The following is a 60,948-nucleotide window of genomic DNA, read 5'->3' on the forward strand; positions in this document are numbered from 1 at the left end:
CTCAGTGGAGAAATATTGACAAGGGGAAAAAAAAGGAAGAAGGGACGTACATTAATACAAATGAGTGCAGTGAATGAAGTAATTGCAGAAACTTCTGAAGTGAAGAAGTAGATGACTATTCAGAAAATTAAGGAATATAAGGAAACTGAACAATTAACTGTGAAAATGGCAACCATCGGTCGAGTACCAGAGTTTGAGGCTACAAAAGAGGATTTTGATTCCTATTTGGAGCGTTTTGAGCGTTGGCTGATAAACCCATCAATGATTAGATTTATTTGACCATAATAATTTGTTTGGTCCATATTATTGACACTAAATAGAGGTTATTTTAACCGTAGCTGTTAAAAGTCCAACAGTGGGAGTGTGCAGCAGACTAATGATGGCGCGACTTTAATTCCTGACTATTTCAGTTATGGCCAACAGAGGGCAACATTTATCCATAAAATACGATTAAACCTCACTGAACCAAAGTGAATTGGGTTACACTGTAAACTTTATAGAGATTTCGTATGTGATCAGAAACGATGCATTCATTTCCCAGAGTGGTCGCACTGTGTTATTGTAGTTGACGTAATCGTGTACAATGGCATGACGTAATATATGAGCCTATGACTTAAACGCACTCAAGAGAAGGTTCAGTGCTTACTTCTGGCTCAGTTGAGTTGATGATTTACAAAGGAGAGTCATCCTCATGTTCAAATAAATCACTTTGAGTGGACAAAGATGACATTCTGTGAGTACAGCAAAACGGGCCAAGATTTTGTAAAAAAAAAAAATTGAAATGTATTTTAAAATGTATTTGTTTATAAAAAATGTCAGGTCCAATCTGAAGGGTGCCTGAAAGCACAATGGATAGAAATCATAAACGGTTGAGAATAATTCTTCAAAAAGTAAGTCTCATAAGTGATTAAAAAAATGTTTTTGTTAATTCTGGGGCTTTCTCTCTTGATATGTAATGGGGCTATCTTCTTGGTAGTATAGCCTATATGCTGTAAAAACAGATTGACATGATTTATAGTTGGAAAAGTGGGCATAATAATGGAGGGCTTAAGTTAAATGTATTTCCTTATGATCCTGTACCCCAGGCTAGGACCCTCCAAGCTAGTGCTGGAGAGCAGGTGCTCCAGACAGACGTCATTTCTGCTGGCCATGATGGAGTAAGGCTGCCAGCCCTGGGAGACTGCCCCAAGGACAGCCCTCTAAAGGTAAGAAACAGCTTTTAGTTCTGATGCAAAACGTCTGGTTGTAACGGAGACCAGTTGGTTGTAATCTAGTAATATGATGTGTTGAAAACCAGTTTACAACGAGATAATAACACCATTAAGACACATGGACCACCTACTAGTTAGAACTAATAGTATTGGAATTCTGATTGTAAATATAAGGTTAAGATTTATAGTTGGAAAAGTGGGCATAATAATGGAGGGCTTAAGTTAAATGTATTTCCTTATGATCCTGTACCCCAGGCTAGGACCCTCCAAGCTAGTGCTGGAGAGCAGGTGCTCCAGACAGACGTCCATTCTGCTGGCCATGATGGAGTAAGGCTGCCAGCCCTGGGAGACTGCCCCAAGGACAGCCCTCTAAAGGTAAGAAACAGCTTTTAGTTCTGATGCAAAACGTCTGGTTGTAACGGAGACCAGTTGATTGTAATCTAGTAATATGACGGGTTGAAAACCAGTTTACAACGAGATAATAACACCATTAAGACACATGGACCACCTACTAGTTAGAACTAATAGTATTGGAATTCTGATTCTAATTCTAAGGTTAACCCTTATGTGACATGTCACTTAGTACCACCATGCCTATGGTGAAATAGGTGGTTTCTATGGTGATATGATTTCCCCACTGTTGTTATATGTCTCAGAACCTTGTGCCGAAGCCCCCACAAGGCCCCAGGCCCAGCCGAGAGGCCAATATAGCAAAGGCAGAAAAGAAGGCCAGAGAGGTTATCAAGGCTAAAAAGTCTAGGGAGGCTAAGTCAGGGGTGATATACGCAAGACGCCAAGTAGTTGGTGTGTTGGCACTGCCTCAAACTCTTATATCTCGAACAACCAGTTACAGTGAGTATTGATCTCCACTTCCAAAAATCTTGGATTTTTTGATGCAATTCTAAAAGGATATATGGTGGAAGGATCCACTATTATCTACGACTCTCCTCTTTCTGTAGGTGTCCTGCCAGCTATCAAGAAGGGCACTAAAGTTACTCAAATGGAGACAACAGGTGGGTATTGGTGACACAGTGTTTATTTCTGATTATACAACTTCAATAGAATCTTTACGGTGGTCACTAGCTTGTTCGGTGGTAATTCTGATTGTCTTCTGTTTCAGAAACCCCAGGTCCCCTGACACCTAATGATGGGGAGATAATGATCTCCTCTACATCTGTTGATGACCTCCTGACCCCAAAGAGTGATGTGACGTCCGAGGCTAAGAGCGATGATGCCTCCTGTCCAATTTCACCTGAGGCGTTCTCTCTAACGAACTTCCTGAAGTCTCACCCGTGAGTCCTGCTGTGAACCTCTATATGTGCAGAACAAATATAATCTATGTAAACACTAGTTTAAGTTGCCAATGATTCCTGGTGTTGGTTTGTTTTCCAGTCAGAGAAAGCTTATCAGGAAGTTCCTCAAACAAATGGTAAGTCCCGCATTTTTTCTGCTTTCAAGGGTGGAGTGATCATTGGAAACAACTATCTTGTAACATAAAAACTACTAGCTGTCAGATTGTTTTCTGTTTCTCTTTCTAAGAACGTGACAATAGGCGACCTGGACGAAATCATCGAGTGGGTGGTGTGTGTCTCCAGTGAGGTGTTCCTCCCAGTGATGGCTCTGCACAGGACCTCCAGACCAGAGTCGTCAGACTCGTCCCACTGGGGGTCAGGTGTGCTCCAGATCGTCTCTGAAAAGTTCCACCAGCGGAGTTCTGAGCCGAAGGGAAGGCTCCTGGGCGGACAGCCGCCCACTCCCCCTTCTGAGACCGACAAGGAGCTTCAGGGCATAGCAGATCTGTCTGTGAGTAACATCCTGAAAAGGGCCCAGGAGGACCTCTTCTCTTCTGGTGAGGATGACCTGGAGAACACCCATCCAGGTATTACTCTGACAGAAGAGAAGCTCTCCAGCATCTTCTCAGAGCTGTTCAGGGATGCCTGTGAGAGTGCCCAGGAGGCCGCCAGACGGATCCACCACATGAGGTCTGGAAGAGGCAACAACAGCCAGAATGGGAGTTGGCCTGGGTCGTCACAGGGATCGAGCAAATCCAACATGCCAGAGTTGGGAGAACTGGGGTCAGTGAGGAGTCCCAAGGGAAGTGACGTCCATAAAGTCCTTAGCGAGGGGTCCCTCCCTGTCTTTGCCCTGTTTGAGGAGAGGCCAGGGGAAGTTGGGGAGACCAGCAGCCCTGCTGGGGAGATGGACGAGACACAGACTGCCAGCACTCCCAGCATTCCCCGGTCTGGGCATGGCGGCAGAAGGAGTAGCCAGACCACCACTCCCACCCCCGGCCACAGAGAGGCAGGATTCACAGCCAGTAACATCTTTGATGTTATTATTCATCTGGCGCACTCTGACACTGACCGGGAACTCCACCAGGAGTTCAGCAGTGAGGATGATGTTTCACTGAATGACATCATGGACATGAAGTCAACCCTGGCAGTGGAGCCCCTGGGTCAGATCCTGTCCTCATGGAAGCTGGTCAACATGATCTTCAGGGGGAAGGTCCACTACTTTGGGAAGGATCTCATCTGCAAGGTGTATCAGATGCTTCTGGACACCGGTATGGGCAGGAGGCCAATGGCCCGCCAGAGCAGGTCCGAGCCCATCCTGAAAGACCTGGCTGCCAACCGTAGGCTCTCCAATGAATTCTTCACAGACGTGCTGTACATGTTCATCCAACGGGCCATTAAGAATCTGCTGGAGAACTTCTTGGGTCTGCCGACCACCCCACCAGGCAGAGACATAATGTGGAATGACAACTTTAACTGGATGTATAGGGACGGCTGGGGGAACACCCCCACATCCAGCGAGGAGGAATTGTGGGACAGCGACTCCACCTGGTCAAGTGGGCATGGGGAGGAGGAAGGGACAGAGTCCCGTGGGAGGTGGGCCGCTCTGTTGGAGAAGGGCAGCTTACTGACCCTCCATTCCTCCAGCTCCCTCTCCCTCTCCGATGACAACAAGGAGGCACTAGGTTAGTTATTGTGTTGTTTTTACCGTCTTTTGCACCCGCACATTCCCCTTCTTTCTTTTCTCTTATTGTCAGTAATGGTATTTTCATTTACTCTCCTCTTTTTTTCTTATTTTTCTATACAGTGTTTGGAGACATTTTATGTGTGAAGTATTACTTTGAATCAAATGTCAAACTCATTCTATAGAAGGCCGGGTTTCTGCAGGTTTTCACTCCACCCTTGATTGATGAATTAAGGTCACTAATTAGTTAGAAACTCCTCTCACCTGGTTGTCTAGGTCTTAATTGAAAGGAAAAAACTAAAACCCGCAGACACTCGGCCCCCCATGGAATGAGTTTGACACCCCTGTATTAAATAAATGTTGATTTGACCAGGGGCCGTCTGCCAGGTCCTGACCACCAGGGTGGGAGACATCCTGAACAGTACCTGCAACGACGATTGCAAGGCCAGGCTCATCATCCAGAAAGGTACACTTATAACCTGTTTTACCCATATGACCAGTAATAACAGTGTAATAACCTGTGTAATAACCTGTGTATTACCATTATAGTAAATGTGCTAGATACTGCATAGTGTTATACATGAATGTGGCTTTGAACCATTTCAGAATATGAGTGTATTTTCTTAGGATTGGATTCCGGTGCCAGGGAAAGGTTCCCTGACTCTCCGTGTCCCTCTTCACCCAAGGACGAAGAGGAGGTGGTTGTGAGTGCCATGACTGTCTCATACCCTAAACCCTCCACCTCAACCCAGGCAGCATGGGCAGCTCCTGCCCAGACTATGGACGTTTTTCTGCCCAGACCATGCCTGGATGAAGAAGAGGTAGTGCCCAGCACCTCCTTGAAGGACAACTCTGTGACAACCACCCATGCAGCACTGGCAGCTCCTTCCCAGAGCCTGGAAGAAGAGGTGGGAGAAGCTGAGGTGTCCCACGTGAGTGAGAGCTCCCTGATGCCCACCAAGGCCATTGAGAAGATTCCCTCCCTCCTACCAGGCAAGATCCTTATCGAGGAGGACACCCTCAGTTGCAGCACTCCCTGGGCCACCGTCATGAGCCCCCAGACCCTGAAGTTCATCCTCCACGGCATCATGTGCCGACTGGAGACCTCAGAGTCCCCCCAGACAAGGAGGGCCAATGACCCCTTCAGGCTGATGAAGGATCTCTTTCTGGAGGTCCAGCATGCCCTGAAGTATGCTGACATCTCTGTCCTCTTTGGCCTGGAGGAGAGCATCCAATTCATTGGGGAGGATGCGGTGAAGGCCATCGTGAAGACTGCAGCTAAAAGATTGTCCCTGCGTTCGGACTCCAACCGGGCTCAACTGCGTGCCGCGCGCTCTGGTGGTGAGGCAGCCATCAGGCGCATGGCGGACACCATCACACAAGTCATAGATGACTTTTCCGAGGACTGGAGTTCCGGTGGCCATTTTGGAGCCAGGAGGAGCCGTGCTAGTGGGAGGTCACACTCCTCAACCTCCTCAAGGAGTGACGTCACCCTCACCGAAGAGCTCTTGGCCCGGAGGGAATCCCTTGAAGAGGACCTAGCGGAGATGGCTGATGACAGCACTGGTTTGGAGAAGACCATTGTAAGCTCAGCCATCTCTGCCAAGTCCCAGGTAATTAGCTACATTTCAGACAGCTCCGAGCCCAACAGCTGTGCCCTCTTCACAGACCTCGAGGACATCACCTCCACACATGTGAGACAGACAAGAACTAGTAGATTGTTTAGTTATTTGGGCTGTTTGATTGTGAGGCATCAACTCAAATCTGTTTCTCTCTCTACGAAGGAGAAGGAGAAGGAAGAGGCTATGAAGGAAGAAGTGAGGAAGTCAGGAAAGAAGAGGCGAAGAAATAACAAGGACCAGAAGAAGAACAAGGTGTCTCCTCTTGGCAATGATAGTAAGTCCTCATTTCTGTCAGTCAACATGTGCGTCTGTCTTCAGCACACTATTGTAATGTAAGGACGGGAGACTATGATGAAGTTATCAGGGTCTTATTCATTAGCCACTAAATGGAAGAGAACAGACTAAAACAGGGAGGAACTTTCTTGAACTTGCCAATAACAAATTCTTGTTTTTGTTTTCTGTTTCAAAACATTTTGCTACTGTGTGCCTGAATGAACACGACCCTGATTTCATGCCCTGTTCTATGTCACCTGTTCAGGTACTGTGGCTGCAGATGAGCCGAAGAAAAAACAGTCTCTCCTCCCGCGGATCACAGCTGCCCTGGCAAGACTATTTTGCTTCCCCTGCAAAAAAAGATGCAAAAAGTAACTGCAGAGACGAGTTTGGGAAACCCTGATACCACCTCCCCCAACCCACTTTCTAAAAAAACATCAGTGCCACCAGAAGAGGGAGACAACCCCCCCCTAACTAATTTTATTACCCCCCCATTTATTTAATAAACACAACTTTCAGCTATTTTGATCTTCTTTACTTTTTTTTTTACAGACCCACCTGCATGCTATAGATTCGTAAGGTCAATTTGCTGTGTACTGTCTACAGTATCATTGTTATGAGTAGGTTCACTGTGTCAGTCATTATTTTTACCTTTATTTAACTAGGCAAGTTAGTTTAGAACAAATTCTTATTTTCAATGACGACCTAGGAACATTGGGTTAACTGCCTTGTTCAGGGGCAGAACAACATATATTTTAGGCTACCTGTCGCTATATAGGTATAGGCTAAATGCCCTAACCTAATTGCAATTTACATAATAAGAGTTACAATAGAATAATTCCCTAATTGTATCTTTCTTGAGAGGGAATAAATCTCTAATACACTATACTCAATACCATACAGTAAGCACACCACTGTATACCGATGCAAGCCCCGCCTCCCCGCAGAATAAAGAATAGACACGAGTGGATAATTGCGGTGTCACTACAAAGGATACCTTAATTAAGCCAATTCATTGGCTGTGTTGTAATCTGATTGGTGTGTGTACCACCTAATGCAAAAGGTGTAAAAACGCTGAAGCACTCCATTCTGTTCATGATTTCTATTTATGATTGACGCTGCTGTTTAAAGCTATATTTTTTAATGTCTGCCTTATTTGCATTATTACACATTTGGAGAGGACAGGGGAGATAGGGTGGACAGCTCCCTGTCTAGTAGTTGTAGCTGTAGTATCTGGGATCTACATCTGTTTATATTAGTTACTGTGCTGTTACTAAGCAGTAATGCATTACGGCAGTGTTACGTTACTACACCTAATAGGAAATGCACATGCGCACTGGAATGCCGCGAACTGTAGAGCACGAGGGGTTTTGACTAAACGAAATCTAACTGTACTCTCGTCTCCTGCCTGGTCATTTCTCCACAACACAAATATTACAGTGGCGACGAGGTGATTAAACTACATAAACGGACATTGCTTGAAGGGAAGAATGTTGCTTGAGTAATGAAACTCAAAATAATTATGTAATTCGTCAGTTATATTTATTTTCTTTCGCCAGTAGAGAAGTCTAAGCACTGCTAGCACTGCTAGTACAGTATTCAGGAGCTGCCAAGTAGCAAGACTATTGGAGTCCAGAATAGCGACACTACCCATTGAAATTAGGCGATCTCAGTGGAGAAATATTGACAAGGGAGAAAAAAAAGGAAGAAGGGACGTACATTAATACAAATGAGTGCAGTGAATGAAGTAATTGCAGAAACTTCTGAAGTGAAGAAGTAGATGACTATTCAGAAAATTAAGGAATATAAGGAAACTGAACAATTAACTGTGAAAATGGCAACCATCGGTCGAGTACCAGAGTTTGAGGCTACAAAAGAGGATTTTGATTCCTATTTGGAGCGTTTTGAGCGTTGGCTGATAAACCCATCAATGATTAGATTTATTTGACCATAATAATTTGTTTGGTCCATATTATTGACACTAAATAGAGGTTATTTTAACCGTAGCTGTTAAAAGTCCAACAGTGGGAGTGTGCAGCAGACTAATGATGGCGCGACTTTAATTCCTGACTATTTCAGTTATGGCCAACAGAGGGCAACGTTTATCCATAAAATACGATTAAACCTCACTGAACCAAAGTGAATTGGGTTACACTGTAAACTTTATAGAGATTTCGTATGTGATCAGAAACGATGCATTCATTTCCCAGAGTGGTCGCACTCTGTTATTGTAGTTGACGTAATCGTGTACAATGGCATGACGTAATATATGAGCCTATGACTTAAACGCACTCAAGAGAAGGTTCAGTGCTTACTTTTGGCTCAGTTGAGTTGATGATTTACAAGGGAGAGTCATCCTCATGTTCAAATAAATCACTTTGAGTGGACAAAGATGACATTCTGTGAGTACAGCAAAACGGGCCAAGATTTTGTAAAAAAAAAAAATTGAAATGTATTTTAAAATGTATTTGTTTATAAAAAATGTCAGGTCCAATCTGAAGGGTGCCTGAAAGCACAATGGATAGAAATCATAAACGGTTGAGAATAATTCTTCAAAAAGTAAGTCTCATAAGTGATTACATTTTTTTTTGTTGTTAATTCTGGGGCTTTCTCTCTTGATATGTAATGGGGCTATCTTCTTGGTAGTATAGCCTATATGCTGTAAAAACAGATTGGCATGATTTATAGTTGGAAAAGTGGGCATAATAATGGAGGGCTTAAGTTAAATGTATTTCCTTATGATCCTGTACCCCAGGCTAGGACCCTCCAAGCTAGTGCTGGAGAGCAGGTGCTCCAGACAGACGTCATTTCTGCTGGCCATGATGGAGTAAGGCTGCCAGCCCTGGGAGACTGCCCCAAGGACAGCCCTCTAAAGGTAAGAAACAGCTTTTAGTTCTGATGCAAAATGTCTGGTTGTAACGGAGACCAGTTGGTTGTAATCTAGTAATATGATGTGTTGAAAACCAGTTTACAACGAGATAATAACACCATTAAGACACATGGACCACCTACTAGTTAGAACTAATAGTATTGGAATTCTGATTGTAAATATAAGGTTATGATTTATAGTTGGAAAAGTGGGCATAATAATGGAGGGCTTAAGTTAAATGTATTTCCTTATGATCCTGTACCCCAGGCTAGGACCCTCCAAGCTAGTGCTGGAGAGCAGGTGCTCCAGACAGACGTCCATTCTGCTGGCCATGATGGAGTAAGGCTGCCAGCCCTGGGAGACTGCCCCAAGGACAGCCCTCTAAAGGTAAGAAACAGCTTTTAGTTCTGATGCAAAACGTCTGGTTGTAACGGAGACCAGTTGGTTGTAATCTAGTAATATGACGGGTTGAAAACCAGTTTACAACGAGATAATAACACCATTAAGACACATGGACCACCTACTAGTTAGAACTAATAGTATTGGAATTCTGATTCTAATTCTAAGGTTAACCCTTATGTGACATGTCACTTAGTACCACCATGCCTATGGTGAAATAGGTGGTTTCTATGGTGATATGATTTCCCCACTGTTGTTATATGTCTCAGAACCTTGTGCCGAAGCCCCCACAAGGCCCCAGGCCCAGCCGAGAGGCCAATATAGCAAAGGCAGAAAAGAAGGCCAGAGAGGTTATCAAGGCTAAAAAGTCTAGGGAGGCTAAGTCAGGGGTGATATACGCAAGACGCCAAGTAGTTGGTGTGTTGGCACTGCCTCAAACTCTTATATCTCGAACAACCAGTTACAGTGAGTATTGATCTCCACTTCCAAAAATCTTGGATTTTTTGATGCAATTCTAAAAGGATATATGGTGGAAGGATCCACTATTATCTACGACTCTCCTCTTTCTGTAGGTGTCCTGCCAGCTATCAAGAAGGGCACTAAAGTTACTCAAATGGAGACAACAGGTGGGTATTGGTGACACAGTGTTTATTTCTGATTATACAACTTCAATAGAATCTTTACGGTGGTCACTAGCTTGTTCGGTGGTAATTCTGATTGTCTTCTGTTTCAGAAACCCCAGGTCCCCTGACACCTAATGATGGGGAGATAATGATCTCCTCTACATCTGTTGATGACCTCCTGACCCCAAAGAGTGATGTGACGTCCGAGGCTAAGAGCGATGATGCCTCCTGTCCAATTTCACCTGAGGCGTTCTCTCTAACGAACTTCCTGAAGTCTCACCCGTGAGTCCTGCTGTGAACCTCTATATGTGCAGAACAAATATAATCTATGTAAACACTAGTTTAAGTTGCCAATGATTCCTGGTGTTGGTTTGTTTTCCAGTCAGAGAAAGCTTATCAGGAAGTTCCTCAAACAAATGGTAAGTCCCGCATTTTTTCTGCTTTCAAGGGTGGAGTGATCATTGGAAACAACTATCTTGTAACATAAAAACTACTAGCTGTCAGATTGTTTTCTGTTTCTCTTTCTAAGAACGTGACAATAGGCGACCTGGACGAAATCATCGAGTGGGTGGTGTGTGTCTCCAGTGAGGTGTTCCTCCCAGTGATGGCTCTGCACAGGACCTCCAGACCAGAGTCGTCAGACTCGTCCCACTGGGGGTCAGGTGTGCTCCAGATCGTCTCTGAAAAGTTCCACCAGCGGAGTTCTGAGCCGAAGGGAAGGCTCCTGGGCGGACAGCCGCCCACTCCCCCTTCTGAGACCGACAAGGAGCTTCAGGGCATAGCAGATCTGTCTGTGAGTAACATCCTGAAAAGGGCCCAGGAGGACCTCTTCTCTTCTGGTGAGGATGACCTGGAGAACACCCATCCAGGTATTACTCTGACAGAAGAGAAGCTCTCCAGCATCTTCTCAGAGCTGTTCAGGGATGCCTGTGAGAGTGCCCAGGAGGCCGCCAGACGGATCCACCACATGAGGTCTGGAAGAGGCAACAACAGCCAGAATGGGAGTTGGCCTGGGTCGTCACAGGGATCGAGCAAATCCAACATGCCAGAGTTGGGAGAACTGGGGTCAGTGAGGAGTCCCAAGGGAAGTGACGTCCATAAAGTCCTTAGCGAGGGGTCCCTCCCTGTCTTTGCCCTGTTTGAGGAGAGGCCAGGGGAAGTTGGGGAGACCAGCAGCCCTGCTGGGGAGATGGACGAGACACAGACTGCCAGCACTCCCAGCATTCCCCGGTCTGGGCATGGCGGCAGAAGGAGTAGCCAGACCACCACTCCCACCCCCGGCCACAGAGAGGCAGGATTCACAGCCAGTAACATCTTTGATGTTATTATTCATCTGGCGCACTCTGACACTGACCGGGAACTCCACCAGGAGTTCAGCAGTGAGGATGATGTTTCACTGAATGACATCATGGACATGAAGTCAACCCTGGCAGTGGAGCCCCTGGGTCAGATCCTGTCCTCATGGAAGCTGGTCAACATGATCTTCAGGGGGAAGGTCCACTACTTTGGGAAGGATCTCATCTGCAAGGTGTATCAGATGCTTCTGGACACCGGTATGGGCAGGAGGCCAATGGCCCGCCAGAGCAGGTCCGAGCCCATCCTGAAAGACCTGGCTGCCAACCGTAGGCTCTCCAATGAATTCTTCACAGACGTGCTGTACATGTTCATCCAACGGGCCATTAAGAATCTGCTGGAGAACTTCTTGGGTCTGCCGACCACCCCACCAGGCAGAGACATAATGTGGAATGACAACTTTAACTGGATGTATAGGGACGGCTGGGGGAACACCCCCACATCCAGCGAGGAGGAATTGTGGGACAGCGACTCCACCTGGTCAAGTGGGCATGGGGAGGAGGAAGGGACAGAGTCCCGTGGGAGGTGGGCCGCTCTGTTGGAGAAGGGCAGCTTACTGACCCTCCATTCCTCCAGCTCCCTCTCCCTCTCCGATGACAACAAGGAGGCACTAGGTTAGTTATTGTGTTGTTTTTACCGTCTTTTGCACCCGCACATTCCCCTTCTTTCTTTTCTCTTATTGTCAGTAATGGTATTTTCATTTACTCTCCTCTTTTTTTCTTATTTTTCTATACAGTGTTTGGAGACATTTTATGTGTGAAGTATTACTTTGAATCAAATGTCAAACTCATTCTATAGAAGGCCGGGTTTCTGCAGGTTTTCACTCCACCCTTGATTGATGAATTAAGGTCACTAATTAGTTAGAAACTCCTCTCACCTGGTTGTCTAGGTCTTAATTGAAAGGAAAAAACTAAAACCCGCAGACACTCGGCCCCCCATGGAATGAGTTTGACACCCCTGTATTAAATAAATGTTGATTTGACCAGGGGCCGTCTGCCAGGTCCTGACCACCAGGGTGGGAGACATCCTGAACAGTACCTGCAACGACGATTGCAAGGCCAGGCTCATCATCCAGAAAGGTACACTTATAACCTGTTTTACCCATATGACCAGTAATAACAGTGTAATAACCTGTGTAATAACCTGTGTATTACCATTATAGTAAATGTGCTAGATACTGCATAGTGTTATACATGAATGTGGCTTTGAACCATTTCAGAATATGAGTGTATTTTCTTAGGATTGGATTCCGGTGCCAGGGAAAGGTTCCCTGACTCTCCGTGTCCCTCTTCACCCAAGGACGAAGAGGAGGTGGTTGTGAGTGCCATGACTGTCTCATACCCTAAACCCTCCACCTCAACCCAGGCAGCATGGGCAGCTCCTGCCCAGACTATGGACGTTTTTCTGCCCAGACCATGCCTGGATGAAGAAGAGGTAGTGCCCAGCACCTCCTTGAAGGACAACTCTGTGACAACCACCCATGCAGCACTGGCAGCTCCTTCCCAGAGCCTGGAAGAAGAGGTGGGAGAAGCTGAGGTGTCCCACGTGAGTGAGAGCTCCCTGATGCCCACCAAGGCCATTGAGAAGATTCCCTCCCTCCTACCAGGCAAGATCCTTATCGAGGAGGACACCCTCAGTTGCAGCACTCCCTGGGCCACCGTCATGAGCCCCCAGACCCTGAAGTTCATCCTCCACGGCATCATGTGCCGACTGGAGACCTCAGAGTCCCCCCAGACAAGGAGGGCCAATGACCCCTTCAGGCTGATGAAGGATCTCTTTCTGGAGGTCCAGCATGCCCTGAAGTATGCTGACATCTCTGTCCTCTTTGGCCTGGAGGAGAGCATCCAATTCATTGGGGAGGATGCGGTGAAGGCCATCGTGAAGACTGCAGCTAAAAGATTGTCCCTGCGTTCGGACTCCAACCGGGCTCAACTGCGTGCCGCGCGCTCTGGTGGTGAGGCAGCCATCAGGCGCATGGCGGACACCATCACACAAGTCATAGATGACTTTTCCGAGGACTGGAGTTCCGGTGGCCATTTTGGAGCCAGGAGGAGCCGTGCTAGTGGGAGGTCACACTCCTCAACCTCCTCAAGGAGTGACGTCACCCTCACCGAAGAGCTCTTGGCCCGGAGGGAATCCCTTGAAGAGGACCTAGCGGAGATGGCTGATGACAGCACTGGTTTGGAGAAGACCATTGTAAGCTCAGCCATCTCTGCCAAGTCCCAGGTAATTAGCTACATTTCAGACAGCTCCGAGCCCAACAGCTGTGCCCTCTTCACAGACCTCGAGGACATCACCTCCACACATGTGAGACAGACAAGAACTAGTAGATTGTTTAGTTATTTGGGCTGTTTGATTGTGAGGCATCAACTCAAATCTGTTTCTCTCTCTACGAAGGAGAAGGAGAAGGAAGAGGCTATGAAGGAAGAAGTGAGGAAGTCAGGAAAGAAGAGGCGAAGAAATAACAAGGACCAGAAGAAGAACAAGGTGTCTCCTCTTGGCAATGATAGTAAGTCCTCATTTCTGTCAGTCAACATGTGCGTCTGTCTTCAGCACACTATTGTAATGTAAGGACGGGAGACTATGATGAAGTTATCAGGGTCTTATTCATTAGCCACTAAATGGAAGAGAACAGACTAAAACAGGGAGGAACTTTCTTGAACTTGCCAATAACAAATTCTTGTTTTTGTTTTCTGTTTCAAAACATTTTGCTACTGTGTGCCTGAATGAACACGACCCTGATTTCATGCCCTGTTCTATGTCACCTGTTCAGGTACTGTGGCTGCAGATGAGCCGAAGAAAAAACAGTCTCTCCTCCCGCGGATCACAGCTGCCCTGGCAAGACTATTTTGCTTCCCCTGCAAAAAAAGATGCAAAAAGTAACTGCAGAGACGAGTTTGGGAAACCCTGATACCACCTCCCCCAACCCACTTTCTAAAAAAACATCAGTGCCACCAGAAGAGGGAGACAACCCCCCCCTAACTAATTTTATTACCCCCCCATTTATTTAATAAACACAACTTTCAGCTATTTTGATCTTCTTTACTTTTTTTTTTACAGACCCACCTGCATGCTATAGATTCGTAAGGTCAATTTGCTGTGTACTGTCTACAGTATCATTGTTATGAGTAGGTTCACTGTGTCAGTCATTATTTTTACCTTTATTTAACTAGGCAAGTTAGTTTAGAACAAATTCTTATTTTCAATGACGACCTAGGAACATTGGGTTAACTGCCTTGTTCAGGGGCAGAACAACATATATTTTAGGCTACCTGTCGCTATATAGGTATAGGCTAAATGCCCTAACCTAATTGCAATTTACATAATAAGAGTTACAATAGAATAATTCCCTAATTGTATCTTTCTTGAGAGGGAATAAATCTCTAATACACTATACTCAATACCATACAGTAAGCACACCACTGTATACCGATGCAAGCCCCGCCTCCCCGCAGAATAAAGAATAGACACGAGTGGATAATTGCGGTGTCACTACAAAGGATACCTTAATTAAGCCAATTCATTGGCTGTGTTGTAATCTGATTGGTGTGTGTACCACCTAATGCAAAAGGTGTAAAAACGCTGAAGCACTCCATTCTGTTCATGATTTCTATTTATGATTGACGCTGCTGTTTAAAGCTATATTTTTTAATGTCTGCCTTATTTGCATTATTACACATTTGGAGAGGACAGGGGAGATAGGGTGGACAGCTCCCTGTCTAGTAGTTGTAGCTGTAGTATCTGGGATCTACATCTGTTTATATTAGTTACTGTGCTGTTACTAAGCAGTAATGCATTACGGCAGTGTTACGTTACTACACCTAATAGGAAATGCACATGCGCACTGGAATGCCGCGAACTGTAGAGCACGAGGGGTTTTGACTAAACGAAATCTAACTGTACTCTCGTCTCCTGCCTGGTCATTTCTCCACAACACAAATATTACAGTGGCGACGAGGTGATTAAACTACATAAACGGACATTGCTTGAAGGGAAGAATGTTGCTTGAGTAATGAAACTCAAAATAATTATGTAATTCGTCAGTTATATTTATTTTCTTTCGCCAGTAGAGAAGTCTAAGCACTGCTAGCACTGCTAGTACAGTATTCAGGAGCTGCCAAGTAGCAAGACTATTGGAGTCCAGAATAGCGACACTACCCATTGAAATTAGGCGATCTCAGTGGAGAAATATTGACAAGGGAGAAAAAAAAGGAAGAAGGGACGTACATTAATACAAATGAGTGCAGTGAATGAAGTAATTGCAGAAACTTCTGAAGTGAAGAAGTAGATGACTATTCAGAAAATTAAGGAATATAAGGAAACTGAACAATTAACTGTGAAAATGGCAACCATCGGTCGAGTACCAGAGTTTGAGGCTACAAAAGAGGATTTTGATTCCTATTTGGAGCGTTTTGAGCGTTGGCTGATAAACCCATCAATGATTAGATTTATTTGACCATAATAATTTGTTTGGTCCATATTATTGACACTAAATAGAGGTTATTTTAACCGTAGCTGTTAAAAGTCCAACAGTGGGAGTGTGCAGCAGACTAATGATGGCGCGACTTTAATTCCTGACTATTTCAGTTATGGCCAACAGAGGGCAACGTTTATCCATAAAATACGATTAAACCTCACTGAACCAAAGTGAATTGGGTTACACTGTAAACTTTATAGAGATTTCGTATGTGATCAGAAACGATGCATTCATTTCCCAGAGTGGTCGCACTCTGTTATTGTAGTTGACGTAATCGTGTACAATGGCATGACGTAATATATGAGCCTATGACTTAAACGCACTCAAGAGAAGGTTCAGTGCTTACTTTTGGCTCAGTTGAGTTGATGATTTACAAGGGAGAGTCATCCTCATGTTCAAATAAATCACTTTGAGTGGACAAAGATGACATTCTGTGAGTACAGCAAAACGGGCCAAGATTTTGTAAAAAAAAAAAATTGAAATGTATTTTAAAATGTATTTGTTTATAAAAAATGTCAGGTCCAATCTGAAGGGTGCCTGAAAGCACAATGGATAGAAATCATAAACGGTTGAGAATAATTCTTCAAAAAGTAAGTCTCATAAGTGATTACATTTTTTTTTGTTGTTAATTCTGGGGCTTTCTCTCTTGATATGTAATGGGGCTATCTTCTTGGTAGTATAGCCTATATGCTGTAAAAACAGATTGGCATGATTTATAGTTGGAAAAGTGGGCATAATAATGGAGGGCTTAAGTTAAATGTATTTCCTTATGATCCTGTACCCCAGGCTAGGACCCTCCAAGCTAGTGCTGGAGAGCAGGTGCTCCAGACAGACGTCATTTCTGCTGGCCATGATGGAGTAAGGCTGCCAGCCCTGGGAGACTGCCCCAAGGACAGCCCTCTAAAGGTAAGAAACAGCTTTTAGTTCTGATGCAAAATGTCTGGTTGTAACGGAGACCAGTTGGTTGTAATCTAGTAATATGATGTGTTGAAAACCAGTTTACAACGAGATAATAACACCATTAAGACACATGGACCACCTACTAGTTAGAACTAATAGTATTGGAATTCTGATTGTAAATATAAGGTTATGATTTATAGTTGGAAAAGTGGGCATAATAATGGAGGGCTTAAGTTAAATGTATTTCCTTATGATCCTGTACCCCAGGCTAGGACCCTCCAAGCTAGTGCTGGAGAGCAGGTGCTCCAGACAGACGTCCATTCTGCTGGCCATGATGGAGTAAGGCTGCCAGCCCTGGGAGACTGCCCCAAGGACAGCCCTCTAAAGGTAAGAAACAGCTTTTAGTTCTGATGCAAAACGTCTGGTTGTAACGGAGACCAGTTGGTTGTAATCTAGTAATATGACGGGTTGAAAACCAGTTTACAACGAGATAATAACACCATTAAGACACATGGACCACCTACTAGTTAGAACTAATAGTATTGGAATTCTGATTCTAATTCTAAGGTTAACCCTTATGTGACATGTCACTTAGTACCACCATGCCTATGGTGAAATAGGTGGTTTCTATGGTGATATGATTTCCCCACTGTTGTTATATGTCTCAGAACCTTGTGCCGAAGCCCCCACAAGGCCCCAGGCCCAGCCGAGAGGCCAATATAGCAAAGGCAGAAAAGAAGGCCAGAGAGGTTATCAAGGCTAAAAAGTCTAGGGAGGCTAAGTCAGGGGTGATATACGCAAGACGCCAAGTAGTTGGTGTGTTGGCACTGCCTCAAACTCTTATATCTCGAACAACCAGTTACAGTGAGTATTGATCTCCACTTCCAAAAATCTTGGATTTTTTGATGCAATTCTAAAAGGATATATGGTGGAAGGATCCACTATTATCTACGACTCTCCTCTTTCTGTAGGTGTCCTGCCAGCTATCAAGAAGGGCACTAAAGTTACTCAAATGGAGACAACAGGTGGGTATTGGTGACACAGTGTTTATTTCTGATTATACAACTTCAATAGAATCTTTACGGTGGTCACTAGCTTGTTCGGTGGTAATTCTGATTGTCTTCTGTTTCAGAAACCCCAGGTCCCCTGACACCTAATGATGGGGAGATAATGATCTCCTCTACATCTGTTGATGACCTCCTGACCCCAAAGAGTGATGTGACGTCCGAGGCTAAGAGCGATGATGCCTCCTGTCCAATTTCACCTGAGGCGTTCTCTCTAACGAACTTCCTGAAGTCTCACCCGTGAGTCCTGCTGTGAACCTCTATATGTGCAGAACAAATATAATCTATGTAAACACTAGTTTAAGTTGCCAATGATTCCTGGTGTTGGTTTGTTTTCCAGTCAGAGAAAGCTTATCAGGAAGTTCCTCAAACAAATGGTAAGTCCCGCATTTTTTCTGCTTTCAAGGGTGGAGTGATCATTGGAAACAACTATCTTGTAACATAAAAACTACTAGCTGTCAGATTGTTTTCTGTTTCTCTTTCTAAGAACGTGACAATAGGCGACCTGGACGAAATCATCGAGTGGGTGGTGTGTGTCTCCAGTGAGGTGTTCCTCCCAGTGATGGCTCTGCACAGGACCTCCAGACCAGAGTCGTCAGACTCGTCCCACTGGGGGTCAGGTGTGCTCCAGATCGTCTCTGAAAAGTTCCACCAGCGGAGTTCTGAGCCGAAGGGAAGGCTCCTGGGCGGACAGCCGCCCACTCCCCCTTCTGAGACCGACAAGGAGCTTCAGGGCATAGCAGATCTGTCTGTGAGTAACATCCTGAAAAGGGCCCAGGAGGACCTCTTCTCTTCTGGTGAGGATGACCTGGAGAACACCCATCCAGGTATTACTCTGACAGAAGAGAAGCTCTCCAGCATCTTCTCAGAGCTGTTCAGGGATGCCTGTGAGAGTGCCCAGGAGGCCGCCAGACGGATCCACCACATGAGGTCTGGAAGAGGCAACAACAGCCAGAATGGGAGTTGGCCTGGGTCGTCACAGGGATCGAGCAAATCCAACATGCCAGAGTTGGGAGAACTGGGGTCAGTGAGGAGTCCCAAGGGAAGTGACGTCCATAAAGTCCTTAGCGAGGGGTCCCTCCCTGTCTTTGCCCTGTTTGAGGAGAGGCCAGGGGAAGTTGGGGAGACCAGCAGCCCTGCTGGGGAGATGGACGAGACACAGACTGCCAGCACTCCCAGCATTCCCCGGTCTGGGCATGGCGGCAGAAGGAGTAGCCAGACCACCACTCCCACCCCCGGCCACAGAGAGGCAGGATTCACAGCCAGTAACATCTTTGATGTTATTATTCATCTGGCGCACTCTGACACTGACCGGGAACTCCACCAGGAGTTCAGCAGTGAGGATGATGTTTCACTGAATGACATCATGGACATGAAGTCAACCCTGGCAGTGGAGCCCCTGGGTCAGATCCTGTCCTCATGGAAGCTGGTCAACATGATCTTCAGGGGGAAGGTCCACTACTTTGGGAAGGATCTCATCTGCAAGGTGTATCAGATGCTTCTGGACACCGGTATGGGCAGGAGGCCAATGGCCCGCCAGAGCAGGTCCGAGCCCATCCTGAAAGACCTGGCTGCCAACCGTAGGCTCTCCAATGAATTCTTCACAGACGTGCTGTACATGTTCATCCAACGGGCCATTAAGAATCTGCTGGAGAACTTCTTGGGTCTGCCGACCACCCCACCAGGCAGAGACATAATGTGGAATGACAACTTTAACTGGATGTATAGGGACGGCTGGGGGAACACCCCCACATCCAGCGAGGAGGAATTGTGGGACAGCGACTCCACCTGGTCAAGTGGGCATGGGGAGGAGGAAGGGACAGAGTCCCGTGGGAGGTGGGCCGCTCTGTTGGAGAAGGGCAGCTTACTGACCCTCCATTCCTCCAGCTCCCTCTCCCTCTCCGATGACAACAAGGAGGCACTAGGTTAGTTATTGTGTTGTTTTTACCGTCTTTTGCACCCGCACATTCCCCTTCTTTCTTTTCTCTTATTGTCAGTAATGGTATTTTCATTTACTCTCCTCTTTTTTTCTTATTTTTCTATACAGTGTTTGGAGACATTTTATGTGTGAAGTATTACTTTGAATCAAATGTCAAACTCATTCTATAGAAGGCCGGGTTTCTGCAGGTTTTCACTCCACCCTTGATTGATGAATTAAGGTCACTAATTAGTTAGAAACTCCTCTCACCTGGTTGTCTAGGTCTTAATTGAAAGGAAAAAACTAAAACCCGCAGACACTCGGCCCCCCATGGAATGAGTTTGACACCCCTGTATTAAATAAATGTTGATTTGACCAGGGGCCGTCTGCCAGGTCCTGACCACCAGGGTGGGAGACATCCTGAACAGTACCTGCAACGACGATTGCAAGGCCAGGCTCATCATCCAGAAAGGTACACTTATAACCTGTTTTACCCATATGACCAGTAATAACAGTGTAATAACCTGTGTAATAACCTGTGTATTACCATTATAGTAAATGTGCTAGATACTGCATAGTGTTATACATGAATGTGGCTTTGAACCATTTCAGAATATGAGTGTATTTTCTTAGGATTGGATTCCGGTGCCAGGGAAAGGTTCCCTGACTCTCCGTGTCCCTCTTCACCCAAGGACGAAGAGGAGGTGGTTGTGAGTGCCATGACTGTCTCATACCCTAAACCCTCCACCTCAACCCAGGCAGCATGGGCAGCTCCTGCCCAGACTATGGACGTTTTTCTGCCCAGACCATGCCTGGATGAAGAAGAGGTAGTGCCCAGCACCTCCTTGAAGGACAACTCTGTGACAACCACCCATGCAGCACTGGCAGCTCCTTCCCAGAGCCTGGAAGAAGAGGTGGGAGAAGCTGAGGTGTCCCACGTGAGTGAGAGCTCCCTGATGCCCACCAAGGCCATTGAGAAGATTCCCTCCCTCCTACCAGGCAAGATCCTTATCGAGGAGGACACCCTCAGTTGCAGCACTCCCTGGGCCACCGTCATGAGCCCCCAGACCCTGAAGTTCATCCTCCACGGCATCATGTGCCGACTGGAGGCCTCAGAGTCCCCCCAGACAAGGAGGGCCAATGACCCCTTCAGGCTGATGAAGGATCTCTTTCTGGAGGTCCAGCATGCCCTGAAGTATGCTGACATCTCTGTCCTCTTTGGCCTGGAGGAGAGCATCCAATTCATTGGGGAGGATGCGGTGAAGGCCATCGTGAAGACTGCAGCTAAAAGATTGTCCCTGCGTTCGGACTCCAACCGGGCTCAACTGCATGCCGCGCGCTCTGGTGGTGAGGCAGCCATCAGGCGCATGGCGGACACCATCACACAAGTCATAGATGACTATTCCGAGGACTGGAGTTCCGGTGGCCATTTTGGAGCCAGGAGGAGCCGTGCTAGTGGGAGGTCACACTCCTCAACCTCCTCAAGGAGTGACGTCACCCTCACCGAGGAGCTCCTGGCCCGGAGGGAATCCCTTGAAGAGGACCTAGCGGAGATGGCTGATGACAGCACTGGTTTGGAGAAGACCATTGTAAGCTCAGCCATCTCTGCCAAGTCCCAGGTAATTAGCTACATTTCAGACAGCTCCGAGCCCAACAGCTGTGCCCTCTTCACAGACCTCGAGGACATCACCTCCACACATGTGAGACAGACAAGAACTAGTAGATTGTTTAGTTATTTGGGCTGTTTGATTGTGAGGCATCAACTCAAATCTGTTTCTCTCTCTACGAAGGAGAAGGAGAAGGAAGAGGCTATGAAGGAAGAAGTGAGGAAGTCAGGAAAGAAGAGGCAAAGAAATAACAAGGACCAGAAGAAGAACAAGGTGTCTCCTCTTGGCAATGATAGTAAGTCCTAATTTCTGTCAGTCAACATGTGCGTCTGTCTTCAGCACACTATTGTAATGTAAGGACGGGAGACTATGATGAAGTTATCAGGGTCTTATTCATTAGCCACTAAATGGAAGAGAACAGACTAAAACAGGGAGGAACTAACCCTAACCCTAATAACAAATTATTGTTTTTGTTTTCTGTTTCAAAACATTTTGCTACTGTGTGCCTGAATGAACACGACCCTGATTTCATGCCCTGTTCTATGTCACCTGTTCAGGTACTGTGGCTGCAGATGAGCCGAAGAAAAAACAGGCTCTCCTCCCGCGGATCACAGCTGCCCTGGCAAGACTATTTTGCTTCCCCTGCAAAAAAAGATGCAAAAAGTAACTGCAGAGACGAGTTTGGGAAACCCTGATACCACCTCCCCCAACCAACTTTCTAAAAAAACATCAGTGCCACCAGAAGAGGGAGACAACCCCCCCTATTCACAACTAATTTTATTACCCCCCCATTTATTTAATAAACACAACTTTCAGCTATTTTGATCTTCTTTACTTTTTTTTTTACAGACCCACCTGCATGCTATAGATTCGTAAGGTCAATTTGCTGTGTACTGTCTACAGTATCATTGTTATGAGTAAGTTCACTGTGTCAGTCATTATTTTTTACCTTTATTTAACTAGGCAAGTTAGTTTAGAACAAATTCTTATTTTCAATGACGACCTAGGAACATTGGGTTAACTGCCTTGTTCAGGGGCAGAACAACATATATTTTAGGCTACCTGTCGCTATATAGGTATAGGCTAAATGCCCTAACCTAATTGCAATTTACATAATAAGAGTTACAATAGAATAATTCCCTAATTGTATCTTTCTTGAGAGGGAATAAATCTCTAATACACTATACTCAATACCATACAGTAAGCACACCACTGTATACCGATGCAAGCCCCGCCTCCCCGCAGAATAAAGAATAGACACGAGTGGATAATTGCGGTGTCACTACAAAGGATACCTTAATTAAGCCAATTCATTGGCTGTGTTGAAATCTGATTGGTGTGTGTACCACCTAATGCAAAAGGTGTAAAAACGCTGAAGCACTCCATTCTGTTCATGATTTCTATTTATGATTGACGCTGCTGTTTAAAGCTATATTTTTTAATGTCTGCCTTATTTGCATTATTACACATTTGGAGAGGACAGGGGAGATAGGGTGGACAGCTCCCTGTCTAGTAGTTGTAGCTGTAGTATCTGGGATCTACATCTGTTTATATTAGTTACTGTGCTGTTACTAAGCAGTAATGCATTACGGCAGTGTTACGTTACTACACCTAATAGGAAATGCACATGCGCACTGGAATGCCGCGAACTGTAGAGCACGAGGGGTTTTGACTAAACGAAATCTAACTGTACTCTCGTCTCCTGCCTGGTCATTTCTCCACAACACAAATATTACAGTGGCGACGAGGTGATTAAACTACATAAACGGACATTGCTTGAAGGGAAGAATGTTGCTTGAGTAATGAAACTCAAAATAATTATGTAATTCGTCAGTTATATTTATTTTCTTTCGCCAGTAGAGAAGTCTAAGCACTGCTAGCACTGCTAGTACAGTATTCAGGAGCTGCCAAGTAGCAAGACTATTGGAGTCCAGAATAGCGACACTACCCATTGAAATTAGGCGATCTCAGTGGAGAAATATTGACAAGGGAGAAAAAAAAGGAAGAAGGGACGTACATTAATACAAATGAGTGCAGTGAATGAAGTAATTGCAGAAACTTCTGAAGTGAAGAAGTAGATGACTATTCAGAAAATTAAGGAATATAAGGAAACTGAACAATTAACTGTGAAAATGGCAACCATCGGTCGAGTACCAGAGTTTGAGGCTACAAAAGAGGATTTTGATTCCTATTTGGAGCGTTTTGAGCGTTGGCTGATAAACCCATCAATGATTAGATTTATTTGACCATAATAATTTGTTTGGTCCATATTATTGACACTAAATATAGGTTATTTTAACCGTAGCTGTTAAAAGTCCAACAGTGGGAGTGTGCAGCAGACTAATGATGGCGCGACTTTAATTCCTGACTATTTCAGTTATGGCCAACAGAGGTCAACATTTATCCATAAAATACGATTAAACCTCACTGAACCAAAGTGAATTGGGTTACACTGTAAACTTTATAGAGATTTCGTATGTGATCAGAAACGATGCATTCATTTCCCAGAGTGGTCGCACTGTGTTATTGTAGTTGACGTAATCGTGTACAATGGCATGACGTAATATATGAGCCTATGACTTAAACGCACTCAAGAGAAAGTTCAGTGCCTACTTCTGGCTCAGTTGAGTTGATGATTTACAAAGGAGAGTCATCCTCATGTTCAAATAAATCACTTTTAGTGGACAAAGATGACATTCTGTGAGTACAGCAAAACGGGCCAAGATTTTGTAAAAAAAAAAATTGAAATGTATTTTAAAATGTATTTGTTTATAAAAAATGTCAGGTCCAATCTGAAGGGTGCCTGAAAGCACAATGGATAGAAATCATAAACGGTTGAGAATAATTCTTCAAAAAGTAAGTCTCATAAGTGATTAAAAAAATGTTTTTGTTAATTCTGGGGCTTTCTCTCTTGATATGTAATGGGGCTATCTTCTTGGTAGTATAGCCTATATGCTGTAAAAACAGATTGACATGATTTATAGTTGGAAAAGTGGGCATAATAATGGAGGGCTTAAGTTAAATGTATTTCCTTATGATCCTGTACCCCAGGCTAGGACCCTCCAAGCTAGTGCTGGAGAGCAGGTGCTCCAGACAGACGTCATTTCTGCTGGCCATGATGGAGTAAGGCTGCCAGCCCTGGGAGACTGCCCCAAGGACAGCCCTCTAAAGGTAAGAAACAGCTTTTAGTTCTGATGCAAAACGTCTGGTTGTAACGGAGACCAGTTGGTTGTAATCTAGTAATATGATGTGTTGAAAACCAGTTTACAACGAGATAATAACACCATTAAGACACATGGACCACCTACTAGTTAGAACTAATAGTATTGGAATTCTGATTGTAAATATAAGGTTATGATTTATAGTTGGAAAAGTGGGCATAATAATGGAGGGCTTAAGTTAAATGTATTTCCTTATGATCCTGTACCCCAGGCTAGGACCCTCCAAGCTAGTGCTGGAGAGCAGGTGCTCCAGACAGACGTCCATTCTGCTGGCCATGATGGAGTAAGGCTGCCAGCCCTGGGAGACTGCCCCAAGGACAGCCCTCTAAAGGTAAGAAACAGCTTTTAGTTCTGATGCAAAACGTCTGGTTGTAACGGAGACCAGTTGGTTGTAATCTAGTAATATGACGGGTTGAAAACCAGTTTACAACGAGATAATAACACCATTAAGACACATGGACCACCTACTAGTTAGAACTAATAGTATTGGAATTCTGATTCTAATTCTAAGGTTAACCCTTATGTGACATGTCACTTAGTACCACCATGCCTATGGTGAAATAGGTGGTTTCTATGGTGATATGATTTCCCCACTGTTGTTATATGTCTCAGAACCTTGTGCCGAAGCCCCCACAAGGCCCCAGGCCCAGCCGAGAGGCCAATATAGCAAAGGCAGAAAAGAAGGCCAGAGAGGTTATCAAGGCTAAAAAGTCTAGGGAGGCTAAGTCAGGGGTGATATACGCAAGACGCCAAGTAGTTGGTGTGTTGGCACTGCCTCAAACTCTTATATCTCGAACAACCAGTTACAGTGAGTATTGATCTCCACTTCCAAAAATCTTGGATTTTTTGATGCAATTCTAAAAGGATATATGGTGGAAGGATCCACTATTATCTACGACTCTCCTCTTTCTGTAGGTGTCCTGCCAGCTATCAAGAAGGGCACTAAAGTTACTCAAATGGAGACAACAGGTGGGTATTGGTGACACAGTGTTTATTTCTGATTATACAACTTCAATAGAATCTTTACGGTGGTCACTAGCTTGTTCGGTGGTAATTCTGATTGTCTTCTGTTTCAGAAACCCCAGGTCCCCTGACACCTAATGATGGGGAGATAATGATCTCCTCTCCATCTGTTGATGACCTCCTGACCCCAAAGAGTGATGTGACGTCCGAGGCTAAGAGCGATGATGCCTCCTGTCCAATTTCACCTGAGGCGTTCTCTCTAACAAACTTCCTGAAGTCTCACCCGTGAGTCCTGCTGTGAACCTCTATATGTGCAGAACAAATATAATCTATGTAAACACTAGTTTAAGTTGCCAATGATTCCTGGTGTTGGTTTGTTTTCCAGTCAGAGAAAGCTTATCAGGAAGTTCCTCAAACAAATGGTAAGTCCCGCATTTTTTCTGCTTTCAAGGGTGGAGTGATCATTGGAAACAACTATCTTGTAACATAAAAACTACTAGCTGTCAGATTGTTTTCTGTTTCTCTTTCTAAGAACGTGACAATAGGCGACCTGGACGAAATCATTGAGTGGGTGGTGTTTGTCTCCAGTGAGGTGTTCCTCCCAGTGATGGCTCTGCACAGGACCTCCAGACCAGAGTCGTCAGACTCGTCCCACTGGGGTTCAGGTGTGCTCCAGATCGTCTCTGAAAAGTTCCACCAGCGGAGTTCTGAGCCAAAGGGAAGGCTCCTGGGCGGACAGCCGCCCACTCCCCCTTCTGAGACCGACAAGGAGCTTCAGGGCATAGCAGATCTGTCTGTGAGTAACATCCTGAAAAGGGCCCAGGAGGACCTCTTCTCTTCTGGTGAGGATGACCTGGAGAACACCCATCCAGGTATTACTCTGACAGAAGAGAAGCTCTCCAGCATCTTCTCAGAGCTGTTCAGGGATGCCTGTGAGAGTGCCCAGGAGGCCGCCAGACGGATCCACCACATGAGGTCTGGAAGAGGCAACAACAGCCAGAATGGGAGTTGGCCTGGGTCGTCACAGGGATCGAGCAAATCCAACATGCCAGAGTTGGGAGAACTGGGGTCAGTGAGGAGTCCCAAGGGAAGTGACGTCCATAAAGTTCTTAGCGAGGGGTCCCTCCCTGTCTTTGCCCTGTTTGAGGAGAGGCCAGGGGAAGTTGGGGAGACCAGCAGCCCTGCTGGGGAGATGGACGAGACACAGACTGCCAGCACTCCCAGCATTCCCCGGTCTGGGCATGGCGGCAGAAGGAGTAGCCAGACCACCACTCCCACCCCCGGCCACAGAGAGGCAGGATTCACAGCCAGTAACATCTTTGATGTTATTATTCATCTGGCGCACTCTGACACTGACCGGGAACTCCACCAGGAGTTCAGCAGTGAGGATGATGTTTCACTGAATGACATCATGGACATGAAGTCAACCCTGGCCCTGGGTCAGATCCTGTCCTCATGGAAGCTGGTCAACATGATCTTCAGGGGGAAGGTCCACTACTTTGGGAAGGAGCTCATCTGCAAGGTGTATCAGATGCTTCTGGACACCGGTATGGGCAGGAGGCCAATGGCCCGCCAGAGCAGGTCCGAGCCCATCCTGAAAGACCTGGCTGCCAACCGTAGGCTCTCCAATGAATTCTTCACAGACGTGCTGTACATGTTCATCCAACGGGCCATTAAGAATCTGCTGGAGAACTTCTTGGGTCTGCCGACCACCCCACCAGGTAGAGACATTATGTGGAATGACAACTTTAACTGGATGTATAGGGACGGCTGGGGGAACACCCCCACATCCAGCGAGGAGGAATTGTGGGACAGCGACTCCACCTGGTCAAGTGGGCATGGGGAGGAGGAAGGGACAGAGTCCCGTGGGAGGTGGGCCGCTCTGTTGGAGAAGGGCAGCTTACTGACCCTCCATTCCTCCAGCTCCCTCTCCCTCTCCGATGACAACAAGGAGGCACTAGGTTAGTTATTGTGTTGTTTTTACCGTCTTTTGCACCCGCACATTCCCCTTCTTTCTTTTCTCTTATTGTCAGTAATGGTATTTTCATTTACTCTCCTCTTTTTTTCTTATTTTTCTATACAGTGTTTGGAGACATTTTATGTGTGAAGTATTACTTTGAATCAAATGTCAAACTCATTCTATAGAAGGCCGGGTTTCTGCAGGTTTTCACTCCACCCTTGATTGATGAATTAAGGTCACTAATTAGTTAGAAACTCCTCTCACCTGGTTGTCTAGGTCTTAATTGAAAGGAAAAAACTAAAACCCGCAGACACTCGGCCCCCCATGGAATGAGTTTGACACCCCTGTATTAAATAAATGTTGATTTGACCAGGGGCCGTCTGCCAGGTCCTGACCACCAGGGTGGGAGACATCCTGAACAATACCTGCAACGACGATTGCAAGGCCAGGCTCATCATCCAGAAAGGTACACTTATAACCTGTTTTACCCATATGACCAGTAATAACAGTGTAATAACCTGTGTAATAACCTGTGTATTACCATTATAGTAAATGTGCTAGATACTGCATAGTGTTATACATGAATGTGGCTTTGAACCATTTCAGAATATGAGTGTATTTTCTTAGGATTGGATTCCGGTGCCAGGGAAAGGTTCCCTGACTCTCCGTGTCCCTCTTCACCCAAGGACGAAGAGGAGGTGGTTGTGAGTGCCATGACTGTCTCATACCCTAAACCCTCCACCTCAACCCAGGCAGCATGGGCAGCTCCTGCCCAGACTCTGGACGTTTTTCTGCCCAGACCATGCCTGGATGAAGAAGAGGTAGTGCCCAGCACCTCCTTGAAGGACAACTCTGTGACAACCACCCATGCAGCACTGGCAGCTCCTTCCCAGAGCCTGGAAGAAGAGGTGGGAGAAGCTGAGGTGTCCCACGTGAGTGAGAGCTCCCTGATGCCCACCAAGGCCATTGAGAAGATTCCCTCCCTCCTACCAGGCAAGATCCTTATCGAGGAGGACACCCTCAGTTGCAGCACTCCCTGGGCCACCGTCATGAGCCCCCAGACCCTGAAGTTCATCCTCCACGGCATCATGTGCCGACTGGAGGCCTCAGAGTCCCCCCAGACAAGGAGGGCCAATGACCCCTTCAGGCTGATGAAGGATCTCTTTCTGGAGGTCCAGCATGCCCTGAAGTATGCTGACATCTCTGTCCTCTTTGGCCTGGAGGAGAGCATCCAATTCATTGGGGAGGATGCGGTGAAGGCCATCGTGAAGACTGCAGCTAAAAGATTGTCCCTGCGTTCGGACTCCAACCGGGCTCAACTGCGTGCCGCGCGCTCTGGTGGTGAGGCAGCCATCAGGTGCATGGCGGACACCATCACACAAGTCATAGATGACTATTCCGAGGACTGGAGTTCCGGTGGCCATTTTGGAGCCAGGAGGAGCCGTGCTAGTGGGAGGTCACACTCCTCAACCTCCTCAAGGAGTGACGTCACCCTCACCGAGGAGCTCCTGGCCCGGAGGGAATCCCTTGAAGAGGACCTAGCGGAGATGGCTGATGACAGCACTGGTTTGGAGAAGACCATTGTAAGCTCAGCCATCTCTGCCAAGTCCCAGGTAATTAGCTACATTTCAGACAGCTCCGAGCCCAACAGCTGTGCCCTCTTCACAGACCTCGAGGACATCACCTCCACACATGTGAGACAGACAAGAACTAGTAGATTGTTTAGTTATTTGGGCTGTTTGATTGTGAGGCATCAACTCAAATCTGTTTCTCTCTCTACGAAGGAGAAGGAGAAGGAAGAGGCTATGAAGGAAGAAGTGAGGAAGTCAGGAAAGAAGAGGCGAAGAAATAACAAGGACCAGAAGAAGAACAAGGTGTCTCCTCTTGGCAATGATAGTAAGTCCTCATTTCTGTCAGTCAACATGTGCGTCTGTTTTCAGCACACTATTGTAATGTAAGGACGGGAGACTATGATGAAGTTATCAGGGTCTTATTCATTAGCCACTAAATGGAAGAGAACAGACTAAAACAGGGAGGAACTTTCTTGAACTTGCCAATAACAAATTCTTGTTTTTGTTTTCTGTTTCAAAACATTTTGCTACTGTGTGCCTGAATGAACACGACCCTGATTTCATGCCCTGTTCTATGTCACCTGTTCAGGTACTGTGGCTGCAGATGAGCCGAAGAAAAAACAGTCTCTCCTCCCGCGGATCACAGCTGCCCTGGCAAGACTATTTTGCTTCCCCTGCAAAAAAAGATGCAAAAAGTAACTGCAGAGACGAGTTTGGGAAACCCTGACACCACCTCCCCCAACCCACTTTCTAAAAAAACATCAGTGCCACCAGAAGAGGGAGACAACCCCCCCTAACTAATTTGATTACCCCCCCATTTAATTTAATAAACACAACTTTCAGCTATTTTGATCTTCTTTACTTTTTTTTTTACAGACCCACCTGCATGCTATAGATTCGTAAGGTCAATTTGCTGTGTACTGTCTACAGTATCATTGTTATGAGTAGGTTCACTGTGTCAGTCATTATTTTTACCTTTATTTAACTAGGCAAGTTAGTTTAGAACAAATTCTTATTTTCAATGACGACCTAGGAACATTGGGTTAACTGCCTTGTTCAGGGGCAGAACAACATATATTTTAGGCTACCTGTCGCTATATAGGTATAGGCTAAATGCCCTAACCTAATTGCAATTTACATAATAAGAGTTACAATAGAATAATTCCCTAATTGTATCTTTCTTGAGAGGGAATAAATCTCTAATACACTATACTCAATACCATACAGTAAGCACACCACTGTATACCGATGCAAGCCCCGCCTCCCCGCAGAATAAAGAATAGACACGAGTGGATAATTGCGGTGTCACTACAAAGGATACCTTAATTAAGCCAATTCATTGGCTGTGTTGTAATCTGATTGGTGTGTGTACCACCTAATGCAAAAGGTGTAAAAACGCTGAAGCACTCCATTCTGTTCATGATTTCTATTTATGATTGACGCTGCTGTTTAAAGCTATATTTTTTAATGTCTGCCTTATTTGCATTATTACACATTTGGAGAGGACAGGGGAGATAGGGTGGACAGCTCCCTGTCTAGTAGTTGTAGCTGTAGTATCTGGGATCTACATCTGTTTATATTAGTTACTGTGCTGTTACTAAGCAGTAATGCATTACGGCAGTGTTACGTTACTACACCTAATAGGAAATGCACATGCGCACTGGAATGCCGCGAACTGTAGAGCACGAGGGGTTTTGACTAAACGAAATCTAACTGTACTCTCGTCTCCTGCCTGGTCATTTCTCCACAACACAAATATTACAGTGGCGACGAGGTGATTAAACTACATAAACGGACATTGCTTGAAGGGAAGAATGTTGCTTGAGTAATGAAACTCAAAATAATTATGTAATTCGTCAGTTATATTTATTTTCTTTCGCCAGTAGAGAAGTCTAAGCACTGCTAGCACTGCTAGTACAGTATTCAGGAGCTGCCAAGTAGCAAGACTATTGGAGTCCAGAATAGCGACACTACCCATTGAAATTAGGCGATCTCAGTGGAGAAATATTGACAAGGGAGAAAAAAAAGGAAGAAGGGACGTACATTAATACAAATGAGTGCAGTGAATGAAGTAATTGCAGAAACTTCTGAAGTGAAGAAGTAGATGACTATTCAGAAAATTAAGGAATATAAGGAAACTGAACAATTAACTGTGAAAATGGCAACCATCGGTCGAGTACCAGAGTTTGAGGCTACAAAAGAGGATTTTGATTCCTATTTGGAGCGTTTTGAGCGTTGGCTGATAAACCCATCAATGATTAGATTTATTTGACCATAATAATTTGTTTGGTCCATATTATTGACACTAAATAGAGGTTATTTTAACCGTAGCTGTTAAAAGTCCAACAGTGGGAGTGTGCAGCAGACTAATGATGGCGCGACTTTAATTCCTGACTATTTCAGTTATGGCCAACAGAGGTCAACATTTATCCATAAAATACGATTAAACCTCACTGAACCAAAGTGAATTGGGTTACACTGTAAACTTTATAGAGATTTCGTATGTGATCAGAAACGATGCATTCATTTCCCAGAGTGGTCGCACTGTGTTATTGTAGTTGACGTAATCGTGTACAATGGCATGACGTAATATATGAGCCTATGACTTAAACGCACTCAAGAGAAGGTTCAGTGCTTACTTCTGGCTCAGTTGAGTTGATGATTTACAAAGGAGAGTCATCCTCATGTTCAAATAAATCACTTTGAGTGGACAAAGATGACATTCTGTGAGTACAGCAAAACGGGCCAAGATTTTGTAAAAAAAAAAATGTGAAATGTATTTTAAAATGTATTTGTTTATAAAAAATGTCAGGTCCAATCTGAAGGGTGCCTGAAAGCACAATGGATAGAAATCATAAACGGTTGAGAATAATTCTTCAAAAAGTAAGTCTCATAAGTGATTAAAAAAATGTTTTTGTTAATTCTGGGGCTTTCTCTCTTGATATGTAATGGGGCTATCTTCTTGGTAGTATAGCCTATATGCTGTAAAAACAGATTGACATGATTTATAGTTGGAAAAGTGGGCATAATAATGGAGGGCTTAAGTTAAATGTATTTCCTTATGATCCTGTACCCCAGGCTAGGACCCTCCAAGCTAGTGCTGGAGAGCAGGTGCTCCAGACAGACGTCATTTCTGCTGGCCATGATGGAGTAAGGCTGCCAGCCCTGGGAGACTGCCCCAAGGACAGCCCTCTAAAGGTAAGAAACAGCTTTTAGTTCTGATGCAAAACGTCTGGTTGTAACGGAGACCAGTTGGTTGTAATCTAGTAATATGATGTGTTGAAAACCAGTTTACAACGAGATAATAACACCATTAAGACACATGGACCACCTACTAGTTAGAACTAATAGTATTGGAATTCTGATTGTAAATATAAGGTTATGATTTATAGTTGGAAAAGTGGGCATAATAATGGAGGGCTTAAGTTAAATGTATTTCCTTATGATCCTGTACCCCAGGCTAGGACCCTCCAAGCTAGTGCTGGAGAGCAGGTGCTCCAGACAGACGTCCATTCTGCTGGCCATGATGGAGTAAGGCTGCCAGCCCTGGGAGACTGCCCCAAGGACAGCCCTCTAAAGGTAAGAAACAGCTTTTAGTTCTGATGCAAAACGTCTGGTTGTAACGGAGACCAGTTGGTTGTAATCTAGTAATATGACGGGTTGAAAACCAGTTTACAACGAGATAATAACACCATTAAGACACATGGACCACCTACTAGTTAGAACTAATAGTATTGGAATTCTGATTCTAATTCTAAGGTTAACCCTTATGTGACATGTCACTTAGTACCACCATGCCTATGGTGAAATAGGTGGTTTCTATGGTGATATGATTTCCCCACTGTTGTTATATGTCTCAGAACCTTGTGCCGAAGCCCCCACAAGGCCCCAGGCCCAGCCGAGAGGCCAATATAGCAAAGGCAGAAAAGAAGGCCAGAGAGGTTATCAAGGCTAAAATGTCTAGGGAGGCTAAGTCAGGGGTGATATACGCAAGACGCCAAGTAGTTGGTGTGTTGGCACTGCCTCAAACTCTTATATCTCGAACAACCAGTTACAGTGAGTATTGATCTCCACTTCCAAAAATCTTGGATTTTTTGATGCAATTCTAAAAGGATATATGGTGGAAGGATCCACTATTATCTACGACTCTCCTCTTTCTGTAGGTGTCCTGCCAGCTATCAAGAAGGGCACTAAAGTTACTCAAATGGAGACAACAGGTGGGTGGGTATTGGTGACACAGTGTTTATTTCTGATTAAACAACTTCAATAGAATCTTTACGGTGGTCACTAGCTTGTTCGGTGGTAATTCTGATTGTCTTCTGTTTCAGAAACCCCAGGTCCCCTGACACCTAATGATGGGGAGATAATGATCTCCTCTCCATCTGTTGATGACCTCCTGACCCCAAAGAGTGATGTGACGTCCGTGGCTAAGAGCGATGATGCCTCCTGTCCAATTTCACCTGAGGCGTTCTCTCTAACGAACTTCCTGAAGTCTCACCCGTGAGTCCTGCTGTGAACCTCTATATGTGCAGAACAAATATAATCTATGTAAACACTAGTTTAAGTTGCCAATGATTCCTGGTGTTGGTTTGTTTTCCAGTCAGAGAAAGCTTATCAGGAAGTTCCTCAAACAAATGGTAAGTCCCGCATTTTTTCTGCTTTCAAGGGTGGAGTGATCATTGGAAACAACTATCTTGTAACATAAAAACTACTAGCTGTCAGATTGTTTTCTGTTTCTCTTTCTAAGAACGTGACAATAGGCGACCTGGACGAAATCATCGAGTGGGTGGTGTGTGTCTCCAGTGAGGTGTTCCTCCCAGTGATGGCTCTGCACAGGACCTCCAGACCAGAGTCATCAGACTCGTCCCACTGGGGGTCAGGTGTGCTCCAGATCGTCTCTGAAAAGTTCCACCAGCGGAGTTCTGAGCCGAAGGGAAGGCTCCTGGGCGGACAGCCGCCCACTCCCCCTTCTGAGACCGACAAGGAGCTTCAGGGCATAGCAGATCTGTCTGTGAGTAACATCCTGAAAAGGGCCCAGGAGGACCTCTTCTCTTCTGGTGAGGATGACCTGGAGAACACCCATCCAGGTATTACTCTGACAGAAGAGAAGCTCTCCAGCATCTTCTCAGAGCTGTTCAGGGATGCCTGTGAGAGTGCCCAGGAGGCCGCCAGACGGATCCACCACATGAGGTCTGGAAGAGGCAACAACAGCCAGAATGGGAGTTGGCCTGGGTCGTCACAGGGATCGAGCAAATCCAACATGCCAGAGTTGGGAGAACTGGGGTCAGTGAGGAGTCCCAAGGGAAGTGACGTCCATAAAGTCCTTAGCGAGGGGTCCCTCCCTGTCTTTGCCCTGTTTGAGGAGAGGCCAGGGGAAGTTGGGGAGACCAGCAGCCCTGCTGGGGAGATGGACGAGACACAGACTGCCAGCACTCCCAGCATTCCCCGGTCTGGGCATGGCGGCAGAAGGAGTAGCCAGACCACCACTCCCACCCCCGGCCACAGAGAGGCAGGATTCACAGCCAGTAACATCTTTGATGTTATTATTCATCTGGCGCACTCTGACACTGACCGGGAACTCCACCAGGAGTTCAGCAGTGAGGATGATGTTTCACTGAATGACATCATGGACATGAAGTCAACCCTGAACCTGGGTCAGATCCTGTCCTCATGGAAGCTGGTCAACATGATCTTCAGGGGGAAGGTCCACTACTTTGGGAAGGAGCTCATCTGCAAGGTGTATCAGATGCTTCTGGACACCGGTATGGGCAGGAGGCCAATGGCCCGCCAGAGCAGGTCCGAGCCCATCCTGAAAGACCTGGCTGCCAACCGTAGGCTCTCCAATGAATTCTTCACAGACGTGCTGTACATGTTCATCCAACGGGCCATTAAGAATCTGCTGGAGAACTTCTTGGGTCTGCCGACCACCCCACCAGGCAGAGACATAATGTGGAATGACAACTTTAACTGGATGTATAGGGACGGCTGGGGGAACACCCCCACATCCAGCGAGGAGGAATTGTGGGACAGCGACTCCACCTGGTCAAGTGGGCATGGGGAGGAGGAAGGGACAGAGTCCCGTGGGAGGTGGGCCGCTCTGTTGGAGAAGGGCAGCTTACTGACCCTCCATTCCTCCAGCTCCCTCTCCCTCTCCGATGACAACAAGGAGGCACTAGGTTAGTTATTGTGTTGTTTTTACCGTCTTTTGCACCCGCACATTCCCCTTCTTTCTTTTCTCTTATTGTCAGTAATGGTATTTTCATTTACTCTCCTCTTTTTTTCTTATTTTTCTATACAGTGTTTGGAGACATTTTATGTGTGAAGTATTACTTTGAATCAAATGTCAAACTCATTCTATAGAAGGCCGGGTTTCTGCAGGTTTTCACTCCACCCTTGATTGATGAATTAAGGTCACTAATTAGTTAGAAACTCCTCTCACCTGGTTGTCTAGGTCTTAATTGAAAGGAAAAAACTAAAACCCGCAGACACTCGGCCCCCCATGGAATGAGTTTGACACCCCTGTATTAAATAAATGTTGATTTGACCAGGGGCCGTCTGCCAGGTCCTGACCACCAGGGTGGGAGACATCCTGAACAGTACCTGCAACGACGATTGCAAGGCCAGGCTCATCATCCAGAAAGGTACACTTATAACCTGTTTTACCCATATGACCAGTAATAACAGTGTAATAACCTGTGTAATAACCCGTGTATTACCATTATAGTAAATGTGCTAGATACTGCATAGTGTTATACATGAATGTGGCTTTGAACCATTTCAGAATATGAGTGTATTTTCTTAGGATTGGATTCCGGTGCCAGGGAAAGGTTCCCTGACTCTCCGTGTCCCTCTTCACCCAAGGACGAAGAGGAGGTGGTTGTGAGTGCCATGACTGTCTCATACCCTAAACCCTCCACCTCAACCCAGGCAGCATGGGCAGCTCCTGCCCAGACTCTGGACGTTTTTCTGCCCAGACCATGCCTGGATGAAGAAGAGGTAGTGCCCAGCACCTCCTTGAAGGACAACTCTGTGACAACCACCCATGCAGCACTGGCAGCTCCTTCCCAGAGCCTGGAAGAAGAGGTGGGAGAAGCTGAGGTGTCCCACGTGAGTGAGAGCTCCCTGATGCCCACCAAGGCCATTGAGAAGATTCCCTCCCTCCTACCAGGCAAGATCCTTATCGAGGAGGACACCCTCAGTTGCAGCACTCCCTGGGCCACCGTCATGAGCCCCCAGACCCTGAAGTTCATCCTCCACGGCATCATGTGCCGACTGGAGGCCTCAGAGTCCCCCCAGACAAGGAGGGCCAATGACCCCTTCAGGCTGATGAAGGATCTCTTTCTGGAGGTCCAGCATGCCCTGAAGTATGCTGACATCTCTGTCCTCTTTGGCCTGGAGGAGAGCATCCAATTCATTGGGGAGGATGCGGTGAAGGCCATCGTGAAGACTGCAGCTAAAAGATTGTCCCTGCGTTCGGACTCCAACCGGGCTCAACTGCGTGCCGCGCGCTCTGGTGGTGAGGCAGCCATCAGGTGCATGGCGGACACCATCACACAAGTCATAGATGACTATTCCGAGGACTGGAGTTCCGGTGGCCATTTTGGAGCCAGGAGGAGCCGTGCTAGTGGGAGGTCACACTCCTCAACCTCCTCAAGGAGTGACGTCACCCTCACCGAGGAGCTCCTGGCCCGGAGGGAATCCCTTGAAGAGGACCTAGCGGAGATGGCTGATGACAGCACTGGTTTGGAGAAGACCATTGTAAGCTCAGCCATCTCTGCCAAGTCCCAGGTAATTAGCTACATTTCAGACAGCTCCGAGCCCAACAGCTGTGCCCTCTTCACAGACCTCGAGGACATCACCTCCACACATGTGAGACAGACAAGAACTAGTAGATTGTTTAGTTATTTGGGCTGTTTGATTGTGAGGCATCAACTCAAATCTGTTTCTCTCTCTACGAAGGAGAAGGAGAAGGAAGAGGCTATGAAGGAAGAAGTGAGGAAGTCAGGAAAGAAGAGGCGAAGAAATAACAAGGACCAGAAGAAGAACAAGGTGTCTCCTCTTGGCAATGATAGTAAGTCCTCATTTCTGTCAGTCAACATGTGCGTCTGTCTTCAGCACACTATTGTAATGTAAGGACGGGAGACTATGATGAAGTTATCAGGGTCTTATTCATTAGCCACTAAATGGAAGAGAACAGACTAAAACAGGGAGGAACTTTCTTGAACTTGCCAATAACAAATTCTTGTTTTTGTTTTCTGTTTCAAAACATTTTGCTACTGTGTGCCTGAATGAACACGACCCTGATTTCATGCCCTGTTCTATGTCACCTGTTCAGGTACTGTGGCTGCAGATGAGCCGAAGAAAAAACAGTCTCTCCTCCCGCGGATCACAGCTGCCCTGGCAAGACTATTTTGCTTCCCCTGCAAAAAAAGATGCAAAAAGTAACTGCAGAGACGAGTTTGGGAAACCCTGATACCACCTCCCCCAACCCACTTTCTAAAAAAACATCAGTGCCACCAGAAGAGGGAGACAACCCCCCCTAACTAATTTGATTACCCCCCCCCCATTTAATTTAATAAACACAACTTTCAGCTATTTTGATCTTCTTTACTTTTTTTTTTACAGACCCACCTGCATGCTATAGATTCGTAAGGTCAATTTGCTGTGTACTGTCTACAGTATCATTGTTATGAGTAGGTTCACTGTGTCAGTCATTATTTTTACCTTTATTTAACTAGGCAAGTTAGTTTAGAACAAATTCTTATTTTCAATGACGACCTAGGAACATTGGGTTAACTGCCTTGTTCAGGGGCAGAACAACATATATTTTAGGCTACCTGTCGCTATATATATATATATATATATAGGCTAAATGCCCTAACCTAATTGCAATTTACATAATAAGAGTTACAATAGAATAATTCCCTAATTGTATCTTTCTTGAGAGGGAATAAATCTCTAATACACTATACTCAATACCATACAGTAAGCACACCACTGTATACCGATGCAAGCCCCGCCTCCCCGCAGAATAAAGAATAGACACGAGTGGATAATTGCGGTGTCACTACAAAGGATACCTTAATTAAGCCAATTCATTGGCTGTGTTGTAATCTGATTGGTGTGTGTACCACCTAATGCAAAAGGTGTAAAAACGCTGAAGCACTCCATTCTGTTCATGATTTCTATTTATGATTGACGCTGCTGTTTAAAGCTATATTTTTTAATGTCTGCCTTATTTGCATTATTACACATTTGGAGAGGACAGGGGAGATAGGGTGGACAGCTCCCTGTCTAGTAGTTGTAGCTGTAGTATCTGGGATCTACATCTGTTTATATTAGTTACTGTGCTGTTACTAAGCAGTAATGCATTACGGCAGTGTTACGTTACTACACCTAATAGGAAATGCACATGCGCACTGGAATGCCGCGAACTGTAGAGCACGAGGGGTTTTGACTAAACGAAATCTAACTGTACTCTCGTCTCCTGCCTGGTCATTTCTCCACAACACAAATATTACAGTGGCGACGAGGTGATTAAACTACATAAACGGACATTGCTTGAAGGGAAGAATGTTGCTTGAGTAATGAAACTCAAAATAATTATGTAATTCGTCAGTTATATTTATTTTCTTTCGCCAGTAGAGAAGTCTAAGCACTGCTAGCACTGCTAGTACAGTATTCAGGAGCTGCCAAGTAGCAAGACTATTGGAGTCCAGAATAGCGACACTACCCATTGAAATTAGGCGATCTCAGTGGAGAAATATTGACAAGGGGGAAAAAAAGGAAGAAGGGACGTACATTAATACAAATGAGTGCAGTGAATGAAGTAATTGCAGAAACTTCTGAAGTGAAGAAGTAGATGACTATTCAGAAAATTAAGGAATATAAGGAAACTGAACAATTAACTGTGAAAATGGCAACCATCGGTCGAGTACCAGAGTTTGAGGCTACAAAAGAGGATTTTGATTCCTATTTGGAGCGTTTTGAGCGTTGGCTGATAAACCCATCAATGATTAGATTTATTTGACCATAATAATTTGTTTGGTCCATATTATTGACACTAAATAGAGGTTATTTTAACCGTAGCTGTTAAAAGTCCAACAGTGGGAGTGTGCAGCAGACTAATGATGGCGCGACTTTAATTCCTGACTATTTCAGTTATGGCCAACAGAGGGCAACATTTATCCATAAAATACGATTAAACCTCACTGAACCAAAGTGAATTGGGTTACACTGTAAACTTTATAGAGATTTCGTATGTGATCAGAAACGATGCATTCATTTCCCAGAGTGGTCGCACTGTGTTATTGTAGTTGACGTAATCGTGTACAATGGCATGACGTAATATATGAGCCTATGACTTAAACGCACTCAAGAGAAGGTTCAGTGCTTACTTCTGGCTCAGTTGAGTTGATGATTTACAAAGGAGAGTCATCCTCATGTTCAAATAAATCACTTTGAGTGGACAAAGATGACATTCTGTGAGTACAGCAAAACGGGCCAAGATTTTGTAAAAAAAAAAATTTGAAATGTATTTTAAAATGTATTTGTTTATAAAAAATGTCAGGTCCAATCTGAAGGGTGCCTGAAAGCACAATGGATAGAAATCATAAACGGTTGAGAATAATTCTTCAAAAAGTAAGTCTCATAAGTGATTAAAAAAATGTTTTTGTTAATTCTGGGGCTTTCTCTCTTGATATGTAATGGGGCTATCTTCTTGGTAGTATAGCCTATATGCTGTAAAAACAGATTGACATGATTTATAGTTGGAAAAGTGGGCATAATAATGGAGGGCTTAAGTTAAATGTATTTCCTTATGATCCTGTACCCCAGGCTAGGACCCTCCAAGCTAGTGCTGGAGAGCAGGTGCTCCAGACAGACGTCATTTCTGCTGGCCATGATGGAGTAAGGCTGCCAGCCCTGGGAGACTGCCCCAAGGACAGCCCTCTAAAGGTAAGAAACAGCTTTTAGTTCTGATGCAAAACGTCTGGTTGTAACGGAGACCAGTTGGTTGTAATCTAGTAATATGATGTGTTGAAAACCAGTTTACAACGAGATAATAACACCATTAAGACACATGGACCACCTACTAGTTAGAACTAATAGTATTGGAATTCTGATTGTAAATATAAGGTTATGATTTATAGTTGGAAAAGTGGGCATAATAATGGAGGGCTTAAGTTAAATGTATTTCCTTATGATCCTGTACCCCAGGCTAGGACCCTCCAAGCTAGTGCTGGAGAGCAGGTGCTCCAGACAGACGTCCATTCTGCTGGCCATGATGGAGTAAGGCTGCCAGCCCTGGGAGACTGCCCCAAGGACAGCCCTCTAAAGGTAAGAAACAGCTTTTAGTTCTGATGCAAAACGTCTGGTTGTAACGGAGACCAGTTGGTTGTAATCTAGTAATATGACGGGTTGAAAACCAGTTTACAACGAGATAATAACACCATTAAGACACATGGACCACCTACTAGTTAGAACTAATAGTATTGGAATTCTGATTCTAATTCTAAGGTTAACCCTTATGTGACATGTCACTTAGTACCACCATGCCTATGGTGAAATAGGTGGTTTCTATGGTGATATGATTTCCCCACTGTTGTTATATGTCTCAGAACCTTGTGCCGAAGCCCCCACAAGGCCCCAGGCCCAGCCGAGAGGCCAATATAGCAAAGGCAGAAAAGAAGGCCAGAGAGGTTATCAAGGCTAAAATGTCTAGGGAGGCTAAGTCAGGGGTGATATACGCAAGACGCCAAGTAGTTGGTGTGTTGGCACTGCCTCAAACTCTTATATCTCGAACAACCAGTTACAGTGAGTATTGATCTCCACTTCCAAAAATCTTGGATTTTTTGATGCAATTCTAAAAGGATATATGGTGGAAGGATCCACTATTATCTACGACTCTCCTCTTTCTGTAGGTGTCCTGCCAGCTATCAAGAAGGGCACTAAAGTTACTCAAATGGAGACAACAGGTGGGTGGGTATTGGTGACACAGTGTTTATTTCTGATTAAACAACTTCAATAGAATCTTTACGGTGGTCACTAGCTTGTTCGGTGGTAATTCTGATTGTCTTCTGTTTCAGAAACCCCAGGTCCCCTGACACCTAATGATGGGGAGATAATGATCTCCTCTCCATCTGTTGATGACCTCCTGACCCCAAAGAGTGATGTGACGTCCGTGGCTAAGAGCGATGATGCCTCCTGTCCAATTTCACCTGAGGCGTTCTCTCTAACGAACTTCCTGAAGTCTCACCCGTGAGTCCTGCTGTGAACCTCTATATGTGCAGAACAAATATAATCTATGTAAACACTAGTTTAAGTTGCCAATGATTCCTGGTGTTGGTTTGTTTTCCAGTCAGAGAAAGCTTATCAGGAAGTTCCTCAAACAAATGGTAAGTCCCGCATTTTTTCTGCTTTCAAGGGTGGAGTGATCATTGGAAACAACTATCTTGTAACATAAAAACTACTAGCTGTCAGAATGTTTTCTGTTTCTCTTTCTAAGAACGTGACAATAGGCGACCTGGACGAAATCATCGAGTGGGTGGTGTGTGTCTCCAATGAGGTGTTCCTCCCAGTGATGGCTCTGCACAGGACCTCCAGACCAGAGTCGTCAGACTCGTCCCACTGGGGGTCAGGTGTGCTCCAGATCGTCTGTGAAAAGTTCCACCAGCGGAGTTCTGAGCCAAAGGGAAGGCTCCTGGGCGGACAGCCGCCCACTCCCCCTTCTGAGACCGACAAGGAGCTTCAGGGCATAGCAGATCTGTCTGTGAGTAACATCCTGAAAAGGGCCCAGGAGGACCTCTTCTCTTCTGGTGAGGATGACCTGGAGAACACCCATCCAGGTATTACTCTGACAGAAGAGAAGCTCTCCAGCATCTTCTCAGAGCTGTTCAGGGATGCCTGTGAGAGTGCCCAGGAGGCCGCCAGACGGATCCACCACATGAGGTCTGGAAGAGGCAACAACAGCCAGAATGGGAGTTGGCCTGGGTCGTCACAGGGATCGAGCAAATCCAACATGCCAGAGTTGGGAGAACTGGGGTCAGTGAGGAGTCCCAAGGGAAGTGACGTCCATAAAGTCCTTAGCGAGGGGTCCCTCCCTGTCTTTGCCCTGTTTGAGGAGAGGCCAGGGGAAGTTGGGGAGACCAGCAGCCCTGCTGGGGAGATGGACGAGACACAGACTGCCAGCACTCCCAGCATTCCCCGGTCTGGGCATGGCGGCAGAAGGAGTAGCCAGACCACCACTCCCACCCCCGGCCACAGAGAGGCAGGATTCACAGCCAGTAACATATTTGATGTTATTATTCATCTGGCGCACTCTGACACTGACCGGGAACTCCACCAGGAGTTCAGCAGTGAGGATGATGTTTCACTGAATGACATCATGGACATGAAGTCAACCCTGGCCCTGGGTCAGATCCTGTCCTCATGGAAGCTGGTCAACATGATCTTCAGGGGGAAGGTCCACTACTTTGGGAAGGATCTCATCTGCAAGGTGTATCAGATGCTTCTGGACACCGGTATGGGCAGGAGGCCAATGGCCCGCCAGAGCAGGTCCGAGCCCATCCTGAAAGACCTGGCTGCCAACCGTAGGCTCTCCAATGAATTCTTCACAGACGTGCTGTACATGTTCATCCAACGGGCCATTAAGAATCTGCTGGAGAACTTCTTGGGTCTGCCGACCACCCCACCAGGCAGAGACATAATGTGGAATGACAACTTTAACTGGATGTATAGGGACGGCTGGGGGAACACCCCCACATCCAGCGAGGAGGAATTGTGGGACAGCGACTCCACCTGGTCAAGTGGGCATGGGGAGGAGGAAGGGACAGAGTCCCGTGGGAGGTGGGCCGCTCTGTTGGAGAAGGGCAGCTTACTGACCCTCCATTCCTCCAGCTCCCTCTCCCTCTCCGATGACAACAAGGAGGCACTAGGTTAGTTATTGTGTTGTTTTTACCGTCTTTTGCACCCGCACATTCCCCTTCTTTCTTTTCTCTTATTGTCAGTAATGGTATTTTCATTTACTCTCCTCTTTTTTTCTTATTTTTCTATACAGTGTTTGGAGACATTTTATGTGTGAAGTATTACTTTGAATCAAATGTCAAACTCATTCTATAGAAGGCCGGGTTTCTGCAGGTTTTCACTCCACCCTTGATTGATGAATTAAGGTCACTAATTAGTTAGAAACTCCTCTCACCTGGTTGTCTAGGTCTTAATTGAAAGGAAAAAACTAAAACCCGCAGACACTCGGCCCCCCATGGAATGAGTTTGACACCCCTGTATTAAATAAATGTTGATTTGACCAGGGGCCGTCTGCCAGGTCCTGACCACCAGGGTGGGAGACATCCTGAACAGTACCTGCAACGACGATTGCAAGGCCAGGCTCATCATCCAGAAAGGTACACTTATAACCTGTTTTACCCATATGACCAGTAATAACAGTGTAATAACCTGTGTAATAACCTGTGTATTACCATTATAGTAAATGTGCTAGATACTGCATAGTGTTATACATGAATGTGGCTTTGAACCATTTCAGAATATGAGTGTATTTTCTTAGGATTGGATTCCGGTGCCAGGGAAAGGTTCCCTGACTCTCCGTGTCCCTCTTCACCCAAGGACGAAGAGGAGGTGGTTGTGAGTGCCATGACTGTCTCATACCCTAAACCCTCCACCTCAACCCAGGCAGCATGGGCAGCTCCTGCCCAGACTATGGACGTTTTTCTGCCCAGACCATGCCTGGATGAAGAAGAGGTAGTGCCCAGCACCTCCTTGAAGGACAACTCTGTGACAACCACCCATGCAGCACTGGCAGCTCCTTCCCAGAGCCTGGAAGAAGAGGTGGGAGAAGCTGAGGTGTCCCACGTGAGTGAGAGCTCCCTGATGCCCACCAAGGCCATTGAGAAGATTCCCTCCCTCCTACCAGGCAAGATCCTTATCGAGGAGGACACCCTCAGTTGCAGCACTCCCTGGGCCACCGTCATGAGCCCCCAGACCCTGAAGTTCATCCTCCACGGCATCATGTGCCGACTGGAGGCCTCAGAGTCCCCCCAGACAAGGAGGGCTAATGACCCCTTCAGGCTGATGAAGGATCTCTTTCTGGAGGTCCAGCATGCCCTGAAGTATGCTGACATCTCTGTCCTCTTTGGCCTGGAGGAGAGCATCCAATTCATTGGGGAGGATGCGGTGAAGGCCATCGTGAAGACTGCAGCTAAAAGATTGTCCCTGCGTTCGGACTCCAACCGGGCTCAACTGCGTGCCGCGCGCTCTGGTGGTGAGGCAGCCATCAGGCGCATGGCGGACACCATCACACAAGTCATAGATGACTATTCCGAGGACTGGAGTTCCGGTGGCCATTTTGGAGCCAGGAGGAGCCGTGCTAGTGGGAGGTCACACTCCTCAACCTCCTCAAGGAGTGACGTCACCCTCACCGAGGAGCTCCTGGCCCGGAGGGAATCCCTTGAAGAGGACCTAGCGGAGATGGCTGATGACAGCACTGGTTTGGAGAAGACCATTGTAAGCTCAGCCATCTCTGCCAAGTCCCAGGTAATTAGCTACATTTCAGACAGCTCCGAGCCCAACAGCTGTGCCCTCTTCACAGACCTCGAGGACATCACCTCCACACATGTGAGACAGACAAGAACTAGTAGATTGTTTAGTTATTTGGGCTGTTTGATTGTGAGGCATCAACTCAAATCTGTTTCTCTCTCTACGAAGGAGAAGGAGAAGGAAGAGGCTATGAAGGAAGAAGTGAGGAAGTCAGGAAAGAAGAGGCGAAGAAATAACAAGGACCAGAAGAAGAACAAGGTGTCTCCTCTTGGCAATGATAGTAAGTCCTCATTTCTGTCAGTCAACATGTGCGTCTGTCTTCAGCACACTATTGTAATGTAAGGACGGGAGACTATGATGAAGTTATCAGGGTCTTATTCATTAGCCACTAAATGGAAGAGAACAGACTAAAACAGGGAGGAACTTTCTTGAACTTGCCAATAACAAATTCTTGTTTTTGTTTTCTGTTTCAAAACATTTTGCTACTGTGTGCCTGAATGAACACGACCCTGATTTCATGCCCTGTTCTATGTCACCTGTTCAGGTACTGTGGCTGCAGATGAGCCGAAGAAAAAACAGTCTCTCCTCCCGCGGATCACAGCTGCCCTGGCAAGACTATTTTGCTTCCCCTGCAAAAAAAGATGCAAAAAGTAACTGCAGAGACGAGTTTGGGAAACCCTGATACCACCTCCCCCAACCCACTTTCTAAAAAAACATCAGTGCCACCAGAAGAGGGAGACAACCCCCCCTAACTAATTTGATTACCCCCCCATTTAATTTAATAAACACAACTTTCAGCTATTTTGATCTTCTTTACTTTTTTTTTTACAGACCCACCTGCATGCTATAGATTCGTAAGGTCAATTTGCTGTGTACTGTCTACAGTATCATTGTTATGAGTAGGTTCACTGTGTCAGTCATTATTTTTACCTTTATTTAACTAGGCAAGTTAGTTTAGAACAAATTCTTATTTTCAATGACGACCTAGGAACATTGGGTTAACTGCCTTGTTCAGGGGCAGAACAACATATATTTTAGGCTACCTGTCGCTATATAGGTATAGGCTAAATGCCCTAACCTAATTGCAATTTACATAATAAGAGTTACAATAGAATAATTCCCTAATTGTATCTTTCTTGAGAGGGAATAAATCTCTAATACACTATACTCAATACCATACAGTAAGCACACCACTGTATACCGATGCAAGCCCCGCCTCCCCGCAGAATAAAGAATAGACACGAGTGGATAATTGCGGTGTCACTACAAAGGATACCTTAATTAAGCCAATTCATTGGCTGTGTTGTAATCTGATTGGTGTGTGTACCACCTAATGCAAAAGGTGTAAAAACGCTGAAGCACTCCATTCTGTTCATGATTTCTATTTATGATTGACGCTGCTGTTTAAAGCTATATTTTTTAATGTCTGCCTTATTTGCATTATTACACATTTGGAGAGGACAGGGGAGATAGGGTGGACAGCTCCCTGTCTAGTAGTTGTAGCTGTAGTATCTGGGATCTACATCTGTTTATATTAGTTACTGTGCTGTTACTAAGCAGTAATGCATTACGGCAGTGTTACGTTACTACACCTAATAGGAAATGCACATGCGCACTGGAATGCCGCGAACTGTAGAGCACGAGGGGTTTTGACTAAACGAAATCTAACTGTACTCTCGTCTCCTGCCTGGTCATTTCTCCACAACACAAATATTACAGTGGCGACGAGGTGATTAAACTACATAAACGGACATTGCTTGAAGGGAAGAATGTTGCTTGAGTAATGAAACTCAAAATAATTATGTAATTCGTCAGTTATATTTATTTTCTTTCGCCAGTAGAGAAGTCTAAGCACTGCTAGCACTGCTAGTACAGTATTCAGGAGCTGCCAAGTAGCAAGACTATTGGAGTCCAGAATAGCGACACTACCCATTGAAATTAGGCGATCTCAGTGGAGAAATATTGACAAGGGGAAAAAAAAGGAAGAAGGGACGTACATTAATACAAATGAGTGCAGTGAATGAAGTAATTGCAGAAACTTCTGAAGTGAAGAAGTAGATGACTATTCAGAAAATTAAGGAATATAAGGAAACTGAACAATTAACTGTGAAAATGGCAACCATCGGTCGAGTACCAGAGTTTGAGGCTACAAAAGAGGATTTTGATTCCTATTTGGAGCGTTTTGAGCGTTGGCTGATAAACCCATCAATGATTAGATTTATTTGACCATAATCATTTGTTTGGTCCATATTATTGACACTAAATAGAGGTTATTTTAACCGTAGCTGTTAAAAGTCCAACAGTGGGAGTGTGCAGCAGACTAATGATGGCGCGACTTTAACTCCTGACTATTTCAGTTATGGCCAACAGAGGGCAACATTTATCCATAAAATACGATTAAACCTCACTGAACCAAAGTGAATTGGGTTACACTGTAAACTTTATAGAGATTTCGTATGTGATCAGAAACGATGCATTCATTTACCAGAGTGGTCGCACTGTGTTATTGTAGTTGACGTAATCGTGTATAATGGCATGACGTAATATATGAGCCTATGACTTAAACACACTCAAGAGAAGGTTCAGTGCTTACTTCTGGCTCAGTTGAGTTGATGATTTACAAAGGAGAGTCATTCTCATGTTCAAATAAATCACTTTGAGTGGACAAAGATGACATTCTGTGAGTACAGCAAAACGGGCCAAGATTTTGTACAAAAAAAAAATTGAAATGTATTTTAAAATGTATTTGTTTATAAAAAATGTCAGGTCCAATCTGAAGGGTGCCTGAAAGCACAATGGATAGAAATCATAAACGGTTGAGAATAATTCTTCAAAAAGTAAGTCTCATAAGTGATTAAAAAAATGTTTTTGTTAATTCTGGGGCTTTCTCTCTTGATATGTAATGGGGCTATCTTCTTGGTAGTATAGCCTATATGCTGTAAAAACAGATTGACATGATTTATAGTTGGAAAAGTGGGCATAATAATGGAGGGCTTAAGTTAAATGTATTTCCTTATGATCCTGTACCCCAGGCTAGGACCCTCCAAGCTAGTGCTGGAGAGCAGGTGCTCCAGACAGACGTCATTTCTGCTGGCCATGATGGAGTAAGGCTGCCAGCCCTGGGAGACTGCCCCAAGGACAGCCCTCTAAAGGTAAGAAACAGCTTTTAGTTCTGATGCAAAACGTCTGGTTGTAACGGAGACCAGTTGGTTGTAATCTAGTAATATGATGTGTTGAAAACCAGTTTACAACGAGATAATAACACCATTAAGACACATGGACCACCTACTAGTTAGAACTAATAGTATTGGAATTCTGATTGTAAATATAAGGTTATGATTTATAGTTGGAAAAGTGGGCATAATAATGGAGGGCTTAAGTTAAATGTATTTCCTTATGATCCTGTACCCCAGGCTAGGACCCTCCAAGCTAGTGCTGGAGAGCAGGTGCTCCAGACAGACGTCCATTCTGCTGGCCATGATGGAGTAAGGCTGCCAGCCCTGGGAGACTGCCCCAAGGACAGCCCTCTAAAGGTAAGAAACAGCTTTTAGTTCTGATGCAAAACGTCTGGTTGTAACGGAGACCAGTTGGTTGTAATCTAGTAATATGACGGGTTGAAAACCAGTTTACAACGAGATAATAACACCATTAAGACACATGGACCACCTACTAGTTAGAACTAATAGTATTGGAATTCTGATTCTAATTCTAAGGTTAACCCTTATGTGACATGTCACTTAGTACCACCATGCCTATGGTGAAATAGGTGGTTTCTATGGTGATATGATTTCCCCACTGTTGTTATATGTCTCAGAACCTTGTGCCGAAGCCCCCACAAGGCCCCAGGCCCAGCCGAGAGGCCAATATAGCAAAGGCAGAAAAGAAGGCCAGAGAGGTTATCAAGGCTAAAAAGTCTAGGGAGGCTAAGTCAGGGGTGATATACGCAAGACGCCAAGTAGTTGGTGTGTTGGCACTGCCTCAAACTCTTATATCTCGAACAACCAGTTACAGTGAGTATTGATCTCCACTTCCAAAAATCTTGGATTTTTTGATGCAATTCTAAAAGGATATATGGTGGAAGGATCCACTATTATCTACGACTCTCCTCTTTCTGTAGGTGTCCTGCCAGCTATCAAGAAGGGCACTAAAGTTACTCAAATGGAGACAACAGGTGGGTATTGGTGACACAGTGTTTATTTCTGATTATACAACTTCAATAGAATCTTTACGGTGGTCACTAGCTTGTTCGGTGGTAATTCTGATTGTCTTCTGTTTCAGAAACCCCAGGTCCCCTGACACCTAATGATGGGGAGATAATGATCTCCTCTCCATCTGTTGATGACCTCCTGACCCCAAAGAGTGATGTGACGTCCGTGGCTAAGAGCGATGATGCCTCCTGTTCAATTTCACCTGAGGCGTTCTCTCTAACGAACTTCCTGAAGTCTCACCCGTGAGTCCTGCTGTGAACCTCTATATGTGCAGAACAAATATAATCTATGTAAACACTAGTTTAAGTTGCCAATGATTCCTGGTGTTGGTTTGTTTTCCAGTCAGAGAAAGCTTATCAGGAAGTTCCTCAAACAAATGGTAAGTCCCGCATTTTTTCTGCTTTCAAGGGTGGAGTGATCATTGGAAACAACTATCTTGTAACATAAAAACTACTAGCTGTCAGATTGTTTTCTGTTTCTCTTTCTAAGAACGTGACAATAGGCGACCTGGACGAAATCATCGAGTGGGTGGTGTGTGTCTCCAATGAGGTGTTCCTCCCAGTGATGGCTCTGCACAGGACCTCCAGACCAGAGTCGTCAGACTCGTCCCACTGGGGGTCAGGTGTGCTCCAGATCGTCTGTGAAAAGTTCCACCAGCGGAGTTCTGAGCCAAAGGGAAGGCTCCTGGGCGGACAGCCGCCCACTCCCCCTTCTGAGACCGACAAGGAGCTTCAGGGCATAGCAGATCTGTCTGTGAGTAACATCCTGAAAAGGGCCCAGGAGGACCTCTTCTCTTCTGGTGAGGATGACCTGGAGAACACCCATCCAGGTATTACTCTGACAGAAGAGAAGCTCTCCAGCATCTTCTCAGAGCTGTTCAGGGATGCCTGTGAGAGTGCCCAGGAGGCCGCCAGACGGATCCACCACATGAGGTCTGGAAGAGGCAACAACAGCCAGAATGGGAGTTGGCCTGGGTCGTCACAGGGATCGAGCAAATCCAACATGCCAGAGTTGGGAGAACTGGGGTCAGTGAGGAGTCCCAAGGGAAGTGACGTCCATAAAGTCCTTAGCGAGGGGTCCCTCCCTGTCTTTGCCCTGTTTGAGGAGAGGCCAGGGGAAGTTGGGGAGACCAGCAGCCCTGCTGGGGAGATGGACGAGACACAGACTGCCAGCACTCCCAGCATTCCCCGGTCTGGGCATGGCGGCAGAAGGAGTAGCCAGACCACCACTCCCACCCCCGGCCACAGAGAGGCAGGATTCACAGCCAGTAACATCTTTGATGTTATTATTCATCTGGCGCACTCTGACACTGACCGGGAACTCCACCAGGAGTTCAGCAGTGAGGATGATGTTTCACTGAATGACATCATGGACATGAAGTCAACCCTGGCCCTGGGTCAGATCCTGTCCTCATGGAAGCTGGTCAACATGATCTTCAGGGGGAAGGTCCACTACTTTGGGAAGGATCTCATCTGCAAGGTGTATCAGATGCTTCTGGACACCGGTATGGGCAGGAGGCCAATGGCCCGCCAGAGCAGGTCCGAGCCCATCCTGAAAGACCTGGCTGCCAACCGTAGGCTCTCCAATGAATTCTTCACAGACGTGCTGTACATGTTCATCCAACGGGCCATTAAGAATCTGCTGGAGAACTTCTTGGGTCTGCCGACCACCCCACCAGGCAGAGACATAATGTGGAATGACAACTTTAACTGGATGTATAGGGACGGCTGGGGGAACACCCCCACATCCAGCGAGGAGGAATTGTGGGACAGCGACTCCACCTGGTCAAGTGGGCATGGGGAGGAGGAAGGGACAGAGTCCCGTGGGAGGTGGGCCGCTCTGTTGGAGAAGGGCAGCTTACTGACCCTCCATTCCTCCAGCTCCCTCTCCCTCTCCGATGACAACAAGGAGGCACTAGGTTAGTTATTGTGTTGTTTTTACCGTCTTTTGCACCTGCACATTCCCCTTCTTTCTTTTCTCTTATTGTCAGTAATGGTATATTCATTTACTCTCCTCTTTTTTTCTTATTTTTCTATACAGTGTTTGGAGACATTTTATGTGTGAAGTATTACTTTGAATCAAATGTCAAACTCATTCTATAGAAGGCCGGGTTTCTGCAGGTTTTCACTCCACCCTTGATTGATGAATTAAGGTCACTAATTAGTTAGAAACTCCTCTCACCTGGTTGTCTAGGTCTTAATTGAAAGGAAAAAACTAAAACCCGCAGACACTCGGCCCCCCATGGAATGAGTTTGACACCCCTGTATTAAATAAATGTTGATTTGACCAGGGGCCGTCTGCCAGGTCCTGACCACCAGGGTGGGAGACATCCTGAAGAGTACCTGCAACGACGATTGCAAGGCCAGGCTCATCATCCAGAAAGGTACACTTATAACCTGTTTTACCCATATGACCAGTAATAACAGTGTAATAACCTGTGTAATAACCTGTGTATTACCATTATAGTAAATGTGCTAGATACTGCATAGTGTTATACATGAATGTGGCTTTGAACCATTTCAGAATATGAGTGTATTTTCTTAGGATTGGATTCCGGTGCCAGGGAAAGGTTCCCTGACTCTCCGTGTCCCTCTTCACCCAAGGACGAAGAGGAGGTGGTTGTGAGTGCCATGACTGTCTCATACCCTAAACCCTCCACCTCAACCCAGGCAGCATGGGCAGCTCCTGCCCAGACTATGGACGTTTTTCTGCCCAGACCATGCCTGGATGAAGAAGAGGTAGTGCCCAGCACCTCCTTGAAGGACAACTCTGTGACAACCACCCATGCAGCACTGGCAGCTCCTTCCCAGAGCCTGGAAGAAGAGGTGGGAGAAGCTGAGGTGTCCCACGTGAGTGAGAGCTCCCTGATGCCCACCAAGGCCATTGAGAAGATTCCCTCCCTCCTACCAGGCAAGATCCTTATCGAGGAGGACACCCTCAGTTGCAGCACTCCCTGGGCCACCGTCATGAGCCCCCAGACCCTGAAGTTCATCCTCCACGGCATCATGTGCCGACTGGAGGCCTCAGAGTCCCCCCAGACAAGGAGGGCTAATGACCCCTTCAGGCTGATGAAGGATCTCTTTCTGGAGGTCCAGCATGCCCTGAAGTATGCTGACATCTCTGTCCTCTTTGGCCTGGAGGAGAGCATCCAATTCATTGGGGAGGATGCGGTGAAGGCCATCGTGAAGACTGCAGCTAAAAGATTGTCCCTGCGTTCGGACTCCAACCGGGCTCAACTGCGTGCCGCGCGCTCTGGTGGTGAGGCAGCCATCAGGCGCATGGCGGACACCATCACACAAGTCATAGATGACTATTCCGAGGACTGGAGTTCCGGTGGCCATTTTGGAGCCAGGAGGAGCCGTGCTAGTGGGAGGTCACACTCCTCAACCTCCTCAAGGAGTGACGTCACCCTCACCGAGGAGCTCCTGGCCCGGAGGGAATCCCTTGAAGAGGACCTAGCGGAGATGGCTGATGACAGCACTGGTTTGGAGAAGACCATTGTAAGCTCAGCCATCTCTGCCAAGTCCCAGGTAATTAGCTACATTTCAGACAGCTCCGAGCCCAACAGCTGTGCCCTCTTCACAGACCTCGAGGACATCACCTCCACACATGTGAGACAGACAAGAACTAGTAGATTGTTTAGTTATTTGGGCTGTTTGATTGTGAGGCATCAACTCAAATCTGTTTCTCTCTCTACGAAGGAGAAGGAGAAGGAAGAGGCTATGAAGGAAGAAGTGAGGAAGTCAGGAAAGAAGAGGCGAAGAAATAACAAGGACCAGAAGAAGAACAAGGTGTCTCCTCTTGGCAATGATAGTAAGTCCTCATTTCTGTCAGTCAACATGTGCGTCTGTCTTCAGCACACTATTGTAATGTAAGGACGGGAGACTATGATGAAGTTATCAGGGTCTTATTCATTAGCCACTAAATGGAAGAGAACAGACTAAAACAGGGAGGAACTTTCTTGAACTTGCCAATAACAAATTCTTGTTTTTGTTTTCTGTTTCAAAACATTTTGCTACTGTGTGCCTGAATGAACACGACCCTGATTTCATGCCCTGTTCTATGTCACCTGTTCAGGTACTGTGGCTGCAGATGAGCCGAAGAAAAAACAGTCTCTCCTCCCGCGGATCACAGCTGCCCTGGCAAGACTATTTTGCTTCCCCTGCAAAAAAAGATGCAAAAAGTAACTGCAGAGACGAGTTTGGGAAACCCTGATACCACCTCCCCCAACCCACTTTCTAAAAAAACATCAGTGCCACCAGAAGAGGGAGACAACCCCCCCTAACTAATTTGATTACCCCCCCATTTAATTTAATAAACACAACTTTCAGCTATTTTGATCTTCTTTACTTTTTTTTTACAGACCCACCTGCATGCTATAGATTCGTAAGGTCAATTTGCTGTGTACTGTCTACAGTATCATTGTTATGAGTAGGTTCACTGTGTCAGTCATTATTTTTACCTTTATTTAACTAGGCAAGTTAGTTTAGAACAAATTCTTATTTTCAATGACGACCTAGGAACATTGGGTTAACTGCCTTGTTCAGGGGCAGAACAACATATATTTTAGGCTACCTGTCGCTATATAGGTATAGGCTAAATGCCCTAACCTAATTGCAATTTACATAATAAGAGTTACAATAGAATAATTCCCTAATTGTATCTTTCTTGAGAGGGAATAAATCTCTAATACACTATACTCAATACCATACAGTAAGCACATCACTGTATACCGATGCAAGCCCCGCCTCCCCGCAGAATAAAGAATAGACACGAGTGGATAATTGCGGTGTCACTACAAAGGATACCTTAATTAAGCCAATTCATTGGCTGTGTTGTAATCTGATTGGTGTGTGTACCACCTAATGCAAAAGGTGTAAAAACGCTGAAGCACTCCATTCTGTTCATGATTTCTATTTATGATTGACGCTGCTGTTTAAAGCTATATTTTTTAATGTCTGCCTTATTTGCATTATTACACATTTGGAGAGGACAGGGGAGATAGGGTGGACAGCTCCCTGTCTAGTAGTTGTAGCTGTAGTATCTGGGATCTACATCTGTTTATATTAGTTACTGTGCTGTTACTAAGCAGTAATGCATTATTACGGCAGTGTTACGTTACTACACCTAATAGGAAATGCACATGCGCACTGGAATGCCGCGAACTGTAGAGCACGAGGGGTTTTGACTAAACGAAATCTAACTGTACTCTCGTCTCCTGCCTGGTCATTTCTCCACAACACAAATATTACAGTGGCGACGAGGTGATTAAACTACATAAACGGACATTGCTTGAAGGGAAGAATGTTGCTTGAGTAATGAAACTCAAAATAATTATGTAATTCGTCAGTTATATTTATTTTCTTTCGCCAGTAGAGAAGTCTAAGCACTGCTAGCACTGCTAGTACAGTATTCAGGAGCTGCCAAGTAGCAAGACTATTGGAGTCCAGAATAGCGACACTACCCATTGAAATTAGGCGATCTCAGTGGAGAAATATTGACAAGGGGAAAAAAAAGGAAGAAGGGACGTACATTAATACAAATGAGTGCAGTGAATGAAGTAATTGCAGAAACTTCTGAAGTGAAGAAGTAGATGACTATTCAGAAAATTAAGGAATATAAGGAAACTGAACAATTAACTGTGAAAATGGCAACCATCGGTCGAGTACCAGAGTTTGAGGCTACAAAAGAGGATTTTGATTCCTATTTGGAGCGTTTTGAGCGTTGGCTGATAAACCCATCAATGATTAGATTTATTTGACCATAATCATTTGTTTGGTCCATATTATTGACACTAAATAGAGGTTATTTTAACCGTAGCTGTTAAAAGTCCAACAGTGGGAGTGTGCAGCAGACTAATGATGGCGCGACTTTAACTCCTGACTATTTCAGTTATGGCCAACAGAGGGCAACATTTATCCATAAAATACGATTAAACCTCACTGAACCAAAGTGAATTGGGTTACACTGTAAACTTTATAGAGATTTCGTATGTGATCAGAAACGATGCATTCATTTACCAGAGTGGTCGCACTGTGTTATTGTAGTTGACGTAATCGTGTACAATGGCATGACGTAATATATGAGCCTATGACTTAAACGCACTCAAGAGAAGGTTCAGTGCTTACTTCTGGCTCAGTTGAGTTGATGATTTACAAAGGAGAGTCATTCTCATGTTCAAATAAATCACTTTGAGTGGACAAAGATGACATTCTGTGAGTACAGCAAAACGGGCCAAGATTTTGTACAAAAAAAAAATTGAAATGTATTTTAAAATGTATTTGTTTATAAAAAATGTCAGGTCCAATCTGAAGGGTGCCTGAAAGCACAATGGATAGAAATCATAAACGGTTGAGAATAATTCTTCAAAAAGTAAGTCTCATAAGTGATTAAAAAAATGTTTTTGTTAATTCTGGGGCTTTCTCTCTTGATATGTAATGGGGCTATCTTCTTGGTAGTATAGCCTATATGCTGTAAAAACAGATTGACATGATTTATAGTTGGAAAAGTGGGCATAATAATGGAGGGCTTAAGTTAAATGTATTTCCTTATGATCCTGTACCCCAGGCTAGGACCCTCCAAGCTAGTGCTGGAGAGCAGGTGCTCCAGACAGACGTCCATTCTGCTGGCCATGATGGAGTAAGGCTGCCAGCCCTGGGAGACTGCCCCAAGGACAGCCCTCTAAAGGTAAGAAACAGCTTTTAGTTCTGATGCAAAACGTCTGGTTGTAACGGAGACCAGTTGGTTGTAATCTAGTAATATGACGGGTTGAAAACCAGTTTACAACGAGATAATAACACCATTAAGACACATGGACCACCTACTAGTTAGAACTAATAGTATTGGAATTCTGATTCTAATTCTAAGGTTAACCCTTATGTGACATGTCACTTAGTACCACCATGCCTATGGTGAAATAGGTGGTTTCTATGGTGATATGATTTCCCCACTGTTGTTATATGTCTCAGAACCTTGTGCCGAAGCCCCCACAAGGCCCCAGGCCCAGCCGAGAGGCCAATATAGCAAAGGCAGAAAAGAAGGCCAGAGAGGTTATCAAGGCTAAAAAGTCTAGGGAGGCTAAGTCAGGGGTGATATACGCAAGACGCCAAGTAGTTGGTGTGTTGGCACTGCCTCAAACTCTTATATCTCGAACAACCAGTTACAGTGAGTATTGATCTCCACTTCCAAAAATCTTGGATTTTTTGATGCAATTCTAAAAGGATATATGGTGGAAGGATCCACTATTATCTACGACTCTCCTCTTTCTGTAGGTGTCCTGCCAGCTATCAAGAAGGGCACTAAAGTTACTCAAATGGAGACAACAGGTGGGTATTGGTGACACAGTGTTTATTTCTGATTATACAACTTCAATAGAATCTTTACGGTGGTCACTAGCTTGTTCGGTGGTAATTCTGATTGTCTTCTGTTTCAGAAACCCCAGGTCCCCTGACACCTAATGATGGGGAGATAATGATCTCCTCTCCATCTGTTGATGACCTCCTGACCCCAAAGAGTGATGTGACGTCCGTGGCTAAGAGCGATGATGCCTCCTGTCCAATTTCACCTGAGGCGTTCTCTCTAACGAACTTCCTGAAGTCTCACCCGTGAGTCCTGCTGTGAACCTCTATATGTGCAGAACAAATATAATCTATGTAAACACTAGTTTAAGTTGCCAATGATTCCTGGTGTTGGTTTGTTTTCCAGTCAGAGAAAGCTTATCAGGAAGTTCCTCAAACAAATGGTAAGTCCCGCATTTTTTCTGCTTTCAAGGGTGGAGTGATCATTGGAAACAACTATCTTGTAACATAAAAACTACTAGCTGTCAGATTGTTTTCTGTTTCTCTTTCTAAGAACGTGACAATAGGCGACCTGGACGAAATCATCGAGTGGGTGGTGTGTGTCTCCAATGAGGTGTTCCTCCCAGTGATGGCTCTGCACAGGACCTCCAGACCAGAGTCGTCAGACTCGTCCCACTGGGGGTCAGGTGTGCTCCAGATCGTCTGTGAAAAGTTCCACCAGCGGAGTTCTGAGCCAAAGGGAAGGCTCCTGGGCGGACAGCCGCCCACTCCCCCTTCTGAGACCGACAAGGAGCTTCAGGGCATAGCAGATCTGTCTGTGAGTAACATCCTGAAAAGGGCCCAGGAGGACCTCTTCTCTTCTGGTGAGGATGACCTGGAGAACACCCATCCAGGTATTACTCTGACAGAAGAGAAGCTCTCCAGCATCTTCTCAGAGCTGTTCAGGGATGCCTGTGAGAGTGCCCAGGAGGCCGCCAGACGGATCCACCACATGAGGTCTGGAAGAGGCAACAACAGCCAGAATGGGAGTTGGCCTGGGTCGTCACAGGGATCGAGCAAATCCAACATGCCAGAGTTGGGAGAACTGGGGTCAGTGAGGAGTCCCAAGGGAAGTGACGTCCATAAAGTCCTTAGCGAGGGGTCCCTCCCTGTCTTTGCCCTGTTTGAGGAGAGGCCAGGGGAAGTTGGGGAGACCAGCAGCCCTGCTGGGGAGATGGACGAGACACAGACTGCCAGCACTCCCAGCATTCCCCGGTCTGGGCATGGCGGCAGAAGGAGTAGCCAGACCACCACTCCCACCCCCGGCCACAGAGAGGCAGGATTCACAGCCAGTAACATCTTTGATGTTATTATTCATCTGGCGCACTCTGACACTGACCGGGAACTCCACCAGGAGTTCAGCAGTGAGGATGATGTTTCACTGAATGACATCATGGACATGAAGTCAACCCTGGCCCTGGGTCAGATCCTGTCCTCATGGAAGCTGGTCAACATGATCTTCAGGGGGAAGGTCCACTACTTTGGGAAGGATCTCATCTGCAAGGTGTATCAGATGCTTCTGGACACCGGTATGGGCAGGAGGCCAATGGCCCGCCAGAGCAGGTCCGAGCCCATCCTGAAAGACCTGGCTGCCAACCGTAGGCTCTCCAATGAATTCTTCACAGACGTGCTGTACATGTTCATCCAACGGGCCATTAAGAATCTGCTGGAGAACTTCTTGGGTCTGCCGACCACCCCACCAGGCAGAGACATAATGTGGAATGACAACTTTAACTGGATGTATAGGGACGGCTGGGGGAACACCCCCACATCCAGCGAGGAGGAATTGTGGGACAGCGACTCCACCTGGTCAAGTGGGCATGGGGAGGAGGAAGGGACAGAGTCCCGTGGGAGGTGGGCCGCTCTGTTGGAGAAGGGCAGCTTACTGACCCTCCATTCCTCCAGCTCCCTCTCCCTCTCCGATGACAACAAGGAGGCACTAGGTTAGTTATTGTGTTGTTTTTACCGTCTTTTGCACCTGCACATTCCCCTTCTTTCTTTTCTCTTATTGTCAGTAATGGTATATTCATTTACTCTCCTCTTTTTTTCTTATTTTTCTATACAGTGTTTGGAGACATTTTATGTGTGAAGTATTACTTTGAATCAAATGTCAAACTCATTCTATAGAAGGCCGGGTTTCTGCAGGTTTTCACTCCACCCTTGATTGATGAATTAAGGTCACTAATTAGTTAGAAACTCCTCTCACCTGGTTGTCTAGGTCTTAATTGAAAGGAAAAAACTAAAATCCGCAGACACTCGGCCCCCCATGGAATGAGTTTGACACCCCTGTATTAAATAAATGTTGATTTGACCAGGGGCCGTCTGCCAGGTCCTGACCACCAGGGTGGGAGACATCCTGAAGAGTACCTGCAACGACGATTGCAAGGCCAGGCTCATCATCCAGAAAGGTACACTTATAACCTGTTTTACCCATATGACCAGTAATAACAGTGTAATAACCTGTGTAATAACCTGTGTATTACCATTATAGTAAATGTGCTAGATACTGCATAGTGTTATACATGAATGTGGCTTTGAACCATTTCAGAATATGAGTGTATTTTCTTAGGATTGGATTCCGGTGCCAGGGAAAGGTTCCCTGACTCTCCGTGTCCCTCTTCACCCAAGGACGAAGAGGAGGTGGTTGTGAGTGCCATGACTGTCTCATACCCTAAACCCTCCACCTCAACCCAGGCAGCATGGGCAGCTCCTGCCCAGACTATGGACGTTTTTCTGCCCAGACCATGCCTGGATGAAGAAGAGGTAGTGCCCAGCACCTCCTTGAAGGACAACTCTGTGACAACCACCCATGCAGCACTGGCAGCTCCTTCCCAGAGCCTGGAAGAAGAGGTGGGAGAAGCTGAGGTGTCCCACGTGAGTGAGAGCTCCCTGATGCCCACCAAGGCCATTGAGAAGATTCCCTCCCTCCTACCAGGCAAGATCCTTATCGAGGAGGACACCCTCAGTTGCAGCACTCCCTGGGCCACCGTCATGAGCCCCCAGACCCTGAAGTTCATCCTCCACGGCATCATGTGCCGACTGGAGGCCTCAGAGTCCCCCCAGACAAGGAGGGCTAATGACCCCTTCAGGCTGATGAAGGATCTCTTTCTGGAGGTCCAGCATGCCCTGAAGTATGCTGACATCTCTGTCCTCTTTGGCCTGGAGGAGAGCATCCAATTCATTGGGGAGGATGCGGTGAAGGCCATCGTGAAGACTGCAGCTAAAAGATTGTCCCTGCGTTCGGACTCCAACCGGGCTCAACTGCGTGCCGCGCGCTCTGGTGGTGAGGCAGCCATCAGGCGCATGGCGGACACCATCACACAAGTCATAGATGACTATTCCGAGGACTGGAGTTCTGGTGGCCATTTTGGAGCCAGGAGGAGCCGTGCTAGTGGGAGGTCACACTCCTCAACCTCCTCAAGGAGTGACGTCACCCTCACCGAGGAGCTCCTGGCCCGGAGGGAATCCCTTGAAGAGGACCTAGCGGAGATGGCTGATGACAGCACTGGTTTGGAGAAGACCATTGTAAGCTCAGCCATCTCTGCCAAGTCCCAGGTAATTAGCTACATTTCAGACAGCTCCGAGCCCAACAGCTGTGCCCTCTTCACAGACCTCGAGGACATCACCTCCACACATGTGAGACAGACAAGAACTAGTAGATTGTTTAGTTATTTGGGCTGTTTGATTGTGAGGCATCAACTCAAATCTGTTTCTCTCTCTACGAAGGAGAAGGAGAAGGAAGAGGCTATGAAGGAAGAAGTGAGGAAGTCAGGAAAGAAGAGGCGAAGAAATAACAAGGACCAGAAGAAGAACAAGGTGTCTCCTCTTGGCAATGATAGTAAGTCCTCATTTCTGTCAGTCAACATGTGCGTCTGTCTTCAGCACACTATTGTAATGTAAGGACGGGAGACTATGATGAAGTTATCAGGGTCTTATTCATTAGCCACTAAATGGAAGAGAACAGACTAAAACAGGGAGGAACTTTCTTGAACTTGCCAATAACAAATTCTTGTTTTTGTTTTCTGTTTCAAAACATTTTGCTACTGTGTGCCTGAATGAACACGACCCTGATTTCATGCCCTGTTCTATGTCACCTGTTCAGGTACTGTGGCTGCAGATGAGCCGAAGAAAAAACAGTCTCTCCTCCCGCGGATCACAGCTGCCCTGGCAAGACTATTTTGCTTCCCCTGCAAAAAAAGATGCAAAAAGTAACTGCAGAGACGAGTTTGGGAAACCCTGATACCACCTCCCCCAACCCACTTTCTAAAAAAACATCAGTGCCACCAGAAGAGGGAGACAACCCCCCCTAACTAATTTGATTACCCCCCCATTTAATTTAATAAACACAACTTTCAGCTATTTTGATCTTCTTTACTTTTTTTTTTACAGACCCACCTGCATGCTATAGATTCGTAAGGTCAATTTGCTGTGTACTGTCTACAGTATCATTGTTATGAGTAGGTTCACTGTGTCAGTCATTATTTTTACCTTTATTTAACTAGGCAAGTTAGTTTAGAACAAATTCTTATTTTCAATGACGACCTAGGAACATTGGGTTAACTGCCTTGTTCAGGGGCAGAACAACATATATTTTAGGCTACCTGTCGCTATATAGGTATAGGCTAAATGCCCTAACCTAATTGCAATTTACATAATAAGAGTTACAATAGAATAATTCCCTAATTGTATCTTTCTTGAGAGGGAATAAATCTCTAATACACTATACTCAATACCATACAGTAAGCACACCACTGTATACCGATGCAAGCCCCGCCTCCCCGCAGAATAAAGAATAGACACGAGTGGATAATTGCGGTGTCACTACAAAGGATACCTTAATTAAGCCA

The 60,948-nt window shown here is 45.7% G+C and overlaps 7 protein-coding genes across 7 annotated transcripts; all 7 read left to right on the plus strand.

The window, feature by feature from the left end:
* Window positions 1-5,338: 5,338 nt before the first annotated feature.
* On the plus strand, window positions 5,339-6,145 carry LOC149975707 (uncharacterized). The gene has a single exon (XM_090204692.1). The coding sequence runs from the start codon at window positions 5,339-5,341 to the stop codon at window positions 6,143-6,145; it is 807 nt and encodes a 268-aa protein (XP_090060818.1).
* Window positions 6,146-20,404: 14,259 nt separating this feature from the next.
* On the plus strand, window positions 20,405-22,111 carry LOC149975708 (uncharacterized). The gene has a single exon (XM_090204237.1). It carries the CDS (start codon window positions 20,405-20,407, stop codon window positions 21,596-21,598), a length of 1,194 nt encoding a protein of 397 aa, XP_090060363.1. The 3' UTR covers window positions 21,599-22,111.
* Window positions 22,112-28,028: 5,917 nt separating this feature from the next.
* On the plus strand, window positions 28,029-29,706 carry LOC118940379 (uncharacterized). Its single transcript, XM_036949536.2, has 3 exons — window positions 28,029-29,049; window positions 29,221-29,332; window positions 29,597-29,706. The coding sequence occupies exons 1-3, from the start codon at window positions 28,150-28,152 to the stop codon at window positions 29,704-29,706; spliced, it is 1,122 nt and encodes a 373-aa protein (XP_036805431.2). The 5' UTR covers window positions 28,029-28,149.
* A 6,068-nt stretch (window positions 29,707-35,774) lies between these two features.
* Window positions 35,775-37,557, plus strand: LOC118940115 (uncharacterized). Its single transcript, XM_036948361.2, has 3 exons — window positions 35,775-36,795; window positions 36,967-37,078; window positions 37,343-37,557. The coding sequence occupies exons 1-3, from the start codon at window positions 35,896-35,898 to the stop codon at window positions 37,450-37,452; spliced, it is 1,122 nt and encodes a 373-aa protein (XP_036804256.2). The 5' UTR covers window positions 35,775-35,895; the 3' UTR covers window positions 37,453-37,557.
* A 5,975-nt stretch (window positions 37,558-43,532) lies between these two features.
* On the plus strand, window positions 43,533-45,318 carry LOC118940380 (uncharacterized). Its single transcript, XM_090204693.1, has 3 exons — window positions 43,533-44,553; window positions 44,725-44,836; window positions 45,101-45,318. Exons 1-3 carry the CDS (start codon window positions 43,654-43,656, stop codon window positions 45,208-45,210), a joined length of 1,122 nt encoding a protein of 373 aa, XP_090060819.1. The 5' UTR covers window positions 43,533-43,653; the 3' UTR covers window positions 45,211-45,318.
* A 5,994-nt stretch (window positions 45,319-51,312) lies between these two features.
* LOC118940370 (uncharacterized) lies at window positions 51,313-53,058 on the plus strand. Its single transcript, XM_090204694.1, has 3 exons — window positions 51,313-52,294; window positions 52,466-52,577; window positions 52,842-53,058. Exons 1-3 carry the CDS (start codon window positions 51,395-51,397, stop codon window positions 52,949-52,951), a joined length of 1,122 nt encoding a protein of 373 aa, XP_090060820.1. The 5' UTR covers window positions 51,313-51,394; the 3' UTR covers window positions 52,952-53,058.
* Window positions 53,059-58,635: 5,577 nt separating this feature from the next.
* LOC118940372 (uncharacterized) lies at window positions 58,636-60,421 on the plus strand. Its single transcript, XM_090204696.1, has 3 exons — window positions 58,636-59,656; window positions 59,828-59,939; window positions 60,204-60,421. The coding sequence occupies exons 1-3, from the start codon at window positions 58,757-58,759 to the stop codon at window positions 60,311-60,313; spliced, it is 1,122 nt and encodes a 373-aa protein (XP_090060822.1). The 5' UTR covers window positions 58,636-58,756; the 3' UTR covers window positions 60,314-60,421.
* The last annotated feature ends 527 nt before the right edge of the window (window positions 60,422-60,948 follow it).

The sequence above is a fragment of the Oncorhynchus mykiss genome, chromosome 17, assembly GCF_057628025.1.
Source record: "Oncorhynchus mykiss isolate SJ-2025 chromosome 17, ASM5762802v1, whole genome shotgun sequence".
In the NCBI taxonomy this organism is placed as follows: Eukaryota; Metazoa; Chordata; class Actinopteri; order Salmoniformes; family Salmonidae; genus Oncorhynchus; species Oncorhynchus mykiss.

Excerpts from the sequence above, each read along its gene's own strand:
- LOC118940380 (XM_090204693.1), top strand. The coding sequence starts at position 43,654 with ATGACTGTCTCATACCCTAAACCCTCCACCTCAACCCAGGCAGCATGG. Across the intron at positions 44,554-44,724 it reads CCATCTCTGCCAAGTCCCAG|GAGAAGGAGAAGGAAGAGGC; the intron begins GTAATTAGCTAC and ends CTCTCTACGAAG. Across the intron at positions 44,837-45,100 it reads GTCTCCTCTTGGCAATGATA|GTACTGTGGCTGCAGATGAG; the intron begins GTAAGTCCTCAT and ends TCACCTGTTCAG.
- LOC118940379 (XM_036949536.2), top strand. The coding sequence starts at position 28,150 with ATGACTGTCTCATACCCTAAACCCTCCACCTCAACCCAGGCAGCATGG. Across the intron at positions 29,050-29,220 it reads CCATCTCTGCCAAGTCCCAG|GAGAAGGAGAAGGAAGAGGC; the intron begins GTAATTAGCTAC and ends CTCTCTACGAAG. Across the intron at positions 29,333-29,596 it reads GTCTCCTCTTGGCAATGATA|GTACTGTGGCTGCAGATGAG; the intron begins GTAAGTCCTCAT and ends TCACCTGTTCAG.
- LOC118940372 (XM_090204696.1), top strand. The coding sequence starts at position 58,757 with ATGACTGTCTCATACCCTAAACCCTCCACCTCAACCCAGGCAGCATGG. Across the intron at positions 59,657-59,827 it reads CCATCTCTGCCAAGTCCCAG|GAGAAGGAGAAGGAAGAGGC; the intron begins GTAATTAGCTAC and ends CTCTCTACGAAG. Across the intron at positions 59,940-60,203 it reads GTCTCCTCTTGGCAATGATA|GTACTGTGGCTGCAGATGAG; the intron begins GTAAGTCCTCAT and ends TCACCTGTTCAG.
- LOC118940370 (XM_090204694.1), top strand. The coding sequence starts at position 51,395 with ATGACTGTCTCATACCCTAAACCCTCCACCTCAACCCAGGCAGCATGG. Across the intron at positions 52,295-52,465 it reads CCATCTCTGCCAAGTCCCAG|GAGAAGGAGAAGGAAGAGGC; the intron begins GTAATTAGCTAC and ends CTCTCTACGAAG. Across the intron at positions 52,578-52,841 it reads GTCTCCTCTTGGCAATGATA|GTACTGTGGCTGCAGATGAG; the intron begins GTAAGTCCTCAT and ends TCACCTGTTCAG.
- LOC118940115 (XM_036948361.2), top strand. The coding sequence starts at position 35,896 with ATGACTGTCTCATACCCTAAACCCTCCACCTCAACCCAGGCAGCATGG. Across the intron at positions 36,796-36,966 it reads CCATCTCTGCCAAGTCCCAG|GAGAAGGAGAAGGAAGAGGC; the intron begins GTAATTAGCTAC and ends CTCTCTACGAAG. Across the intron at positions 37,079-37,342 it reads GTCTCCTCTTGGCAATGATA|GTACTGTGGCTGCAGATGAG; the intron begins GTAAGTCCTCAT and ends TCACCTGTTCAG.
- LOC149975708 (XM_090204237.1), top strand. The coding sequence starts at position 20,405 with ATGACTGTCTCATACCCTAAACCCTCCACCTCAACCCAGGCAGCATGG.
- LOC149975707 (XM_090204692.1), top strand. The coding sequence starts at position 5,339 with ATGAAGGATCTCTTTCTGGAGGTCCAGCATGCCCTGAAGTATGCTGAC.